This window comes from Abramis brama, assembly GCF_963993115.1.
Source record: "Abramis brama genome assembly, chromosome: 8".
In the NCBI taxonomy this organism is placed as follows: Eukaryota; Metazoa; Chordata; class Actinopteri; order Cypriniformes; family Leuciscidae; genus Abramis; species Abramis brama.
The window spans coordinates 5858309-5930397 of NC_139970.1; the positions used below are offsets into that span (position 1 = coordinate 5858309).

General features: G+C 37.5%; 5 protein-coding genes across 5 annotated transcripts; 2 read left to right on the forward strand and 3 right to left on the reverse strand.

The window, feature by feature from the left end:
* Positions 1–5418: 5418 nt before the first annotated feature.
* LOC311088553 (uncharacterized protein) lies at positions 5419–12236 on the forward strand. Its single transcript, XM_084122740.1, has 8 exons — positions 5419–5478; positions 5574–5700; positions 10459–10757; positions 10848–10938; positions 11026–11142; positions 11250–11325; positions 11434–11691; positions 11861–12236. Exons 1-8 carry the CDS (start codon positions 5420–5422, stop codon positions 12034–12036), a joined length of 1203 nt encoding a protein of 400 aa, XP_083978866.1. The 5' UTR covers position 5419; the 3' UTR covers positions 12037–12236.
* Positions 12237–21044: 8808 nt separating this feature from the next.
* Positions 21045–30325, reverse strand: ndufa4l2a (NDUFA4 mitochondrial complex associated like 2a). The gene is made up of 4 exons (XM_084121444.1): positions 30193–30325; positions 29639–29724; positions 29113–29173; positions 21045–21192 (listed from the first exon to the last, which is right to left on the reverse strand). Exons 1-4 carry the CDS (start codon positions 30232–30234, stop codon positions 21136–21138), a joined length of 246 nt encoding a protein of 81 aa, XP_083977570.1. The 5' UTR covers positions 30235–30325; the 3' UTR covers positions 21045–21135.
* An 18685-nt stretch (positions 30326–49010) lies between these two features.
* LOC311088552 (membrane-spanning 4-domains subfamily A member 4A-like) lies at positions 49011–56973 on the reverse strand. Its single transcript, XM_084122739.1, has 7 exons — positions 56916–56973; positions 55909–56070; positions 54461–54580; positions 54318–54374; positions 51381–51542; positions 50603–50739; positions 49011–49557 (listed from the first exon to the last, which is right to left on the reverse strand). The coding sequence occupies exons 2-7, from the start codon at positions 56044–56046 to the stop codon at positions 49539–49541; spliced, it is 633 nt and encodes a 210-aa protein (XP_083978865.1). The 5' UTR covers positions 56047–56070; positions 56916–56973; the 3' UTR covers positions 49011–49538.
* An 870-nt stretch (positions 56974–57843) lies between these two features.
* LOC311088109 (membrane-spanning 4-domains subfamily A member 12-like) lies at positions 57844–65539 on the reverse strand. The gene is made up of 8 exons (XM_084121767.1): positions 65484–65539; positions 63531–63575; positions 61516–61686; positions 61089–61214; positions 60948–61004; positions 59607–59752; positions 59297–59433; positions 57844–58406 (listed from the first exon to the last, which is right to left on the reverse strand). The coding sequence occupies exons 3-7, from the start codon at positions 61666–61668 to the stop codon at positions 59301–59303; spliced, it is 615 nt and encodes a 204-aa protein (XP_083977893.1). The 5' UTR covers positions 61669–61686; positions 63531–63575; positions 65484–65539; the 3' UTR covers positions 57844–58406; positions 59297–59300.
* A 3983-nt stretch (positions 65540–69522) lies between these two features.
* On the forward strand, positions 69523–71146 carry LOC311087810 (uncharacterized protein; the record flags this gene model as incomplete). Its single annotated transcript, XM_084121281.1, has 6 exons — positions 69523–69598; positions 69986–70033; positions 70194–70301; positions 70394–70435; positions 70631–70702; positions 70827–71146. The coding sequence occupies 6 exons, from the start codon at positions 69523–69525 to the stop codon at positions 71144–71146; spliced, it is 666 nt and encodes a 221-aa protein (XP_083977407.1).
* Positions 71147–72089: the final 943 nt, after the last annotated feature.

The following is a 72089-nucleotide window of genomic DNA, read 5'->3' on the forward strand; positions in this document are numbered from 1 at the left end:
ACAAAAATTGACCTACTTTCCTCCACAGCCTTCCCCCTACTTTTCCTGCCCAGATGTCTTGTAATACTAAAAATAATTAAATAAAAATAAATAGCAAAATGTAAATAGAAAGTTGTTCTCTTTGCATATAAGGGGTGATTGATTATGATTTCAATTTTCTAACTTTAGTTAATGTGTAATGTTGCTGTTTGAGCATAAACAACATCTGCAAAGTGACGAAGCTCAAAGTTCAAAGCAAAGGGAGATATTTGCTTTTAAAGAAATTGCTTTTTAAGGACTACAACAAATGGTTGGTAGGGACTACACGACATTCCTCCCGGGTTAGTGACATCATGAACCCTAATCATGACCTGCGTGACGCACCGGTCTCGTATCTCTCACGGAGGAGCGGAAGCATAAAAGGAGGAGCGACGACAGTGAAGAGCGAGAGAGGACAGGCCTGGATTTTATGTTGTGTTTTGTTATATGTGACAGCAGTCATCCATGAGGGGCTGCTGTCTTTACTTTCATTTTGTATTGGATTATTTTATTATTATTAAAGGCCATCTTTCAATTTAATTTTATAACTTAATTTATACAGAATCTTGTATGAAAATGTCAATTCAAAAAGACATACATAAGAATACACATGTTTTACAACACCCACGGGCAGAAATTAAGAAAAAAGTGTACCTATTCTAAGCTAGGCTTCAAAAAACCGCCCTTTTCCAGAGAACGCGTCATATGACGTAACGACAGGAAAACATAGGCGGGGGCGCTGCTGCCCTGGACCTGGTTCTCAGTGTGGGTTTACGTAGTCTGAGAGGTGGTAACAGAAAAGAGAACTTGTCGTTACCGTTATTATATAGTACGTTTAAGTTGTCACAATGGTGAATTCTTGTGTTTGTTTTGGATGCAACAACTCCAACTTGTCTGGCCATCGGGTCCACCGATTTCCAAACAAGAAACACAAAGATTTCCGTGCTTGGATACGTTTCGTCCAGGCAAAGAGAAGCAATTTCGCTGCCTCCTCGGTGACAAGACACACGGTGGTATGTGAAAAACACTTCACACCGGACAACTACAACCAAGGAGATCTTATGGAATTTCGCATGGGATTTCGACGAAGAGAGTGGGTTAGGCTGGCAAATGGAGCTGTCCCATCGGTGCATGCAAGTCCACCAGCAAAATGTGGCGGGAGTGAAGAGTCCGTTAGCACTAGCAGAGAATCTGCGCGCCGAAAACGGGAGCTTTGCACAGTAAGTCTTATAATACTTTATACAAATTGTTGCATCGAAATGTAGCTCTGCATGTAATTTCTGCAAATGTATTTTTCTTGATGTTATAATGGATTAGTCTTGGCATGACTTAGTTTGAGAAGTTAACGTTAGCACCATGAAGGCACGAAAGCCCGCCTAGCTGCTAACGTTAGCTGCCGTCAACTTACTCTTGTTACACCCCGTGAGGCTGCACATGAGCATCCTGACACTTATTTTATTGAACTAATAAGACAGGGTTCCAGACTGCGACCATTTTCTGAGAATCTGCGAGTTAAAATTTTATGTGGTCGCATTTGTGCGAGTGCATGCAGGTTCATGTAACGTTAGCCTACTACTCGGTTAAATTTTTGTCCCGCCAATATGGAGGCAGATTAGTCTCAAATATAAATCACGCAAAAAACATGATTCACAAATGCGTAGACAATTTCACATGCATGAAACCTAATTCACGTACACACAAAAAAAATCCACGTGCGTGAAAAAAAATATATATTCACAAAAAGCCATTCACATGCGCAAAATAAAATTATATACTCATAAAATACATTTCACAAATGCAAAACACAATTCGTAGATATACAACTGTGCACAAAAACCTTTGAATGTTTAAAATGTACGAGTGTATCCTTGCATTTGAATGTGCAAATCGTCATTCACGTACGAATCGCCTTAGATATGTGTGTGTGTGTTTTTGAGACTTTCCTGGCAGCATAACACTCCTAACACAGAACAGTCGTACTCTTTAGCCAATCAGATTTAAGCTTATCAATCGACCAATCAGTATCACGTGAGGGCGGGCCTACCTACATGTTACATCATCAGCTTTCGACCAGTTCATGGCTGAGCAGAGGTAAGTGCAGTTAATCGTTCATTTCTGTGTTAACTGAAGTTAGAGATCAGTTGAAGCAATAGTTTATTAACTGCTGTTTAGTCCACATGTGAATATAAACATTTATTTTTAGTATTGATGGATTTTCATGTCCTGTCCACCACACATTCAACTGATAATGTATGTAATGACGTGCATATATACGAGACATGTTTTGATCTGCATATATTATGTAGTTTTATTGTTTCAGATTTCCAAGACAGATGATGTATGAAGTTGCAGACAACCAGTACTGTGATCTTACCATTTCTAATTCTTTGAAAACAGTCATGTTGCAAGCCATCCATTTTGACAGTTGTTTCAACAAGTGGTTGAAAGTGATGCATTGTTACTGTATTAATTTGTCTCCTGCGGACTATATGTACACGCTTTAGGAATAAAGCCTTGCTATGCATGCATTATTAAATGTTCTTGTAAGAATTAAAAGATTCAGACATAGTTCAATTTGATGTACACGTTTTATTAATTTGAAAGTTTCCGAATCCTTTGGGAATAAAATATATAAAATGACTTGATCATGATTAATGTTCCTGTTACATATGAAGATCATGAACTGACAGTCTAAACTGTGAAGCACAATATTCAGTACAGAGAAATATACATCTCTTCAGGAGTTGTGAGATCCAGTCAGAGTGTACTTTGCTTTTAAAGTATATAAATATAAGTGCAATACATCAAGTGAAAAGTTAAAAAATGAATTGTGTTCAGTCCGGTCATCAGTAGACCTCTCTGTTAGGACATATAAGATTTTGTCCTGATATTTAAAGTACTAAAACCCTATAGTACAAGAGGTGCAGACGGAGGATGTGGGAAATTAAGTGATGGTATTTGAATAGAGTTTACTGAGTAATCTTAGTCGCATAATCTTAATTGCCTCTCTATGATAAGTACCTTTGTCTTATCAGCATAAAATCAGATTTGCCTATTTTACTAGGCAAAGTAAAATTAATGCTTCACAATATTGTCCTGTGAGACCTTAAGATGACAATAAAAAACCTTATTTAAAAACCTTGACATTACAATACAGCATAAGGAAATGCATGTTGAATATATTGGTAACACTCTACAATAAGGTACAATAACTAAGTTAACATTAGTTAATGTATTAAATAACCATGAGCAATACATTTGTTGCTGTGTTTGTTAATCTTTGTTAACGTTAGTTAAAGATACAGCTGTTCATTGTTAGTTTACAGTGCATTTACTAATGTTAACAAGATTTTAATGAAGTATTAGTAAATGTTAACATTAACAAAAAATAATAAAGGCTGTTCATGTGCAGTTCATTATTAGTTCATGTTAACTAATGAAACGTTTTAATAAAGTGTTACCAATTAAGACAAATACAAAAAAAAAGTATAAAAGAGAATAAAGAAACAACATGAATTAAGATGTTCGTGACTGCTATCCAGATGTCACACCAAAGGTGAGTAATCCTGAAAAATGCAGGGAAACAAGTGTTAATAATAATTTAACATCATACACAAATGGCAAAAAACACTGGCTGCTCATTAAAATAGGTCTATTCACTATTTAAAGAACAATCTCGATGGGTATTGACCACAGATGATTGTTTTGCAATCATTAGCGTGATTGAAGCTGTGAGAGCTGTCTGTACCTTCAGCTAAAATACAACAAAACAAGCATCATTCTTCTTCATTTTTGACACGATATGGGACATCTGATTACAACAGCACTTTCTTACATCAGTTAATAGTTCATAAACTATTGCTTCAACTGATCTCAAACTTCTTTAACTTCAGTTAACACAGAAATGAACGATTAACTGCACTTACCTCTGCTCAGCCATGAACTGGTCGAAAGCTGATGATGTAACATGTAGGTAGGCCCGCCCTCACGTGATACTGATTGGTCGATTGATAAGCTTAAATCTGATTGGCTAAAGAGTACGACTGCTCTGTGTTACGAGTGTTATGCTGCCAGGAAAGTCTCAAAAACACACACACACACATATCTAAGGCGATTCTTACGTGAATGACGATTTGCACATTCAAATGCAAGGATACACTCGTACATTTTAAACATTCAAAGGTTTTTGTACACAGTTGTATATCTACGAATTGTGGTTTGCGTTTGTGAAATGTATTTTATGATTATATAATTTTATTTTGCGCATGTGAATTGCTTTTTGTGAATATATTTTTTTTTTTCACGCACGTGGATTTTTTTTGTGTGTACGTGAATTAGGTTTCATGCATGTGAAATTGTCTACGCATTTGTGAATCATGTTTTTTGCGTGAATTATATTTGAGACTAATCTGCTTCCATACGCCAAAGCTTTATTTGATCGGTGAGTAATAGATGAACTGCTGCGCTTGGCTTGTGACAGTGTGCATGTTTCGAGCAGAGAGAGAGAGCCCCTGTCGTGCGCGCGCACTCTCTCTCTCTTCGGAGCAAAAAGTGTAAACAAGACTTCACCGTCTCCAAAACGCATCCAAGTAATGCTTTACACTTTCGCCTGGCATCCGAAGAGAGAGAGTGCGCGCGCGCGACCGGGGCTCTCTCTCTCTGTGAAGCTGGTATCAACAGGGCACATGCGAGGGAATGCAGCTCGGGACTACTTTGAAAAGATTTTGAAAAGATTAGCAGTCTTTTAAATAATGCATGAATGGGGGATTTTCATGAAAGGACTACATTTTTTAAAGTTCAAAGTTGTGATTTTGTTTTCAGATTTTGGGAGAGAGTGCTGCCAGCAAAGACGGGGCGGGTGCAACTGCCACTTCAGATCCTGAAGATGATGGAGATGGAGACATCTCTACAACGCACCCTGAGCCAGTACTGGTCCATCGTGGATCACAGTGCAACATAAGATGTTTACATCGTTCATTAGGTAGTTAGCTTATATCTAGCATTCACCATACATGCCATATACAATCACAAATAAGGATTACATGTCAAAATTTTTCATGATCTCCATGGTTACTATTTTGTAATTTACACTTTTCAGACAGTAAACATTCAAAATGATGAACTTCATAATGTTAGAAAAATATATTTTGTACTGGGATGCATTAGATAGTGCATGTGTTGTTGCCAATGAATGTACAATGGTGAACAATTATTAAGATGAATCTCTTTCATCTAAGCTGTTCAGGTAAAGCCTCAGATGGTGGATGTGGGGACTCAAACCGAAATGTTTGAGCATCGCAGATCAACTCCACTGGCCAGTCCTGAACAAAGTGATGATGAATGTTCATTTTCTGATATCATCAACCATTCTGGTGATATGTCATGGAGTCCAGGGGAGGAGATGTTGAGCGAGTCCTCTGAGGAGGAACCAGAAGAGCTGGAATCTCTCAGTGACCCAAAGTAAAAACCTTTTTATTAATGGAAACTCTTTCTGATTGTGTATCAAAAAATGTCATAGTCAGAATTAATGTGTTTTTTCCTTTTCTTGTTTTCAGTGCTGTTGACAAGTTCATTGTTTGCCAGAGGCAGTTGCTGTCTTTGTTCACGGTTTGTCCTGCATGCTGTGGGGAAACCCAGGGACACATAATGCACCCGGAAGGAACCTTCATAAAAGTCAAGCAGGTACAGATGGTGCCCAACCAGAATGCGACTTTTACCGCCGCCGTTCCCGCGGCGGCAAAATTGGGATGTGTATTTGCTGCCTTTTACCGCTGAGTGGCGCTGTAATCACAGACTTTGAAAAGTGTCAGTTTATTCTCTTTATGACGTAATCTGCCGCGGCAGTAATCTGAGCTGAGGTCACAGATAAATTCAAGATAAATATTGTGGTTAAACGAATTCAGATTCATTCAATTTAAACAAAGTAGACACACGTTACAATTGTGTGCCCAGTTTTTCTATAATTTAGAAAGGCTATGTCAATAGGTTACTTGTTATTTTAATGTGTTTGTAGATTTATTAACTGAAACATAACAGTGAAATAAAGTAACATAATTTACGTAAAATTAAAACATTTTCAGGACTTGCAGTTACTAACCGATGTTAGTCGGTTTAAGCATTCTTTGTTATATTCAGAATTAAATAGGCTTACATGTTGTTATGATTATCAATTGAATTCTTTAATAAATAATCAACCACAATGCCTATTACTGCCGCAGCAAAAATAAACCAGTCGAATTTCAAAGTCGTTCGCGAAATGGCTATACCGGGTGCCGCAAGTGACAGGGCAAAACAGCAGCAACGGCGGCATTTTAAAAGGTAAGTTTCCTATCTGTTTATTTAAAAAAAAGGGTTATTTTTTCATTATTTGAACAAAAATGAGACTGATTGAATATGTAAAAATATAAACAAACAAAGCAGAGAATAAAACAAACTTTTAGGGAAAAAATAGGCCTATTATGCTACAACAGAATTGGTTAACATTAACGAAAGCAAAATATAAATACATTTCAAACAAAATAAAACAAAACAAATTCGTGGCCGAGTGGTAGGCTATAACTTACGTTTCAATAATTCAAAATTAATTAATTAATAATAATAATAATAATAATAATAAATAATAATTCAAAAGTTAAAATCCCGAACAAACATGGGCTACTTTTTTATTATTAATGCAGAGAGATTTGATAGTTCTAAAATATTGCCACACCATATTTTTTTTTTCTCCTATAGCCTAGGCCTATATTAAATATTTTATATTTATAAAATAAAATTACCATTCATTTCCATTTTACATTAGGGACAATTTTTATCCAACAGAATGGCTGAATTAACATCTGCATAATAATAATAATAATAAATAAACAGCACAAGGTCTTGTAAAAACACTTTTTTTTTTTCAACACATAATTTTTTATTTTAAAAAAAGAGAAAATAGTAGACCTAGGCTAATCAGACGATAGCTCTGTGGTCAATACATTAACAATAGCCTCTCGGAGCTCCAAACGATCTGAGATCGAATCTCAGTGTAGCCGACAGTGTTTATGTTTTTCCGTTCTTGATGCTTAAATATGCATCTGTTTATTAAAGTCAATCATCTTGTTTAATTATCAATTGTACATTACAACATAAATTTGCTACATTCCAGTTGAGCCGCTGCAAAGACAACATATCTGATGAAGGAAGACTGTCAGCCGATTGCACCAGAAAATCACGAAAGAAAAAACTGTAACAAATAGCTTTTGTTCCTTCCAAGATACAACATGCCTTGCTGAATTCACCTTACAATAAAACGAGGTGGTTCGCGAATTAAAGAGCTCTGTATCTGCTAAATTGAAATTGTGTGTAGAAAACCTTTAAATACAATCAATAAAACTACAATATATAATTTAATAAGATATAGGGCCTACTGTACATAGGCTATGGACTTTCGGAGATTTTGAGATTAATCCTTAAAAGAATTTTGCCTTTGCCTGCTCATCAGGCTGGCTCCGACACTCTCCATATGAAAGACGGAACATTAACACCTCTGTCCTGCACCCCCACGATAAAGCAACTATTGCTTTCTCCAAACCCCCCACAGACTAGCTGAGTTTGCAAAACAAAACAAAGAGTTTGCCACTCGTCGTTGTGTGCCAAAACACTTCATTATAAACTTCAATATTTCATTTAAAACAATCTCAAAACGCTTTGTGACACTTTGAAAAGCCGTGGATGCATTACTGCCACTGGAACCATGAACGCAACAGAATACTGGTTCTGATTTTATTGTTTGTCGTTTTATATATAGGCCTATATCATTTTTTTTTTTTTTTTTTTTTAAACTGCTTCTGAAATTACGATTGGAATTATTATAGGCTACAGAAGTAAAGTCATTGTATAATATTTGTTCCTTAGTGTAAAATGGAAATGCGTGGTGATTTTATTTTGTAAATAGGCTATAAGCAAAAAACTATGTTTTAGAACTAGACAAATCTCTCTGCATCAACAATAGACTATAAAATGCATTAATAGGCTAATTTAAAAACATCAGTAGTCCAAGTTAGTTCGGGATTCGAACCCGTGTCATCTAAATGATCGTAACGTAAGTTCAACCACTCGGCCACGATTCACTCGTTGTTACATGGCCTAACGTTCCAGTGTGTGTTCGCTCACACGAGCGAGAAGCGCTCTTCATTCAAATGAACGCGCCGCCGCGTTTGTCGAACACTAATTAAACCTGCCAGAATAAAACCTGGCTTTAAAACAATGCATAGCGCCACTCGTCGTGGTGTGCCAAAAAATTACAATAATTTAGTTTCATTTATTTCAGTGTTAATGTTTGAGTTAAAAAAAATCCTCTACAAATTAAATTAACACAAAGTCGGCTATAAGAGTCCTTTACGTAAAAAAGCAAAGGGCTTACAGTCTTAACATTTAGGCTACTTTGCTTAAATTCGATACATTTATTTTCAGTAGGGCCTAATACATTTGTAGGGATGTAATTTCAGTATGCTTTACCAACGCTATGTATTCAATTAAAGTTCCAAGAGGTCTGACTCTGGGGTGCGTTTCCCGAAAGCATCGTTGGTCGCAAGTTCCCTCGTTACCAATAGAGTTCAATGGACATTGCGATGAACTTGCGACCATAGTTGGCCAACGATGCTTTCGGGAAACGCAACCCTGGTCTCTATATTTCCTTCCCAGTTGACACTAATATGCAAGTGCACAGCAAAAATCACAACTTGTGCTTGCTGCGAAGTTATTTAAGGTGTCTCAACTGTACACAGTCTACCCTACAGTGTGAATTCGTTACAAGGTTTCATTTAATTAAATTAATGTGCAGCAATTTGTACAAATAGAGTCTATAAGCCTACTATAATGTTGTAGCCATTAAATAATCTCATTTAGTATCATATTTGTTAAAATATTATAATGTTATTTTTTTTTTCCATCTATGTTGAATATGAAAAGTGAACAGCACGAGTAAGATAGGATGCATTAGGCCTATATCGAGAGATGGATATGGAGTGGGTCAGACATGATTTTGACCACTTCATTAAGTTTTGTTTAGTAGAAAACCTTTCTTTAAAGTGAATTTCGTTTTCTATAAATTGTATCTTAATTTTAATCAATTTTTCATCAAATAATTGCCTGTATTTAATAAGTAAGAGAAGCAAATATAACAGACACTAATCATGGAGGCGCCCGCGCGGTCACTTGCGTTGCACGGCAGCTGGAGCGCATCTCATCCTCCTAACTTAACGAAACTCAGCGTATGCCTCACACAGACATGATAAATACATCAAATACACAAAGCTTGAAATGTCTTCAAACGAAATAATTCAAAACGAAAAGAAAAAGGCTACTCTCTGATTATGTCTTTATGTGCATTTCTCTATAGGTGCGTTCAATACAAATATGGCGATCGTCAACTTCATCTTTGCAGTCGACACTGTCAGAAAACACTAGTTTATTGATACAAATCAATGCATGCATCACCGGATTTACAAATACACATCTTGCCTGTTGCACGCACACATAGATTATGTCGAAAAAACGAAATATTATGTTGAAATAACATTATTATTATTAATAATACATTTTTTTAGAATATTTGATTAAATGCTGATTGTTGCGCTTGTTCAATTTAATAAAATTAAAACTTTAATTGTGATAATTAAAATAATTGAAAATTAAATAGGCCTATTTAGTGGCCAAGTTTTGCTAATTTATTTTAAGTAGGTCATATTAAGACAAGGCATATATTAAGTTATTTTAGCTGTTATGAGAAAAATAAATCTAACGAAATCTAAAATCTAAATCTAATAAATCTAACGCCCATTCAACATGCCAGAATAAAACCTGATTTTTGAACAATGCGACTGGTTTTGAAATCACTATAAATTACTATGCAATTGTATCGCTCACGAGAGCTCTTCATTTATCTAATTCCTCAATAGAATAGTAAACATATTCAGCGTCATTGCTCCTAATATCGTCTCTATTTTTAACTTTTGATTCTATTTTTTCAGTTCTAAAATTTATTCCATCTTTGGTTCTATTCTGTTGTAGCTTAATAGGCCTATCTATATATATGAAAAATATGCCTATTAGGCTTAGGGTTTTATATTTAACCCACTTACATTTTAAAATACGGCAATTGCTGCTGTTTTGCACAATGTCCCTTTGCGCCACCTGGCGGTCATTTCGGGAACGACTTTGAAATGCGGCTGGTTTATTTTTGCCGCGGTGATTTCGCCGCGGTGGCTGGCGCGGCGGTAATAGGCATTCTGGTTGTCCACCTACTGTAATGTCTTATTTGTCAACTGTCTGTGAGGAGCTGAATTATAGTCTGTGAATGTACAGTATGTATATTCATTATTTGTGTCTTAACTATACAGGAATTTCACTGCCTCATCTTAAAGCTGCTTGAGTCTTGAATCTTCTCTCATCTTTCAGGCCTGCGGAACTTGTGGTTATGAGCGTTACTGGCAAAACCAAGAGAAGGTGCATCGAAACATGCCTGCCTGCAACCTTTTACTCAGCGGTGCCATCCACTTCTCAGGTTGCATGGCTACTCAGACAATCAGGATGCTGAAGCTGTTTGGACTGCAGTGTATAAGTCCCGGCACTTTTTTCCGCCATCAGCGCTATTACACTATCCCTACCATCGTGCAGGCCTGGAGGAATGAGCAGAGGGGGATCATCAGGGAGTTGAAGGAGACTGGGGGTGGATTGATCCTGTCTGGTGACTGCAGGTAGAATGGTCCAGCTCACGTCACTGATGTAGAACAGGTCAGTGTGTTTTTGCATTAACCTCTAAATGTAACTGTTTTTGACGTTCTTAGATCAGATTCTCCTGGACACTGTGCCAAATATGGTAGCTACTCCTTGATTGAGGATCGAATTAACAAAGTTTTGGATGTTCAACTTGTCCAAGTAAGTTGATGTCACATAAAAATCCTGCGTCTGATTTAGTTACTGATATTACTGTTACTGTTCAGTAATAATCCGTTGGTTTTACAGAGCTCAGAAGTCCCAAGCAGCTCTTGGTGTGAGCTAGAGGGTCTAAAGCGGAGTATGCAGTTCCTGATGGACCAAGACATGCAAGTGTCTGCTCTGATAACAGACAGAAATCGGCAGGTAATGATGCTAGGAGAGATCTAAAGCTGAACAGCATTGACATGCACAGTATCACTCAAAATAAGTTCTAAATTCTATAAAATCAATTTGTGTCTTCTTTGTTTTAGGTGGCCAAGTGGGTACGTGAGAAAATGTGTTCAGAAGGAACAAGGCATTTCTTTGATGTCTGGCATATTGGGAAAAGTATGTATTGTGATGTTGATAGTTCTATATAACAGACTTGTTTTTTGTAGTTAAATTCACTTTCCTAATAATTAGTTTGCTCTGCTCTGTTTGTCTGCTCTGGAACAGGTGTACAGAAAGCACTGGATGCTGCTGCAAAAGAGAGGGACTGTGAGGATCTGAAGCTGTGGAGGCCAGCCATTATCAACCATCTGTACTGGACCACAGCTTCCACTCCTACAGGAGATCCAGATGAGATGCAGGCAAAATGGCAGAGTATGATAAATCATGTACAGGACATACATGAACACAGCACTCCTGCATTTACCAGCTGCGCACATCCACCGTTGGAAGGAGAGGCAAGAAACAAGGAGTGGCTGGAACCAGGTACAACATAGCAAGCCTATGTTAAAAGATGTCAAATTTTTTGAGGCTAAACTTTTTTCAGTGCTTGTCAAGTTTAGTTTGGTTTTATCAATACGTAACCCCATGTGTACTAATAATTACTTGTGTTATGAAATGCGACAGACTATATGACAGAATATGTTTTATTTAGGATCACCAGCAGCCACTAAACTGGAGAGTGTAGCTGCCAGGAAAGCACTGGTAAAGGATATTCGACAATTGTCACCTCAGCATCAGACATTCTCCCTGGAGGCCTACCATTCCCTCATTCTGCACTTTGCTCCCAAACACACTGGCTTTTCTTTTCTTGGGATGTACAGCAGGTAGTGTTATCACTTAAAAGTATCAATACTAATAAAATTAGGCATTTATTTTCAATTTCAGGATATTGCAATACTTTTGTAGCAGGTAAATGATGACAGAATAAATATGGCTAAAAACTAATGCAGTCTTGTATAGCAGACCAAAATGTTATTGGTTGATAACAGCATTACATATTGTTTGCAAAAAAAAATAAAAAATGCAAAGATGAGTCATTGTTTTAGACCCATTTGAACTGAAAACATTAATGTCATGTATTTCTGTTGCATTTAAAATGTAAGCATATGGAAACCACTTAGTTTAAAACCCTGCTTAATAGGATTTACTATTTTGGTGTAGAAAAGCTGGTTCTTTAAATTGCAGTGTGAAATAATTTTTGCTCAAAACATACTCTGGTCTGCTGGCTTGGAGAGGGCCATGCTCCTGTCTGAAGTTCATGTATGCTATCTGCAGCACAAAAGGATTCAGACAGGATGCTTCAAACCCTGGCTGGAGTGTGAGGCAGGTAATGTCTTCTGGGGGATCTAGGGTTTGGACAAGGGACCAATAGGCGTCGACCTCCCTACAGCACACACTCTCCACTGCTGATGGCATAGCCTCACATCTACCACACAAGCACCTGTTAAACAAAATGTGCTAAGATAAACTCACTCTCCTTCCCTCCTTGTAGCTCTAGTGGTTGGTGTAAGACCTTGTAAGAAACGACATGTAGACTACCTACTTACTTCCTAAAGCTTATGTAAATATGCACTGTAAAAAGACGACCCCCCCACACACACACATTTATGCACAGTATAGGCTGTCAATTAGATGCATTTATCTGCATGCCTTACACCCAGTATCCCTCCACGTGACAATAAAATATCCTTGTAACAATGACTATATTTACATGAACAGCATATTCCCGTCCTAACCGGAACACTAACTGCTTTCATACACGTACTCCGCAGTACATGCAAGCTCATTTACATAATGTCCGTCGGAAATACTAGGAGGGGAGTAGTATAACAGCCGGCTAAGTTCGGAATTCCAGCTGGCCGGTTATGTTGTTCAGATATACGGCCCAAACGCTTGACATCTGCAGAAGCAGAACATGCGGACACCTAGGTCTGAAAGCAGCTACTGATTAAAAATCAGCTAGCAATTTCTACAAAATTTCACGATAAACTATGTTGTGCAGAAATGCACAGCTTTTCCATCCCTGTCCAGATTAGCTGACCGTCACAGATGTAAGCTAACGTTATAGCCTACAGCATTCATTTAGAATCTGGGATCTAAATTCAACATTTTAAGACACATGTTGCATATGGTGACAATCTACATGGATGCTTGAAAAACAACAAAGTCGACAGCAATATTGCTAAATATGATTTATTAAAGATGCAATGTGATAAACATGGAGACAACGTTAGCCACAATTAGCTATAGCCTGTGGTCACTCACCAAGACACCTGCCCAATTCTCCACCGATTCTCCTCACACCACAACTCTATCTCTCTCCTCTGTCCATTTACCCTTCCCCTTAACTCTGCCTGACCCCTCTCTTGCCTAGGTGGCTCATAATTATACGGCAATGGCCCATTGTAAGAGTTTACATTAACCCCTACTGCAACCTCTTCACTGTCTGACTCCATTACGAAGAGATGAGATTTACCGGCCGTTGCGTCACTTCCGATCAGAGCGTTTTTGACAGCGGAAGTAATTTTACTCACACTTTCTTTTTAAAAACTTTTTTAATGCACATTTATGATTAATTTCTTCACGCAAATCGAGTTCCTACACTATTTATCTACACGTTCATTCTAGAGCCCGACCGATATATCGGCGGGCCGATATTATCGGCCGATATTAGGCATTTTCCAAACTATCGGTATCAGCATTTATAACGGCCGATAAATGAATATTTAAAAAATAAAATAAAAGCGGACGAAACACCCTTCAACCATGTTATGAGTGTTGGCGCTGCATAGTTTGTCCACCAGAGCGCACTCTACAAGGAAGACTGCTAACATCAATGAGCTTGGAAATCACAACGAACTTATTCTGCCTAAATAAAGTAATGATTACTGTATTTATAACTAGCATATCTGTAGTTCCAGTCCCTGCATTGTAAAACGTAAGTTAGGCACGCGAGGAGTGAACACTTAGACAGAGAGAAAAAGTATCAAACATAGCAGCTAGCCTGTGCATAAAAGTTAGCTTTTCTTTTACACGTGTGTGAAATCCAAGTGTGCGTTACTGTAGGGGTAATTAACACATGGTTAGCGAGTCGATCGTTCCCTGGGATGCGTTTTCATGAAAATCGAATGTAAAGAGTTATATCTCTAAAAAACAGATTATCTTATAACGCTAGTATATGGGGCACAGAGTAAGTAAAAGTAAATCGCTAGTTAATACCACTAACAAGGCTCAAAATAGCCTCACACTAACACGGTAGCATAATGAGGGTCCCTACATGCAAACCGAAGCATTGAGAACTTTGTAAGTGTACAGACAGTTTAATAAGAAGATACTTTATAAAGACAGTACATTACGTTTACAGGCATCATCTAGGAAAACAGACTCGACTAATCGAGTCACGAACGCCATGCTAAGTGAGCTGGTCAATAGGAATTACGTTTGTGAAATCTAACGTAGCGCAGCGTTCGTGACTCGACTAGTCGAGACTGTTTTCCAAGATGATGCCTGTAAACGCGACGCGTAATGTACTGTCTTAAATAACTACAAATAACTAATGTTAGGGAAAATCTGTTCATGTTTTGTTACACGTTTCTGGATTTAAAAAAATATATATATATCGGCCGATATATCGGAATATCGGATTTTTAAATCACCAAATATTTGTATCGGTATCAGCCTTAAAAATCCTTTATCGGTCGGGCTCTAGTTCATTCACAGGGATCTTCAACTTGAAAGATGGACTTTAAAGTTGTTGAATGCACCGGTTCCCGCCTCCTTCTTCCCAAAACATCTAACCTCGTTACAGTAACTATGGAGACAAACAGGTGGGAAACGAGGATGACTGAACTAATAGAACAAATGGAGAAGCCAACTAGAAACACAACACAATGAAAACCAAATGAAAACAGAACATACATGTGACATGGGGCGATTCTAGGATTTTCATTTTAGGGAGGCTCAGCCCCCAATGAGTGTATGATTTAAAAAAAAATAACACTTTAGTTTAGGATTTAATTCTCACTATTAAGTTGCTTATTAGCATGCATATTACCAGGATATCGGCTGTTTATTAGAATAAACGCAGGGTTTTATAATCACTGAGGTCCCAAATGTGAGGCAGTTAGGGGGATTCGGGGACTCCCCTGAGAAAATTTAGATTTTTCTGATCTACATATGTGCATTTTAAGATGTTTTGAAGGCCAAAAAAGTCTAAGAAATAGCTTTAAAACCATGTCAGCGGGCAGTAGATTATTTGTCAATACCTGCTCTCTCCTCATCTCCATCAGTTTCTTTTTCTCTCAGTATCCTTATCTTGCCCTGTCTCTTCCCTTCCTAAAGCTGGTCTTTTATAATTTACTGAAGGCTACAAACTATACTATAATATTAATTCTCAATATGTACACATTCATATTAACCTTGTACCTGATATGATGAAAACGTTAATTTGTTAATGTTTTTTTTTTGTCCCCTCCCCTCACACTGACAGTAAACTAATTATTACATTACAGGAATCACGTTACATAGGGCTATTTTCAGTTAAAAATGGCGAAATTAGACAAAAGTTTGTTAGTTTGCCTGATTATTTCTGTCAGTCTAACATTTATGACCTAAAACAGCTGTCAAATATGAAATGTTTAGTGTAACGAATACGACTCTGGGTAAATATGAATTAGCTCAAGAATATGGGGAATCTTGGGAATATTAATATTTATGACTCATGGTCATAATTCATAAGTCGCATGTACATTTATTTTATCAATTATCGAGAATACCTCGTTCTGTAACTGGTCTGACCAACATTTAATTCGTCCAGCGAAACAAATGTAAAATCATTACAGTCAAGAAGAGGTATTCACAAACTTCAAGGAAGTTTATGTCCTGGCCACGAACATTAAACTTTATTGAGTTTATTAATTAAAACTACTGAATGTAGTCTAATATCGAGCTTGTAGCTTAAGATCTTTTGTTTCATTGACTTTAGAATGGTGGGTTTTCAAACACGGAGACAGTGAAAAGTATTTATGAATTTTAATAAATGCATAACTAGAGATTATATGAGCTACGAATATAAACGTACGTAAAAATACAAAACAATAAAACAAACACACATTTAACCAAACAAGAAAATACGTGATCAGGATAACATGAAATGAAAGAAAGAAAGAAAGGAAGAAAGAAAGAAAAGCTAGTAATTATTACATACAGAAACCTAGATTCACGAGACAACCTGGAAAGCAGTTTTATCAGATAAGGTTACCGTCACTTGCACGTTTGTTCTCTGTTCGGCGCGAGGCTGAGGCAGGACAAGAGGTGTCGATCCTGTTTCTGTTGCGTCTTCAGGTGCCGCGAAGTTTAAAGGCTCACTGGATGTAACATTACCGAGAAAGTTCGTCTTCCGTGCGGAAGAGGCCAGAAATCTTGGTTTCTAAGGCAGCAGGCTTTTACATGGCGCGGGGGTTTGTGTCCCAGAGGCCACGGCGAGGCCTGTTCAGCTGGTTGCCATGGAGCTGCGCTACACGTGGATGAGGTCCGGGATGAGAGCGACCGGAGAAGAGAGGAAGTGGAATCAGCGGGGTCGAAGAAGGAAGAGAGAGAGAGAAGTGGGGGTCTCTTCCTTTTAACAGACAATCTGTTTACGCCTTGTTTTGTGACAGAGCGAATCAAAACTTCTGATCTGTAGCGGGAAGACATCTTCTTTGTGTAAAGAGCAACACGCCCCCTTGTATCATATGTCTTCTGAGCAAAATAATTAATATTTCCTCTTAAGATTATACATACAGAATAATACATCTTACGATAATACTATGTGCGGGACTGGTTGAATTAAAACAGGACGGTCAGACAGATACCAAGAATTACAGGTAGATATTGGACACACATAACATTACGTTCATATGCATCATTACACACAAATAAAGCTTGATTAAACACACAATAAAATTGTCAGTGTTTCCGTTATGGCAAGTGAAGGCACCTGGGAAACAAAGGAATATGTATCAAACATTTGAAGAGTTTTCTCTGAAGAGTTCCATGTGTGTCAATGTGTTGGAATGTTGGCTTGCAAAGGAGCTGGATGAGCTGCAGCTTTGGAGCCATAAAAGTTTATGACCAGGTTCGAGTTACAAGACACTATGGAGTGATTTTCTTTCAATGAATCTTCGGAATTAAAGATTTTACTCTAGCAAACCACACCTCTATTATAAATTTGTAATGAATGGTAAAATGAAATTTTACTATGTGGAAGTCCATATATGGCAATGTGCCTCAGTTGCATCTCGTGGTGGGTTTCTGGTTGAAAGTCCACGAGTGTGTGTGTGTGTGTGTAATGTGTTTGTGTGGAATGTCACGAGGTTGTAAAGTTGGGGAGAAGGTCGGTGCTGGCAAATTGGTCCTCGTGGGGCAATTATTAACCAGCAAGGACAAAGACGATGTGTTTCTTTTTTATCACATGATCCGCTAATTTGAAAAGCAGATGCCATTGTCGCTACATTAGTTTAGCTATACTTACATCTTATCTCGCACTTGAGCATAACTACTGAAGCGTCGAGTCGCGCCTCGCGCTGCTAAAATTCACATTCTGCAGCGTCTGTGAACATAAAGCCCGTCTACTTTGATTTGATTGGTCATCTCAAATATTCTGACATTGACGGGCAGTGACAGACCAATGAGGCTCAGATGAACACACACACACAAAGGGTATTTCTCAATATCCCTCCTCGTCTCCTCGCTCCTCCGTCCTCCATCCTATGACCCGGAAACCGATCGAGCTCAGCCATCTTGAAGGACATCTCAATTCTCTAATTGCACCGCGAGGAGTCAAGGAGTGAGGAGCTTCCTGAGGAGTCATGAGCGAGGATGCACAGGTGTATACTATGCAGAAGTGTATCAATTCTCTTCCCCCTTCACATCTGTCACAATAATTTCAATTTACAGTACCAGTCAAAAGTTTGGAAACATTACTATTTTTAATGTTTTTGAAAGAAGTCTCTTATGCTCATCAAGCCTGCAGTTAAAAAAAAAAGAAAAAAAAAAGTAATATTATGAAATATTATTACAATTTAAAATAATGGTTCTCTTTAATATATTTTAAAATGTAATTTATTTTTGTGATGCAAAGCTGAATTTTCATCAGCAAGTACTCCAGTCTTTGGTGTCTTATGATCCTTCAGAAATCATTCTAATATGATGATTTGATACTCAGTTATTATCAATGATGGAAACAGTTGTGCTGTTTAATATATTTTTTGGAATACTTTTTTCAGGATTCATTGATGAGTAAAACGTTAACAGCATTTATTCATAAAAACAGCATTTATTCAAAATAAAAACATTTCTAACAATATAAATCGTTACCATCACCTTTTATCAATTTAACGCATCCTTGTTGAATTAAAGTACTAATTTCTTTAAAAACAAATAGTTATTGTTCCCAAACTTTTGAACGGTAGTGTATATTGTTACAAAAGATTTCTATTCTAAATAAATACAGTTCTTTTTAACTTTTTATTCATCAAATAATCCTGAAAAAAGTATCTCAGGTTATAAAAAAATATTAAGCAGCACAACTGTTTCCAACATTGATCATAAATCATCATATTAGAATGATTTCTGAAGGATCATAAGACACCAAAGACTGGAGTACTTGCTGATGAAAATTCAGCTTTGCATCACAAAAATAAATTACATTTTAAAGTATATTAAAAAAGAGAACCATTATTTTAAATTGTAATAATATTTCATAATATTACTGTTTGTTTTGTTTTTTTTGTTTGTTTTTTAACTGCAGGCTTGATGAGCATAAGAGACTTCTTTCAAAAACAAAAAAAAATAGTAATGTTTCCAAACTTTTGACTGGTACTGTATACTTTACCTTTGCAATGTATATAAACCACACCTCACATATTTCAACAGGGTATCTTGCTTTATTATAATTTATTATGAATTTCTTAAATAAACAAACTTCAACAACATAAGGGCAGATCCTTTGAGCGCTGCTGATGACTCTGTGATGTGACGCTCGAGTGATCAAGTATTTCCAATGTAAAAAAAAAAGCTTTCATTCGATTCCTCCGTCCTCCTTTTCTTTCCTTGCAGCCTTTCCTCGCATCCTACAGGGGTGGAGCTGAGACGCGAGGAAAGGAAGCGAGGAAAGGAAACGAGGATGCACAAATAAGAAATGAGAAGCACCCAACCTATCCACTGTTTCTGACGTGCGCGAAGCCGAAGCCTGCTGCGTCATGCACATGCGTATTACGTGTTCAGTCTATAGTGTTTCATCGCCATCTAATGGCTTGGCAGCAGAATACAGCGTTTTTGGTTGACAATGGTGTCGTCTGTACGAGGAAAACTCAAAGGAAAAACTTCTCAGTTTTAGGCATATCGTACCATAATTTGAATTTGGTTTTGCAATCTGATGAAAATAAATTATACAGTTTCTGAATATATAGAAAGTCACTGGACAGAGGTAGATTTTTTGCAGCAGTGCTCTTTATTCATTTTCCACAAAACATGGAATATATATTTCTCAAACTGCATCAAAATATACGGGGAAAACAAACACTGAGCTCTATGCAAACCAGCAATGTGTAACTGAATACATTTCCTCTCACAGTGTGTGAACCAAGCCATCACCCATTATAGCGCCACTTTAGATTAGACACATTAGATTACAGCAGTAAATGCATATTTACTGTAACAAACACCATGGTAAAAAGGCCATTGTGAACTGGGAACATCTGTATGTAAACAAATGACACTAAAACTTTTAATTTAAACCCACATTGACTTTTTCGTTTTTGACAATTTGTCATCCTATATTTTATGTATCCTTTCCCCCAAAAAAATTCCTTATTGTTCATGAATTTAAACGTTTAAAATGAAATAATTTGTGGTAGTTTTAAAACATATATTTTTAAACAAAATACATGGATGAACAAATGAACATGATTCTAATTCAAATCAATATTTCTCATGAACTCATGAACTGACAAGGAACCAAATAGTGGCACGTTTTGCGCAAACTTCCATTAAAATGTAAAAATCTTGTATATCATACTGAGTCATTTCACCCCACAAGACCTTTTGCTCTATTCATCACAGTAACTGAATTCAGCAGTATATATAAAGCTCTGTGTCCATTCTCAGTTTTTGAAATGCATTTTATCTTCACAGTTCTGCGATCTAAAATCTTTTTATGCCTTAGTTTTATTAGACGTGCCTAAATCAGTTCAGAGAAAGAGAATCTGTCTGTTGAGTCAGTCTATGACACTGGAAATCAAACCAACAAAACAAACCTCCTTAGTTCATTCCCAGTTTATGGGATTTTTGTCAGTAGCTAAGGACAAATTTTTGCATAAAAAGACATGCATCTTTGTATGTGTTCTTCTAACATCTCTGGGGGTTTGGAGAATAAACACTGCAAGTCTAATGGCCGCCTACTTCCTGTGTTTGTTTGTACGGTTTGCCAACTCAGCGAGGAGAACGTGTGGTGATGGTGGCTGGATGGTGGTGACGATAAAAATGAAGACAGTAATACGTGCAGATAGAAAGATAGTGAGAGAGACACAGATAAACATGTGTGTCACTCTGAACACATGCTGCTTTTCCCAATAAGCCCAGACTTCAAGGGCAGGCCTGAGGGAGCTCAACCTCCTTCCCATGAGTCTCTGCAGTTCAGGTCCTGTTTACAGAAAGACAAACATCTGCTCGTCTTCCTTTCGCCCTTTCTCATGCTTGCTAAAGGGAGGTCATGTTATCTCTGCAATTTAAGGGATTTCTGTCAAGCTTAATGTCTAATGCACATAAATAAAAGTAACACTCCTCAGTTTTCCTCATTATTTTTTAATTTTTTATTTTTGTTTGTATTTGTACTAGTGAGGTAAAGGGCATCTCGTGATGAAAGTTGAGCCAACAACGGTGACGCTTTCAGAAGTCTGGTCCTTCCTTCTTCAGGTTTTTGTAGTCTGTGTTAATGGCCACAAACTAAAGATGGGAGAAAGAAAACATGTTGATTGTATGGCAGGTCGAGGCAGACAGTGAAGTATTATTACTATGTATACTTTCTGTGCAAGTATAGACTTCAGTCATTTAGAAAGTGTAAATCAGGCGTGCGGCCTCAGATCTAGAGCACATCAGGAAACATTTGACAGCGAGAATGACGGCTTGTCAACCAGTGCACATCTCACACGCACTAAAATCAGCATGTGAGTTTTCTGTGGTTGTGATTCGACATCATTCCGTTCTTTGAACATGTACAATATCATATACTGTCATACAAATTTAATTATTCTTTAAAAAAATAAAATAAATAAATAAATAATTCTGCTTAAAATATTAAATCCAACTAACCAAGTAACATATATAACTGATGGCATGCTGATGGCATTTACCAGTAATGTATTTTCTGTACTGTACTGTAAGTTTCATTCATAAGACTTCATTCAATTAAATGTTGAGTGAAGGAAATAAGCAATCTGTCCACAACACTTAGTAAAGAGCGTCACTAGCTACGTTTCCATTACCCTTCAAATTGCGCAAATTGAAATTGTAAATTGAAAATATGCTCAATGGAAACAATTTAGCTAAACTCCCACACTGTAAAACCCAACAAGTTAACTCAACTCAAACCGATTAAGGAAACTAATTGCGGCAAACCATTTAAGTTTTAAAATAAATACATATGAGTATTGTGAACTTATATATATTGAGTCATATTCACTCATAATTTAGTGTTCGTTTAGTCATTCATTTTGAGTATATGTAACTTGAATATTTTAAGTTCATTCCATTAAACTTTTAAAGTAATTTAAACCATTTAAACTAACTGGTTTGAGTTCATTTAATAAATCTAATCAAGTCATAACAACTATATAGCTACTCAAATGGTTTTAGGAAACCGATTGCGGTAAATGATTTAAGTTGATTAAACTCAAATTAATAAAGTTTTATAAGACAAAGGAAAAACATTGGTATAAAGCAGGGTTCCTCAAACTCGGTCCTGGAGGGCCACTGTCCTGCACAGTTTAGCTCCAACCCTGATCAAACACACCTAGCTGTGAGTTTCTAGAGATCCTGAAGACATTGATTAGCTTGCTCAGGTGTGTTTGATCAGTGTTGGAGCTAAACTCTGCAGGACAGTGGCCCTCCAGGACCGGGGCCCTCCAGGACCGAGTTTGAGGAACCCTGGTATAAAGAAATGGTCAAAGAAAAGGATGCAGTTATTAATAGTATTTATTGAAAAATAATTTATTTTACAAAAGGTTCTCAGTGATGAATGTTGTGAAAGATGGTCAGTCAGTCTCCTCACTGTCCAAAATACAAAACTGCACATGACTTCTGTCTGGCGAACTGTGAATAAACAAACAAACAAAAAAAACATTAATCTTCCACTGACAAAACTGGTTTACTCACAGCATAAATGCTAGAATAGAGGTTATGCGTGACGTCACCGTCGGCTAAGTGGCAAAAAGACTGAGCGGCAGCATTTGTTTTCACTATAAAAACACACAAACACATCTAAAATGGAAAAGAGCTTTGAGATTGACAGTACAACTAGATTTGACAAGATCCAAAATGACTTACATTGCATTTCAAGGTGCATATTTTACATTCTTATCAGTTCTCAGTTCTTGCTTTCCCTGGGAAATTACCTTTTTCTTTAGTTTTTGCCATGTGAATGACAGTCACTGGAGGATAGTCAGTCAGTCTTCTTACTGAAATAGATCCAAAAATGCGCAGGACACGTTTGTCTATTTTGAACTGTGAAAAAAAAAAAAAAAATTAATACATTTTCCACTGACAAAAATGTAATTTACTCACAGCATAATAAATAGAATAGGTCAGTTTGTAGTACCTTTTTCTTTCATTTTTGCCACGTGAATGACAGTCGATGTGGAGTCAGTCAGTCAGTCTCCTCACTAGACCCTAAATTGCACGGAACACGTTTGCCTATGCAAATACGTGAGAAAACACAAAAATATGAATTACTCTTACACTGACAAAACTGTAGTTTACTCATCATTATAAATGAGGAAATATGTCAGCTGGCGGTAAATACAATTGTATTACCTTTTTTTTTTTTCGTATGAATGACGGTCGGTGGTTGATAGTCTCCTCACCGATATCCAAAATTGCCCAAGGGACACATTTGTCTATGACAAAATGTGAGAAAAAACACAAAATATTAATTAGTTTTCCACTGTCAAAAAATTGGTTTACGTTACTCACAGCATAATAAATAAAGGAATAAGTCAGCTTGTATTACCTATTTCTGCAGTTGTTGCCATGTGAATGACGGGCGGTGGATGGTAGTCTCAATCACTGATAATGATCCAAAATGGCTCGGGACACTTTTGTCTAAGCAAAAATGTGAGAAAACACACAGAAATTAATTAATCTTCCACTGAAAAAACTTAAGTTTACTCACAGCATTATAAATGAAGAAATAGGTCAGCTTGTATTACCTTTTTTATTTAGTTTTTGCCGGGTAAATGTCGGTCGGTGGACGATAACGTTATAGCTGCTAGTCTCCTCACAATATCCAAAATTGCGCGGGACACGTTTGTTTACGCTAAAATGAGAAAACACAAAAATATTAATTTTCCACTTCTGTGGTTTACTCACAACATAATAAATAAAAGAGTATGTCAGCTTGTATTAACGTTATTTCTTTAGTTTTTGCCGTGTGAATGACGGTTAACGTTAGCACTAGTGGAGTCAGTCAGTTTCGTCCTCACTGATAAATATCCAAATTTGCGCGGGACACGCTCTGTAAAAATGTGACAAAACGCACACACATATAAATTACTGTTCCAGTGACAAAACTGTCGTGTACTCACAGTACAACTAACTTACTGCCGCTGATTAAAAAAAAATCTCTAATGCCTGGCTCACACTACAGGAGTTTTAAAATCCTAACCGATTTTGAAATCTGGTTGCAGCACACACTTAAGGAGAATCTTTGCAGATTTTCTTCCCCCAAATCTTAAACATGCTCACACTGCAAGGTTTGAAAATCGCGGTGCACCACACACTACAAAATGTTATTAAGATTATCGTGCCAGGGGAAGCGCCTCACGTGATCTCACGCAGCAAATCTGAAGTGGAAAAGCATGGAAACGTATGGGATATGCATTGCCATGAGACACACACACGCACGCACGCACATACACACGCACAGAGACTTTGAACCTACCGGTACTTTGAGTTAAGAGCTTAGATCGGGCCCAAAAAATCAAGCCCGACCCTACCCGAGCCCATGCACATTGTGTCCGGCCCGGCCCGACACAACACATTAACATAACTGTAATTATGAGCCCGAGCCCGATTTAAACCCGACCATTTTTTTAATACGTGGGCCGTTATAACCAGGGGCGGTGCCAGATATTTTTTTAACGCAGGTGCTGAGGGGGTGCTAGATATATAGCAAATAAATACTATTACAAAAATTGGCCACTTAATATTTAATATTCAATCATTTTAATTGTCACAATTAAAGTATTCATTTTATTAAATTGACAAAGCACAACATTCAGCATTCAATTAAATACTGATTAAAGATTTATTATTATTAGGCTAATAATGTTAACATAATATAGGCTACTATCGTTATTTCGACATAATATGTGTGCGTGCAACAATGTGCATTTTTAAATCCGGTGACGCGTGCATTGATTTTGAAATCCATTTCGTTTTAACGCGCTTTTTAGTTTCGGGTTCATTACTGAACATGTAACGTTACTTGCCTTTGTGCCTGCTGACCAGAGCGTAATACTTATTTATTTAGCAATAAATAAATGGAGATAAAAACGCATATCGAGTTGAGTCATTCAAAATGATCTCAAGGGAAATTCCTTCAGCACGACAGCCCTGCTGTCTTTTTGACAGCACTGACGTAATCACAGACTTGCTCATCCCGATTTAAAATCTTAAATATCAAACATGTTTGATATGATCGGGGCGAGCCCGATTTGTGCAAGAGCAGATCGGGAGGTGCAAGATTCGATCTGTGAACGCCTCACATTACCAGATAATCTGCGCCGAACATCGGAACCGATCAAGGTCCTCGACAAGATTTTTTCTCCGATTCTCTGGAGGGGGAAATCGGGCATAAATCGGCCTAAAACTCCTGTAGTGTGAGCCAGGCATAAGTTAGTGCTAAATGCAATGTCGCGTTGGCTTGGCGTTTCTGTGACGTGACACAAATGGCATAACTTAGTCTTATTACAGTAGTTAGTAGCCTACGTTACTTTAGCTAGTCGGTCTTCTTAAGATGAAGAGTAACGACAATACAACGTTAAACGTACAAGTGCTCTAAAGAGGACGAAGCATTTTGCCGTGCTTACCTGTTAAATCTCTCCATGGCCGCCATTCTGTTCCGACTCCGACTCCGAGTTACTTCGTGTGTGAGCTGAGCTGTGGGGGATGGGCAGATTGAAATAAATACGCGGGGTTTTCCGGTGCGTGAGGGAGAACGCCGTAGAGAGACCTAAATGTAGGCTTCAAATGAAGCACGAAAATGTTAAATGTATTTATTTAAGTGTTTATTTCATCTCCTTATACAAAAGTAATTTCTTGAAAAATAAAATTTAAAAGCTAAAATAACAAATAGGTTATTCATAACTTATTCGGTTAAGTTCTGCTTAATACATTGCAGTTTTTGAGTTAATATCACATATTTTATTAAGTTAAACTAACTTTTTAAAAAAAATAAGTTAAATGTACTCATTTAGTTTAGTAACTTTCAGTCTTAGGTTTTACAGTGCATATATCGCAAAAAAGTTTTATTGCATTTACAAGTCACCTGACTGATGGTGCGGTGTGTTTGGACGACGAAGAAGAAGAGATGAGTTCTTTATTAAACTCATAAAAGACAAAAGAATTACGGGAATACTGGATTCTAAACCACTAAGAAATGCCACAATTTATCAAGAGCTTGAAGCAGAAATGAGGGAGAAAACCCCAGAAACACCTCATATGTGCCGCTCACAGGCGCTTTCCTTGCCATTAATGCTTGGGTAACACACCTACGTCTCCTTCCATTAAAAATAATGTCTAGTGCGGTGGCTGAGATATACATAAACCCACTGCCATGAATTTTGGAATGACTTATCGCGAGAGGAAAATAATTACGTTTTAGTGGCATAACATCAGTTAAAAGGATAGTTCACCCAAAATGAAAATTAGCCCATGATTTACTCACACTGAAGCCATCCTAGGTGTATATGACATTCTTCTTTCAGACGAATACAATCGGAGTTATATTAAAAAATATCCTGGCTCTTCCAAGCTTTATAGTGAGAGTGGTATATGTTGGGTATATATTTTTGTCCATCAAAGTGCATCTATCCATCATAAAAGTGCCTCTATCCATCATAAAAGTGCATTTATCCATCATCAAAGTGCATCTATCCATCATAAAAGTGCATTCATCCATCATAAAAGTGCATCTATCATCAAAGTGCATCTATCCATCATAAAAGTGCATCTATCCATCATAAAAGTGCATTCATCCATCATAAAAGTGCATCTATCCATCATAAAAGTGCATTTATCCATCATCAAAGTGCGTCTATCCATCATAAAAGTGCGTCTCTCCATCATAAAAGTGCATCTATCCATCATAAAAGTGCGTCTCTCCATCATAAAAGTGCATCTATCCATCATAAAAGTGCATTTATCCATCATCAAAGTGCGTCTATCCATCATAAAAGTGCGTCTCTCCATCATAAAAGTGCATCTCTTGGGGGCAGTCATGGCCTAGTGGTTAGGGAGTTGGACTGGTAACCCAAAGGTTGCTGGTTCGATTCCAGAACCGGTGGGAAATGACTGAGGTGCCCTTGAGCAAGGCACCTAACCCCTAATCGCTCCCCGGGCGCCACACAAAGGCTGCCCGCTGCTCTGGGTGTGTGTATCCACGTTTGCAGTGTGTGTTAACTACTCACTACTCTGCTCCTAATGTGTGTGCATTAACTTGGATGGGTTAAATGCAGAGGTCAAATTCCAAGTATGGGTTACCATACTTGGCCGTCACGTGTCACTTTCACTTTCACTTTCACTTTCATCTATCCATCATAAAAGTGCGTCTCTCCATCATAAAAGTGCATCTATCCATCATAAAAGTGCATCTATCCATCATAAAAGTGCATTTATCCATCATCAAAGTGCATCTATCCATCATAAAAGTGCATCTATCCATCATAAAAGTGCATCTATCCATCATAAAAGTGCATTCATCCATCATAAAAGTGCATCTATCATCATAAAAGTGCATCTATCCATCATAAAAGTGCATTCATCCATCATAAAAGTGCATCTATCATCATAAAAGTGCATCTATCCATCATCAAAGTGCATTCATCCATCATAAAAGTGCATCTATCATCATAAAAGTGCATTTATCCATCATCAAAGTGCTCCACACTGCTCCGGAGGGTTAAGTCGACTTGCGTACGGCCGTCTGCCGGAAGCTAGTTATTTTAGTCTATAAAGTTTTAAATATGGAATATACCCATTGACTCTCATACTGAAAAAAATGATTCGTTGAATTTAATCTTTTTAATTTATTTATTTTTTTTATGGTAAGTGGTTGCACACAATTGATTTTAGCTACATTTAAACAAATGCATTAAGTTGAATTAAAATTGATTAAGTTCAACTTAATGCATTTGTTTAAATGTAGCTAAAATCAATTGTGTGCAACCACTTACCATAACATTTTTTTATTAAATTCAACGAATAATTTTTTCCCATTTTTTTTAATATAACTCTGATTCTATTCGTCTGAAAGAAGAATGTCATATACACCGAGGATGGCTTCAGGGTGAGTAAATCATGGGATAATTTAAATTTTTGGCTGAACTATCCCTTTGATGGAAATGCCGGGTTTTTTTAATCGACATTTAGAAAATATTGCAAAAGTTTTGCGCAAATCTGTAATGGAAACCAGGCTGTTTGTTAAATCATGTCTCAGCTGGGCAGATAGGAGTGTGTCACCCACAGAGGAATGGCCCCATTGACCAGCATTTAGCTTTAATTTGAACTTTTGATGTTGTGCTGAAGTCAGTCAGCCGGACATCAGCCTGATGAAATGTCTGAACTCTCTCGACAGCTCTCTGTTGGCTCCTCCTGGAGTCCTTATTTACTGCAAATCAAACCCTCAGGGAAATGAGATCCACAGGAAATACCAAATCATAGTGGTCTACACTAATGAAGCCACTTAGTTGAGCGATGAATCATTCTCAAAATACACGTCCAGATAAATTCTGTTTTTGTGTCTCTTTTTGTGCTTCTCGCGAGGAAAATTACTTCTGTTTCTATATTTATTTATACACATACATATCAGCTCCACAGTAAATGCAACTGTGACTGTGAAATGTTTGCAAATAAGCAATTAGAAAGTAGCTATGAAGTAACTCATGTTCTGTTTATCAGACAAAAACAACCGTAAATGGATATTTTATCACATTGCAAACTAAAACCTGCACTTTTGATGGAAGAAATATGGAATTAGTGCTAAACTTTGACATATCAGTATGACATATAATAACAGAAAATATTGCTTGTGTTAGCCCTTTCCACAGACTGTGATGATGCATTTCTGCAATAATTAACATGGTTCAATTTATTTTCTTTTTTTAATGCTAATTTCTATCATTATACTTTGTGCTATAATACCCTAGCATTAAACTATAGAAAAAGCAAGTGTTTCTTAAACATATGCTGAGGGAGTTATTGTAATTTTGACATCCTTCCCTTTTGCTATTATCCACATCTATTTTTTTTTTAAGTCATGGACATGCAAATTCCTTTTGCTGAAGCAAATGAGGATAACACAAAATATAATGTTAATTGTTATGTTATGGTCTCCTGTGTACCTCTGTAGAGGTTTATAGTTACATGTACCTTGTACTGGTATCCTGGGCTGAGCTGATTCCAGGGTTCAGGGTTACTGCTTTTGTTCCAGCTGTCAAGAGCCAAAAGATTAAGAAATATTTCAAATAAACCACACTTGCTTTACCAAAAGTACTTGCCATCACATTTTGTATCTGACCGTGTTGACCCAGAGATGGCAGTTACAGGTAACACTGTCAGATGTAAAATTATAATGCCTAATTTGTTTATTTTAAATTAAAGTTTAATAAATGTAATAATTAAAATTAAATCTAGCATTCATTTTCAGCTTTGCTTATTGAATTATGACACAGTTAGACATAAATTATGCTTACTCTGGTGATAAAATAGCTTATTTTGCATATCACACGTGTATTAAATGCAATTGCCATTTCATGGTGTTTTATGGTAATAGGATCAAATTATTTATCTAAAATTTCCAAACCAATTGTCCCATGTCTGAAGAATCAGTTCAACGTGTATTTAAATGGCACTACTCATATGCTTTACCCATTATTGTATTTAATAATTTCCTTACGTGACATGAGGTCCTCTGGCAAGACGAAACAAATAAAGGAACGCTCCACCCATTCCCAGACAGATGAAGAAAAACTGTGGGATGAGCTGTGAAAGATGAGATGATTTATGGTTTGCTCTCTTGGGAAGTATTATAAAATAAAAGGTCCAGTTTGCCATCAGATTAGATTTATTATCATATTTTGAAATGAAATGAAATGAAATGATCCTTTTTTTTTCCAGTTCCAATTATCTTAATTCAAAGTTATTTTTATTTTAAGTTTAACATTTTTAACGTTTGAAGAGCATTCACAGTAGATGAGTGTACTAATTCTACATTGTTAGCAGTTTTCTTATTGCTCAGAAGTTATTAATGCCAAACAAATGTTTAGTCCTACAGTGCATGCAACACTTTATTTATATATTTCAGATTATTCTTGACACTTCAGGATGTATTTTAGCATTATATTAGCAACCTAATCAAATGAGCTGATTATGTTTTATTTCCTTATTAATGCTTGTCATATATTAATAAATCTTATTTGAAAACAGGGAAGTAGAATTAAAAATACTCACTCCAGGATGTTTCCTGACCTGAGCTCGGACCTTATGCAGCATCTTTACTGGAGAATATGAGCAGAAGTGTGTGTGTGTCTCTGTGTGTGTGTCTGTGTCACAGCTGATAAGAAGGGGAGGGAGGAATGGGAGTTTGTTTGAAGAGGGAGAGAGATTGAGAGAGTGATATACATTTTTTTTAAAAGACCTTTTAAAAAAAATGATAGAACTAATAGATTTACACTAAATGAGTCATGGGCAAGTACAATAAAAAATAGAATATTGTACAAAAATAGATATACAAGTCTAAAGTTATACTGAATGTGCAAAAATATTAGCTCCCCCTCAAAAACAAAACACAAAGCTGCCTTACAACACCGAATCATCTCAAAAATGAAAAAATCTTGCATAGACTACAAACACAAATCAATTAGGATTCTTGATTTTACCAAATCAGTAAAAACAAGAGTGAGTTTTAACTCTAAAACTCAAAATATAAAATAAAAAACTCCATGCAAAACCTTTTCAGTAAAACAGCTAAAACATGTTGTGAAACATCAGATTTTCAGAAGGGTTCAGAAGGCCCATTTCAGAAGGGTTTCACTCTAAGAAACAAAACAACAAATGAACAAAACGAGACAATCAACCTCAGGGTTTAAAACAGAAACATTTGTGGCAATGACACCAAAGCATTCTCCATTACACATCACCTCGATTCTTTGTCAACCGTGTCTCTGCATTAAATTATTACATTCTTTAAATTAATACATTTTTAGCTAACTGTGACTTTGTATATGTCAGTTTCTGAAATACTTAGACAGTTTCCTCTGATAACAGATACTCTAAACTGTAATGTGGACTCATGCACTTTCTGTAAAGCTGCTTTGAAATGTTGTGTATTGTTAAAAGTGAATAAATAATTGAAATGTGAATTGAATTGAATTGAATTGAACAGTGGTTTATACAATACTCTCAATTGAGGTTTCTCATTATTATTCAACTCAAGTACAGAATGCCAAGGTCTACAAAAATAATAATAACAATAATTCAGGAAAATTGCCAGAAATGTCATATATGGCTCCATGTATCAATGGTTCTTTAAGCAACCAATTAAAAGATTCTATCCGTAACATTTTTTGGCAGATAAAAAGATAACACACCTTAAAACATTGCAATAAAAATGGCTATCTCATTATTATTCAGCTTGTTAGGGTCCATTTTAAAATGTCCATTTTCCAATGATTTGTGTTGAATAGCACATGTAACAGCTCTCCAAGTCGGATGATCACATAAGATCTCAAGAAAGAACTATTGAAGAAAAGCAAATGGAAAAGCAAATACCAAATACATCTGAAAAAATGGGGTCGTCTTATATTCAGGGTCTAGACTTTTACATGTCAATAATACACCCGCAACAATAGGGAGGAGCACCAAATACGTGTAAAATGAGTGTTTCCCCCAGGACTGAAGCGATACGCCCCTGTAAACGACTGCATGATGGCGAATGACCGTCCAGAACACAGCGGCTCAAAAGACGAGCAAGTGAACCAGCATCTGAGGAGAGGTTATGATGCATCTTTAAGCTCATGGTGATAAACGCAGCAGTCATCAAACAACTCTTCAAGCAGCCTAGAAATACATTGTGTTAGAGTGTAATGTTAGAAGATGGCGAGCCCAAAAAGGGTCTTAAAAATGCTAATAGTCAAAGAAAAGCTTACTTTTCGGCTTGAAGTCGGCTGCTTCCAAGAAATTGTGTCAGTACGTAGCCGAAAAAAAGAAATGAGGGGTTTCCCATAACCAGATCCATCATCCAGCTGAAGGCACTGGAAATCACCAAAGAGCTGAACTAACACACCAGTGAGGCCCATCTCTTATTTCAGGTACGTACTGACGCTCCCGCCTGACAATTCCTCTGAAGCGGCCGCTTTAATGCAGGATAAGAATACAATACAATACAAATTTTATTTATAAAGCACATTTAAAACAACTGCAGTTGGCCAAAGTTCTTTCCAGCATAATTAATACAACAAAAGCAATTACATAGTCACACACAAAATAAAATCCTGTTCACTCTAATCAGTTACTAAAGCCATACTAAAAAAGATACGACTTCAAACTAGATTTAATGTGCATTGGAAGAGGTGTCCGTAAGCGTGGAGCTGGCACAGAGAAAGTCCTATCATTCTCTGATTTTAATCTAGTATTAGGAACGTGAAGAATCATCTGACTAGAAGTCCCCCCCCCCCCCCCCAAAAAAAAGTGATCAGTGCTACTATAATGGGTTATAATTCGCATGCGCTGGTCTTAAGTGAAATGTGTTCAATATTGTATTGAGATGATGTTCTACCCTGTGTAGTAGTAGTAGCCTACTGATAAATAGTAATAAGTAATTATGAATAAGTAATTATTTACATAAATGTGATGCTTTCCTAGTTTCTCTCTACATGCAAAATAGTTAATTTTACAACATTTTAAATCACATGATTTTAAACCTAGATGTGATGGATTTAATGCGTGTATACAGAACATTTTAAAATAAAGCCATTTTATTTTATTCAGGTCATATTTGCTGTTGAGTGGAAGCAAAAATGAGTCAAGTAATTGTCTCTGTAATTTTAATACTAGAGGTAGGCCTACAATACAATACGGTCTGTAAACAACTTAAAATACCAGTACACATTCAAGGGAAAATGCAAAAATAATAACAGCATGAAGAAACTAAATCTTGTCAGAAAAAAAAGTGCTTAGTGATATTTTGCCTGGTAAGAGTTCCTTCTTTAATGGCTATACTAATTTTTCCACAGTGATCTGTACATAAGGTTTACTCTTGCCACCCGTCCCTTAAAATACGGAATCGTCCCGTATTTACAAGTAAGATGATGCGTCCCGTATCAAATCAATAAGGGACGGGATTTGTCCCGTATTTTTCATTAGGCCCACACATAGTTGAATAAAAACATAAGGATTTTGCAGTATGGATAATACTAATAGCAAATATAAAGAAATCAATTTCAGAATAAGTAGTAGAGAAGCTCATTGCATGATTGCATTTTAGCGTCTTTGTTTCTATAGCGACGGAGTCGACAGTTTTATGTACGTACATCATGCCATGATGTACATACATAAAAAAAAATTTTTTTTTTTAAATTAATTTAAGTTTAATATACAAACTGATCACAGCAGTCAGATCACACAGTTGTCACTCAAGTGATCATTTATATTTGACTTAAATTCAGGGGTTTTTATTAATTTTTTTATTTGTACAGACCAAAACACACCACCGCGCATGCGCGACCAGTACGTATTGGATCACCCAGCTACGTCATCGTGCTACAGGCTGCAGCGAGGACCTCTTGATAGCTGCCGCAGCCTCTCTGTAATCACCACTCTGCAGACTTGCTCAATCTGATTGGTTACACCTCACGAGTGATAGCCTATCAACACTTGCGAGACGGTTGCAGGTCTGCTGGGCAGTGGAGCTGTGTGTCGAAAGGAAGGCAGCATATTCAGCATATTACTGAAGCGGGAATAAACATCACAATCTGATTATCTGTTTCTATGATGACAAGCAGAGTTGGTGTCCCAGTCACACCACTGAGAATGGCCGTGTGGTTTAAGAATGGTTTGAATGGAGAATGGTTTAACTTTGCAATCAATCCGTGGTTCAGCAGAGGCTGATATATAGAAGTAGCCTATTAAACTAAGTAAAGTACTGTGATGTGAACTGTCAGTGCGATAGAAATACACTATAGCCTATTTATGTTTAAGTTGACACTACGTTGTGCCATTTAATTTTGCCATTCATAAATAAGTGTTTTGACATGTCTAGCCGAGGCACTAGTAATTGAACTATTTCGTTTGAACTATATTGGGGCCTTAAGAAAGAAAGAATACAGTTGGATCATGGGATGATGGGAATTTATGGAATTTGAACCTAACTAAGGAAAATATGTTTCAGATGAAGGAATAAGAAATAAAATAGTTTTTGAAAATTGAGGGAAGCTGATCAACCCTTTCAAACACATGCACTGGCCAGTGCCTTTCTGCGACCTTCCTAAACCAAACTGGGAGGCCTGGTGAGGTCTACAAATTCAATTTGAATTCTACAAAAAACCTAATCCTACCGAGGATGGCAGATTATGTGGACAGTGTAGGTTCAGCAAAGTTGGTCTGGAAACTCAATTTACTTAAAGGATATTGGCAAGTTCCATTGACATCCAGGAATCCACCATTGGAAATGTCTGCTTTGGTGATGCCAGATCGATTTCTACGATATAATGTTATGGCATTCGGGCTACGAAATGCAGCGGCCACATTTTAAAGGGTGGTCGTTGATCGTAAGGTTTGATCGTTGTTGTTTTTCGCAAAGCATCTTTACTAGAAACAGCGTTAAACACCTTGAAATGCATCCTTGGCACTAAATCTCGCAAAGTGTGAGATCAGGAAAACGACTGGGACCTGTTTAGATGCTAGCAATAGCCGCTTTCCGACCGGAGGAACCTTTTCACAGTTCCTAGAACTATTGACTAAAGGACCCGGATGTCGGCGTGTTCGCGCCGCAGGAACTAGGAACGATTTTAGTTCTAGGAACTCCATTTGGAGGAACTAATTTAGGTCCTACTTCAGAGTAGTGTCTAAACCAGCACTATAGGAACTATCCGTGACGTTAGTGTACGCTGATTGACCAAACGCACGCGGAACACCAGCACCTGCCATTTTTAAAATAGCTATAATGTAAACACACAGATTATAGCCTATATATTTACTCCAGAAACTAACTATACAAACATGGAAAACAGTGATAGATGGGTCTCTAAACCTTTATGCTAAAGAGAAAATCCAACGCAACTTTGAGAGGACCAAGTCAAACATGATTATGTTTATCTGCCCAGCTAGCAACACTGGACATCAACCACACGGCATAGGCTAATAACCTTTTTTTCATATACTGTCTACTTTCTATAACAGTTCTATCTAATAACATATTAAACACTACTGTTAGACAGATCACTAACTAATAAACACAGAGAATGCAAGCATTGTTTGCTCTGGCGTTCTCAGCGCCGTCAAAATAAAAGTCACCGTGCTTGCGTCACTCCCTTACCCCTCCTACCAGTTCCTATGGCCACTTGGCCAGTGCGAACGCAAACAGCAAAACCGAGGGGAGAGTAGTTCTTAGAACTGTTTAGAAGTGGACAGTTCCTAGAACTAAGTTCCTGTAACTACTTGGTCGGAAAGCGGCTAATGTAGGAGCAAGAGCTGTTCTTTTGCAGGAAGGGACAGATGGGATTGATCACCCTGTTTGATATTTTTTGAAAGTTGGAAAAACATCAGTGTGACCATTTTACTAACATAACACCCTCAAAGCAAGAGACTGCGATCGCCCCGTCCACAGGTAAGATATTTAACCATCATTAAGTTAAGATAAGATACAGGTAAGATATTCGTCACCACTGCCTAAATTTTGTAACATTATTAATTCTACAACTAACCTGCTCAGAAGACATCGCTTACAGGTATTTATCTTTTTTGTTATGTCTTTTATTTTAAGAGGGGGTGAGTTTTGACACTGTTAGTGAAATTTGTGATGAAGTGATAACCTGTAACCAAGGGTTTAATGCCTTAACCACTAGAGAACAAATCATCCGCTTTAAACATTGATATAAGATTTTGAGCATATCAAATTGGATACGCAAAGCAGCAACAAAATCACTTACTCCTGTCAAGATCTCCTCTCTCAAGATCTCCTCTCCTCTCTAGATGTAATTCCAGCTGACATCCTATGCAAGCCGAGGAAACAAGGAAGGCGAGGAGGGGTACCCGCCAGGCTTTGGAGGCGTCCTTTTACCCTGAGGCTCCGGGGTTTATTATGGGGGATTTTAATAGCTGCAAGTTGGACAGTGTCCTCCCATCCTTTAAGCAGTATGTTGATTCCCCCACTAGAAAATATAATGTGTTAGATCTGTGCTATGGGAACATAAACAATGCTTATACTGCTCGCGTGCAGCCTCCACTAGGCTCCGCGGATCACAACATCGTCTTTTTGCTTCCGCAATATAGACAAATGCTGAAGAGAGAAAAGCCAGCTACATACAGCATCACCCAGTGGACAGAGGATACAACTGCACAACTTCAAGGGTCATTTGCATGTACAGACTGGAGTATTTTTGATGGCGACCTAGATTAAAAAAACGGAGATAATAACTGACTACATCAAGTTTTGCATGGCAACTAGTATTCCAATCAAAACTGTTAAAAGATATCCCAACTCGAGACCATGGATGACCTGCCAAATAAAACTCAAACTCAAGGAGAAACAACAAGCATTTAATTGCAAAGATTAGCTTTCACTGAGAGACATTAACCGCTCTGTGAAAAATGAAATCAAAAAGGCAAAACTTTCAGTAGTATGAACACCAGGCAGGCCTTTCAGAAGGTGAAAACACTCACTGGAACCACTTCGAATGCCAGCATTCCTACATCTACTGATCTCAGCTCGTTCACCAAAGACCTGAACAAATTTTATGCCAGGTTTGACACCCTGAATTGCACCACTGAATGTGAAAGACTGCTCAGGAGCCTACCCACTCCTGAAGAGCCACATTTTGTCCCATTAACGGTGGGAGATGTCCATCAGCTGCTCAGGAGGTGCCACACTGGCAAGGCCCCTGGCCCAGATGAAGGCTCCTCAAGAATTGTGCCCTGGAGCTATCTCCTGTTCTTCATTCACTTTTTAAAGAGTCACTACAGACAGCAACTGTCCCCGCCCTCTGGAAAACTGCCACTATCATTCCTGTACTTACTTCTATAATAGCAAAATGTCTTGAGAAACTGGTATTAAACACTATCCTTCCGGTTGTCGGCCCACAGCTGGATCCTTACCAGTTTGCCTACAAGGCCAAAAGAGGAACAGAGGATGCTGTTGCATGCCTCCTTCATACTTTCCTCTAACATCTGGATTCTCCTGGCCATTATGCCAGGATTCTCTTTATAGACTTCAGCTCCGCCTTCAATACGATACAACGCCATCTCATGATAACTAAACTCCAACAACTTCACATGCCACCTCTTTTCATCCACTGGATCTATAATTTTCTCAGTGACAGACCACAGGCAGTAAGGGTGGGTAGTATAACATCCTCCACCATTAATGTCAACACTGGAGCCCCTCAAGGCTGTGTCCTCAGCCCGTTCCTCTACACACTATTATACTGATGACTGCCGTAGCTCCTCTGACATCACAAAGTATTTCAAATACTCGGATGACACAGCCATACTCGCCCTCCTCACCGGCACGGAATCAGTCACAGCATATCACCAATCTGTTGCCAATTTCACCCAATGGTGTACAGACAGTCATCTCCTCCTTAACATTACTAAAACAAAGGAACTTATCCTGGACACACGGCAAAAATCCTCCACCGCTCACTGCCATATCTCCATCAGTGGCCAGTCAGTAGACATTGTGGACAGCTTCAGGTACCTTGGTATTATTTTGGACAATAAATTGAGTTTTCACCATCACACCACAGACATTCACAGGCGCTGCCAACAGAGACTATCTGTCATACGTAAACTCAGAACTTTCTCAGTCAAACCACATCTTCTTCTCCTTTTGTACCGTAGTGTCATTGAACCCGTCCTTCTGTACTGTGCCACCTGCTATTTCACTATGCTTTCTCTCACTAATAGGAACAAGCTTCTTAAAAACACTAACACTTCCTCAAAAATAATTGGTCTTCCCACACCCAACTTGCTGGCTCTCATTGACACTGCTACCATCCGCAGAGCAAACACCATCATACAAAATCCCAGCCACCCTCTTAACTCATGTTTCACCCTTCTTCCCTCAGGTTGCAGATACAGACAGCTGCCTCATAAAAAATCACGACTAGGGAAAAGCTTTGTAATCTCAGCTATAAGAGCGTTGAATTCACAGAAAGCCTAATTTATTTATGTGTACAAAATTCTGTGTGGTATGTCTATGTTATGAGTGTTGAATGTCGCTCCTGGTACAGACTGTGGAAACAAATTTCCCCTATTGAGGACAATAAAGAATGAATATGAATATGAATATATCAGGTCATTTATTTAAAAGCAATCATTCCTTTCCTATTTGACTTCTCACACACATCTGTGGCTATATTTCAGTATTTCAAATGATACACTTATTTGTGTATTTATGTGTTTCTGTGTAGCCTTTTTTGCTTACCATTTCTTTTATGTATCTTATCTTTTGTATGTTTTTATGTATCTTAACTAACTAATATATATATATATTAATTGCCCGATTCAGGTCTCTATAGTGAATGGTGATTGATGTAGAATTGAAGAACGTGAGGGCTGGACCGTGCCTCGTATCTCCAAGCTACATTTGCTGAAAGAGCTTTCCATTATGTTAAAGATCTGATCACTTCAGCTGTTCCAGGAATAAATGGCCATAATGATTGTGGTTACCGGGGACAAAACACCAGAGCCACTGAGCTTTGAGCTGAAGCAGATGTTGGAACTGAATGAATGATGAAAGACGTCTCTCGCTCATACATCAGAAGAAAGCACTGTGTGTCACATCACATACACAATCACTGCTGTGAAAGATCCAGGACCAGCAACGCGACAAACTCAAACCCGTGAGCCGCACGTTCAACTTACAGGCGACCATTACCTTTGATGGGTTCAAAAATCTCATTAATGTTATATATATATATATATATATATATATAAGGAAAAAGGTTGACTTATGTCAAATAACCATTATCCAAATATCATAAGTGCTTTTGCATTCTATTCCTCCTGATTATTTTCTCATTTTTTCATTTGTATTCCGCTGTTACATATGAAAAAAAGACAACGTACACTATGTCAACATTATGCCTGCTCTCCCAATTTAATTTATGATAAATCCCATGAATAATTAATTGGAATGCACTGAGAATCTCTTGTTTTTCCCCCTAAATCCTTACGGCTCTTTCCAGTTTTTTCACACGGATGCTTTAAAACGTACTTCTCTCCCCTTTTAACTTCTAATCTCTATTAGCAGTGTTTACTGGAATGCTTTTAAAGCGGATGAATACAATATTTACTGTCAAAATGACGGAAATATCATCACTCAATCTTCCCGTTAATGAACATTTTTGATTAGGCAACGTTATGTAATACAGACTTATATTATTACAGTGATATTTACAGTTTTTCTCGATTGTTTACACACATTTTCTGGTACTTGAGACACAATGACCACAACATGTAACTCATTCACCAACCCCCTGAACCAATTCTCCTAAACTACAAGCACAATTCCTGCTTTACACTCAAATTGCAGATCTAAAACACACTTTTTTCAAAACACTACACACAATTCTCTGCTTTTGGCACAATTTTCATGCAGAAAATCTCTTGTTTTCACAAGGAACACACTGCCATTCAAATATGCACACTGACTCATCACATGGGCTAACACCCGTCACACAGTTTTACAATTAGCAATCAGAGCTTTAGCATAAAAGGGCAACAGGTGAGCTCTTCAATGGAGCAATGGATGCCAACATTGGATTATTTTTTATTTTTTTACTGTAACTGTATACAGTCAATTATTCTGTTGTTTTGTATGTAGACCACTGTATGTACAACTTTGTGTTGGTTGGGATGTACACTGTGTACATTGTTTTTGTGGGAAAAATAAAATATATTTGTTACCGTGTATTTGTGTGTTCTGAGTATAAAAACAATATTCTCAAATATTTTACAACACACTTATGTATGTACTGTCTTTAGTAAGTGTAACACTGAACAAAAAAAAGGCCTAAGTCATTATGATGAATGGAGAAGAAGTGTTTTCCATTCATCATAGTGTTTTACATTGAGCACATCAGTGTTCAACTGGTTCTTATAAATGTCTGTTCATATGATGGTTTGTGTGTGTCATTTGAAAACAAAATACCATTTTGAGAAGAAATAACATTGTTTTGAATGTAAAGTTTCATTTTGCAGGAGAATTGAGGGGTTTTGCCCATTGTGTGTGTTTTTTTGGATTTGTGTGTAGAGTTCTGAGAATATGAGGCATGCTTTCAGAAAATGTGTGTAAACAATCGAGAAAAACTGTAACACATCAGTAATATTTGTGTGGAAATAATCAAGCTTTTGGAGTTATTCATTGTCTGTTGTAGTCATTTATTAATGCTTTTGCACTTTTAAATTTCTCTTTCATGTACAAAGGTTGAAGGGCGAGTAGAATAATTTAATCTTTTTGTACCCAGTATTTGAAAATGCTTATTGTATTCATAAAGTGAACCTTTTGCGATTGTTTTAGTCACTCCCATAGTTCACAGAAAGCATCATGAGGCGTAGGGAAATGGTGGATAGATCTAGGCTTATCTAGAATCTATTAGTTGACCAAATGTAACTCTGATGTGTGTTAATACTCAGGAGGTGGCGCCCTCATGTGGCATGGTGGAACATGTCCTTATTATAATAATAATAATAAGTTTAATATAGTTAATCTATTGAGCATTAATCTCATTCAAAATGCATCCCTCACAAATCCACACAGTGAAATAAATCACCTAAATTATTATTGCTCTTATAGCATTGATAAGGAGTACATTGCATTAATCTCATTCGAGTATTAATGATTTGTGTGGTAAACCCCATCCAATGAAATATTCTCCAATATTAATCTTTCTCCAATATATTTTATAACTGGGTAACCCCACCTTTTCTGAAACAATTTAGTCAGGAAAATATTTCCATATATGACAGTTTGGTTGTTGTTAATTGAATTGAAAAACTGTAAAAAAAAAAAAAAAAAAAATTGTAAATCAAAACCATAATGCGTAATTCTAAAAACTCTAAAAATACTGAGTTTAATATTGATTTTATGATCAAAACAGATACAGACGGCATTTGCTTTATTTTCTTTGTGTAAACTATGGAGCCCTAAAGTTTGGAGTCATACTTAAAAAAAAGAGTTTTACCATTTCAGAGCTACTGATAAACGCATTTATAAATTAAATAAAATAGAAAATACATCAGGAGAAAGCACTGTGTGTCACATCACATAAACAATCACTGCTGTGAAAGATCCAGGACCAGCAGAGTTCCAGAGTTCCTTTATTTGTACCCGTAGGTAAATTAAGTTCCAGAGAACAAGTTTAGGCAGTTTCTCAAACATATAAACGATAAACACCATACAAACAGAACAAGACACTAAAATCACACTAAAACAATTTACTCCATATTCATAAAATTAATCACTACTGGAACAAAGCTGTTTTTGAATCGTTTGGTTGTACACCGCAGTACTCTAAACCGTCGATTGGACGGCAGACACTGGAACTCATAATACAGCGGATGCAGCTGCTCACTCAGAATTGAAATACCCATGCGCCATACCCAATCAACCTACTGGACCATTTCACGATCTGGTTGATAGACTTCCGGCTCTTTAAAGTTAAGTTCCCGTACCAAGATACCAGAGAAAAAGAAAGTACGGATTCAATAAAAGCACGATAAAACATACTCAACAGTGTTTTCTCAATTTGAAATTTACCCAGTGTCCTTAAAAAGAACAGACATTGATGCCCCTTTTTACACACCGTTTCACAGTTGGCTTCAAAACTCAACTTTGAATCAATGATTGTCCCAAGATATTTGTAAGACTGCACACACTCCACTGTTTCACCCTTAATGCACGTGACTTCCTGCATATAGACATTCTTTCTGAAATCAATAACCATATCCTTGGTCTTCAGTATATTTAAATGAAGGTGAGACTCCTCACACCACTCAACAAAGTCATTAATAATAGGTCCATGCCTATTCTCATTATTCTGAAGCAAACTGACAATTACAGTATCGTCTGCGTACTTCAAAACGACACGATTTTCCAAATGACTTTGGCACATATTTGTGTAAAGAATAAACAGTAGTGGAGAAAGTACACATCCTTGTGGTGAACCAGTGGAGGAAGTAACCTGTGCAGAAATTGTGTTATTTATTTTCACTCTTTGTGTTCTCTCAGTTAAAAAATCTAAAATCCATCCGACTAAATTATTACTCAGTTTGAACTGTTCTAAAAGTCTACTTACTAGGATGTGAGGTTGAATTGTATTAAACGCAGAGGAAAAATCTACAAATAGAAGCCTTGCATGAGACCCCTTCCCCTCCAGATGTTTCAAAAGCAGATGTATCAAGGTGACCGTTGCATCCTCTACACCTCTTTTTGATCTATAAGCGAACTGCAACACGACAAACTCAAACCCATGAGCCGCACGTTCAACTTGAAAGGCGACCATTACCTTTGATGTGTTTCAAAAATCTCATTAATGTTATATATATATATATATATATAAGGAAAAAGGTTGACTTATGTCAAATAACCATTATCCAAATATCATAAGTGCTTCTGCATTCTATTCCTCCTGATTATTTTCTTTTTTTCATTTGTATTCCACTGTTACATATGAAAAAAAGACAACATATACTGTGTCAACATTGTGTAAAGTTTGGAGTCATACTAAAAAAAAGTTTTACCATTTCAGAGCTACTGATAAATGCATTTATAAATTAAATAAAATAGAAAATATATATAATCTCTTTTTTGTAGGCGTTCTTTTTTCTTACTTATCTGATGAAAAAGCTGAACTCTTTTTTTGGACACAAACAATGCCAAGACAAATGTTTTTTCCCCCCATTAATAGCCAAACCTGGAGTGACCTAAGAAAAAGACAAACCCAATATCACTTCAGAGATCTTCAATGCACAAATGTTATTGACAAAGTCAATTTAAGAAAATGCCTTATAGTTGTAACTATGCCTAACATTTGCTCTGCAAATATGAAACTAGGATTTTTGCACAACATCAAAACAAAACTAAAAGTATCATAGGATTCAAAATTACTGAAAATTTTAATGCTGTTAAATATTGCAGTTGGCAGCATTTGCCATATGTAATGAAAGACAGAATGTGCATTTAAACTGTTGATTTAGTTTGGGCATCGGACATTCTGCTTCGAGATGATGAAAGTACATTTTCCCCATAACTGAATAAGCGTTCAATGGGAGCACTAGGAGGCAGTGTGGTGTTATACTTCATGAAGAGCTGCTTGGCCAAGAGATAAGAATTAAGAGATTTCATGTTTTTTTCAGGATCATCAAGGAATCTCTGAACCTCTTCCTCCACTTCCCGCAATTTTTGCCTTTTTCGAATGCAAAAAAAAAAAAAAATCATCTGATTCATCAGTCTCTGGGCTAATGCTCATCTCAGCTGCACAAGGAGCATTGGTTTTTAAGATGTTGTCTCCTCAACCATCTCCTCTCTTCTCTGGAGAAAGCCAACACTAGCCAAATGTTGGCATTGTGGTTGTTGCCATTTTTGCTTCATGGCTGATGGCATCAAAGCGTTTGTCAAGTGCTTCGAGGACCGCATGATGTTAGCTGTGTAAGACATGTGGACGTTTGTCAGAAAGTTTTGAGGATTGTTTGATTGTTGGGATGAGAAGGTAGTATCTTTTCTCCCCCTGTAGTAGTTCAGTGGAATGGGAAAGAAGTTGTAACACATCCACATACTCTCTCAAAAAAGTCACCTCAGTTTGGTAACGCCAAGTTTTCCACAGATGTCAGTCAGCTGATCCTCTCTGAGACCAGTCAGTTTGGAAATGGCTTCATACTGTGATTTCCATCTAGTAACACATGGAACAGTAACTGTCATGAAGCAGACCTTCTCTCCAGTGTAATAAACATTATATTTTAGTTAACATGATTTCTGACTAGTCTTGCAAATGCTTCTTTAGGTTGGATGTTGAGCCCTTTGCTGAAAGGCACAGTTTCCACTGTGCAATCATGTTGTTTGCATTTTCTTTTATTGAAAACAAAATATTAGTGAAATTTCCATGAACTGAAAGTGTCTTTCCCCGTGGGCAGTCTTGTTTCAACTAGCAGCAGTGATTGGATCTGCGTCTGAGGATTGTAGACAGCTGTTATTTGCGCATTGCGCCAGCGGGTGGCGCACGTGAGACTGGCAACAGAACCAGGAACTACTGTATAATCAAGCAGCACTTACAGTTTTTCTCGATTGTTTACACACATTTTCTGGTACTTGAGACACAATGACCACAACATGTAACTCATTCACCAACCCCCTGAACCAATTCTCCTAAACTACAAGCACAATTCCTGCTTTACACTCAAATTGCAGATCTAAAACACACCTTTTTCGAAACACTACACACAATTCTCTGCTTTTGGCACAATTTTCATGCAGAAAATCTCGTTTTCACAAGGAACACACTGCCATTCAAATATGCACACTGACTCATCACATGGGCTAACACCCGTCACACAGTTTTACAATTAGCAATCAGAGCTTTAGCATAAAAGGGCAACAGGTGAGCTCTTCAATGGAGCAATGGATGCCAACATTGGATTTTTTTATTTTTTATTACTGTAACTGTATACAGTCAATTATTCTGTTGTTTTGTATGTAGACCACTGTATGTCCTACTTTGTGTTGGTTGGGATGTACATTGTGTACATTGTTTTTGTGGGAAAAATAAAATATATTCGTTACCGTGTATTTGTGTGTTCTGAGTATAAAAACAATATTCTCAAATATTTTACAACACACTTATATATGTACTGTCTGTAGTAAGTGTAACACTGAACAAAAAAAGGCCTAAATCATTATGATGAATGGAGAAGAAGTGTTTTCCATTCATCATAGTGTTTTACATTGAGCACATCAGTGTTCAACTGGTTCTTATAAATGTCTATTCATATGATGGTTTGTGTGTCATTTGAAAACAAAATACCATTTTGAGAAGAAATAACATTGTTTTGAATGTAAAGTTTCATTTTGCAGGAGAATTGAGGGGTTTTGCCCATTGTGTGTGTGTTTTTGGATTTGTGTGTAGAGTTCTGAGAATATGAGGCATGCTTTCAGAAAATGTGTGTAAACAATCGAGAAAAACTGTAATATGAAGAGTTCAGATGCAAAAGCCTCTAAGTGCCATCTGAAAATTTCTTCCAGAATGGTCATTTTTATCAAGCTCGTATATTTAAGTTCAGTAATTTCACTTAAGTGGCTTAAGGTATATATTATCTCAGTCACAGCCCTAGGAAACTCAAAGAAAAGCACTCTGAAAACGCGTTCTCTCTGCTGTTTCTGAAATTACTGTAATCATAGCAATATGCATACACACTTTAAAAAAAAAATGTATCACAGCTGTCTTGACCGTGTATTTTCAAACTGTTGGTGGCTTGACCGCAGTGAACTTTCACCACCACACAACAAGCTAACACCTATTCTTCTGTGACTAAGTACCGATTTCTTTCAGATTATCAGTTGTCGGATACTGGTTTTGGCTAAGGCGGTCTTAAAAAGGGATTTTATGATTTTTTATTCGCCTCTGGACCTGCTTCGTCTAAACTCTAAAGCCCAGTTACAGTTGCCTTTCAGACACTACTGTGTTGCTCGCCAGCCTCACTACATACACCAGAATTCCCTCCGCAAACTTTGTACGAATGCTTCTGTAACCTCAGCTGATGGATGTACTATACTGGTCGTTCGTTCTACCTCTCGACGTCTGCCCACTAAAACACAATATATATATATATTTTTTTTGCACAACAACATTAGACAGCCGACTTCTGAATTCTGTCTTAAAGGACAAGTTCGGTATTTTACACTTAAAGCCCTGTTTACAGATCGTTTCTGATGAAATAGAACGGTTAAGATTAAAATTTGGACACATGCTGCTGTCCCGAGAATTTTAGGTTTCTTTCGCTTCCCCCCACCTACAGAATGGCTGCATAGGTGCACTGGAACAATCCTTCCTAAAATGCATTAAACTTTCGTTTACAAAGACGTGAAACTCACCGAGTGGTCAGGGGTGTTCACTGATATGCTCACACAAAAATCGCTGCAAAAGATGCTTTCCAACAGATGTTTTACAATTCGTTGTAAAACTGTGGACCTATTTTTCCAAACGCCTCACACCCGTACATTCTTTCGTTGAGAGCTTGAATAATAGACACTCCAGTCCAGTTTCCGGCAGCGGAGTAATACCGTACCTCACAGCACATCCAATACAAGTCAATGGAGTTGGACAAAAACTACGATAAAACCTGTTGGAAAGCGTCTTTTGCAGCGATTTTTGTGTGAGCATATCAGTGAACACCCCTGACCACTCGGTGAGTTTCACGTCTTTGTAAATGAAAGTTTAATGCGTTTTAGGAAGGATTGTTCCAGTGCCCACAGGCAGCCATTCTGTAGGTGGGGGGGAAAGCGAAAGAAACCTAAAATTCTCGGGACAGCAGCATGTGTCCAAATTTTAATCTTAACCGTTCTATTTCATCAGAAACGATCTGTTTTGCGCCAACTGATGTTAAACATGCTACAGTACTGCAACAGTTACTAAAGCGATCAAGTTTGTGCCCCACAGATTTATCCAATTTTTGAACCGATCTCGAAACTGCCTTTCATTGCCAAGGTTCTGGAGAAGGCTGTTCTGTAATATTTTTTGTTTATTTATTTGTTTATCTGGTTTTAAGACAAAACATAGAAATGCAATTGTGTGAACTGCTTCTTTTCTGCTTCTCTAAAGAGAAGTGAACAACTAGGTTCGTCAAACATAACTCCTTCCAGGACAGCCAGGAATCTAGGAGTTGTGTCATAAATTTCTGCTTCCTTTTTGTTTTCATTGTTTTCAACTTTCAAAACGGTGTCTCGTTCCATTGCTATCCTGATGATGCGTAGATTTATCTACCACTTTTGAACTGCCTAACCGACATTAAGGGCTGGATGGCACTAATTTACACCACTATAAATTATATTCTTGGCTCTTTGGCTTAATGTAGTAAAGTAGTGGTGAAAAATCTATAGGGGTATTGATTGACTTAGAATTTAAATTTGACTGTCTGGCGCGTCTACAGACAGTTCTAAATGCAGCTGCGAGATTACTGACAGGAACACGAAAGCGTGATCATATTACTCCTATTTTGTCTTCCCTCAAATGGCTGCCGGATCGAATATAAACTTTTAGCGTTTGTTTTTAAATCTTTGAATGGTTTGGCACCAAAAAACTTGGAGACATTGGTGAACCGGCGCTCCTCTGTGAGGCACTATGTTTACTCAGTTGTGGTAAATGGAAGCTCAAGCATGCTTGCTTTGTGCAAAAACCAGTGAGGTTCATTCTTGTGTTACACAGCACGTTTGAACTTCAGCAAGAACCAATGAGGTTCATTCTTGTGTTACGCAGCATGCTTGAGCTTTAGCAAGGACCAATGAGGTTCATTCTCGTGTTACGCAGCACGTTTGAGCTTCAGCAAGAACCAATGAGGTTCATTCTCATGTTACACAGCACGTTTGAGCTTCTGCAAGAGCCAATGAGGTTCATTCTCGTGTTATGCAGCACGTTTGAGCATTTAGGCCTTACATTATGGCCAAGCATGCGCCCTTAAAATAGCATCTGAATAATGCACCACTGACTTTAGACTAGGGTTTTCCTGGTCTGTGGCGGAATTGTTTTCTGAAACTGCAAAATAGCACCAGGGAACGTTTGTGCCGGAACACGCCTCCTCTTTTTGCTGAACCGCCCCCGGGAGCGCAAGTTCATTCCCTAATTTACCGACTTGTGTCTGTGAAGGGAAAAGTCCGCTGTGCTTCGGGTGCAAAATAGGAATGATACATGCGTCGGTGTACAAAGTCAATTGTGCTGGGTGCAAGATAGGGCCCTTAGTGTCAGAATGGGTGTATGTGGGGAGGAGTGAAACATAATGAATAATGCAGTGATTCACACCTGAAGAGACAAAGATTAGCTGAGCCAGGAGAAACTGTACATCTCTTTAGTTCCATATAGATTACATTGCAGGAGAATATTTGTTTTAAATGTGAATTGTTTTATTTAAAAAAGTTGACATTTCAAGCTTTCTTTAGACATATGTTTCATGTTTGTGTGATTAGTATTCACTGAGTTTCAGCTCATTATTCAGACGTCTTTCAGAAAGTTTCTTGCAGAGACAGCGACAGCCGAAAGTGCACCCTGTTTATTTTTCTTTATTTTACAAAAACACAAGGATTTGTTGTTTTTGTGAGTGTGCTCAACTAAAAGTAAATCCTTTATAGTTTATAATGATGTATAATAACTAATTGTAACGGTCACCAGCTGGAGTGCCCTTGAAAGCCACCAGAGGGCACTCCATACCAGACTATCTTGTTCACTCACAGACTACATCTCCCATCATTCTCTGCCTGGACTCATCAGCACTCATTATCACATTCACCTGTAACTCATTATCTTGTTTAGTTCACCCCATATAGCCTGGTTCACCCCATCACTCACTGCGAAGTTTTGTATGTTGTTGCACTGCACTTCTGAGCGTTTTCCCTGGTTTTCTTGTCTCTTGGTTTTTGGATTTCTTGCCTGTCCCGTGGATTACTCTTGTGCCTCTGACCCCTGCCTTGTTTGTTGGTTTGTTTGTTGGTTTGTTTGTTGGTTTGTTTGTTGGTTTGTTTGTTGGTTTGTTTGGACTGTCTTCCTGTGCTTGACCCTCTGCTTGTTGGATTACGATTCTGGATAACCCCTTTAATAAAAGCTGCTTTTGGATCCTCTACCCTCGTGTCTCGGAGCAGTTCGTAACACTAATATTTATGGCCAAAAATGACAGAGTATTTTAAGTTGTTTACGCTGTCATGAGAAAAAAAATCCAGTAGAACGCTCCAGCGCATTCTTCGGGCTCAGAGGGTTAATGACTACAAAAGTGATTTCTGGCTAGAAATGACATCATAAGTTGAAAACGATGATCAAAAATGTACATACAAACTGACGACCAGTCGCAACTTTCAGATGACATCTTTATTTTTCTAGCTCAACTGTCACAGAATGGAAAGCACAGAATTGTGGAATATCTAAGGCAGCAATGGATACATCTATGCTGCCTTCAAAAATCCATCAGATGAAGGAATCTCAGGAGACAAGTGAAACTAACATTGTATTCGGACATGCCTTGATGCCTTCTCGACCTCCTCCGAAGGCAGCATTTGTCAGTTTTCGGATGCAGCCCAGGACTGACGTTGCCCATCCCTGGCCTACAGGGTTTCTCAACCATGGCCTTCAAGGTCCTGCAGAGTTTTGCTCCAACCCTGATCAAACTTCCCTCCTGATAGTTTCTAGAAGTCCTGAAGACCTTGATCAGCTCGTTCAGATGTGTTTGACCAGGGTTAAAAACAAAGCTCTGCAGGTTAATCTTACAATAATTATAAAATATGCACAAATATTCTTGCTCTATTGCTCTATAAAAACTAGCTTGAGTCATTGGAAGCAATAATATGAAAGATAAATTCCTTGCAACCTTTGGATGGTAGGATCTCCTCACTGTGACTCAGTATCCCTGGTAAGTAACAGACAAGATATGTTAGTACACAAGAGATTAACAAGATCCACACACCAATTACTTTATTATTGGCTATACAGTGAAAAAACAAAGAGAAAAGCCCAGTGTCAGCTACTTCAATGGTCTAGTAGTAGGAACAAAGCTGTAGTTTACAGTGAAGCATGTTATGATTGAATTATAGTTTTTATATCCTTTTGACAAAATATTAATTAGGAGTAAATTATTTGCTATGTACCAAAACTACATCTCAACAATAGAAGACTAAAGATAGTTTAGACTATTGTAGTAGACTGTCCTAGTTCCAGACCACTGAGATTAACCCATACAAAAAATGTAATATATGGCCATATATGTACTTATATTTTAAATAGCATGACATATATCTATACATATATTTGACTTATCTGAGAACACAATATATGCCTGCAACATATATGAACATTTATGTGTCCAAACATGTGAAGAAAATATTTGAGTTCATCCATATATGATACCATATATCTGCATATATTACAGTATAGTATTGGTTTCTCGCATACTGTATATAGACAACATTAAGTATAAATATGTGACATACATATTTGTTTTCCACATATTTAATAAATGTATGTAAACATACATGCATGTGATACTGATGCATTTTTAAAGCTGTGGCATATGGTTATGGTACATTGTGGATGTATTTGTCAAAAATGACAAAGAAAACAGTGCATTATTGTATTAAAAATACTATATTTGGTATTCACACAATACAGACACAAAATCTCCAACTATAGGCATTTACGGGAAAATATATGGCACTTAAATGAAAACGGCCATTTTTGCTATATTTTGAAATATATGTTTCATATATGTCTATGTGTTTTACATATATGAATTTTGCATATATTCTCATATAGGCAGCATACATACATGGGTACTGACATTATATATGTAATTTACATATATTGACATATATTACATTTCTGTATGGGAAAGGCAGTACAATCTTACATATTCTGGTTATTATATATTCTGCTAGCTTAACCACTACATAATTTACCCAATTAGTGCCACATTAACCATTGTAGAGTCATTGTTGCTGGTGGCTTTGCAGGCAAATGCTGAGATCCAGATGGAGATGATGAACTGAAGGATGGAGAACACCAGCAATATTCCTAAGATCCCCACATCATATCTCTAAAAAAATAAAAATAAAATGCGTAGCACTCAGGTACAAGTCCTGGGAAAACATGAATCACAACACTCCATAAAAGAGCTCAAAGACTTGTAAAAGCTAAAATGGCATGGTTGCTTTAGCAAATGCTTTTTTTATCTCACGTTTGATTTGTTAATACTATTGGCTAGGTTTAGGGCAAGATTTAATTTAGGTACTTTATTTTTTAAACTCCAATTTTTTAAAGCACCACTCACTAGACGTCATTTCCGAACTGCATTCACATGTTCACGTCATCTCAGGAGAAAATTTAGCATCACTTGCAGGACATATTACTTCTAAAGTGAAAAATAAGCTGGATACTGCCATCAAAATTACATCTTTCATGGGAAGCAAGACAATGCCAGGCCTCATTCTGCACATGATAAAACAGAGTGGTTTCTAGACTCTCTGCACCATAGATGTGCTTGACTGCCGGCCTGCAGTCCAGATATGTCTCTTATTAAAAATGTTGGTCATTGAAAACTTTGAAAATCTTTTCTTTGCACTTTTGTCACTTAAAGGGTCAAGAGAATTAACAAAATCACAGATTCTTGATTTTATTGTGTTTAACAAGATATCACAACTTTTCTTGATTTGGGGTTGTAAATTATACATTTAGTACCTCAAACTTTAAACACATAAAGTCTTCAGGTTGATTGTAGGTTTTGCGGCAGCCTTGATACTTGCTGGTCTCTGAGCCGAGTCCTATCTCCATGGATATGAGAAGAATGGCGAGCCCTGCAGTCACGGCACTGAGCACATTCATGACAAGAGAGGACTTCACCTACACAGAAGGAAAAGCTGAAAACTGAAAAATGACATGGCATACACTTTTAAAATGTCCTCAGCTCAGTTTTTAAATTGTCTTGATCTGGTGATTAAAGGATGAATGTTTTATTGAACTAAGAACACTTCGAACAATGTCTAGAGAAGCATTAGCCACACAGTTTGCACTCTTTGAATTTAGAATTCTTAGAATTCTTCTATGAATTTTCGTTGTTAAAAATTGACTGGTATACTGTGAGTATAAAGCTCAATGTCTGCGCTTGTTGCAGGCCTTTCTCTTGCTGAACACCAGTGCATCAGTTCAACAATAACAGGATGTGCTAGTTACAGACTGAGGTGAAAGAGAGTTTACCATGGAAATAATTGTGGTAGCCTTTTATTCTATTTATGCAAATCCACCAATGGAGTACAGTGAGTCTAAAAGGCTTTGCATCTCTAAGAATGATGACTTTTTCTGATCCCATTGTATGCATGCACATATGAAAACGCATTCTCACTTCCAAGACCAAACTTAGGTCTTAGGTCCAAAGCATTCTTGAATTCCATTTACAACCATTTAGATTTGGATAGTGCATTTTCACATCCATTCTCAAAAAGGGGGGTGACATTAAGGGGTATACATTTCCATAGAGGTATGACACATTATTTAACATTATATTATTAAAATATTATTTATTTTGCATTTTAGACAGGGTCCTGTACAGCCATGTGATACCAGGAAAAGGGCTTCCAACAGCTCCTGGTATAAGAACAATTCATGGCTTGAATATTCTGTAAGTCAAGATTCAGCTTACTGGTTTGCCTGTAGGTATTTTCTCTGCCCATTATAAGACTCAGTGAAGTGCAATTGTTTTTAAGTGTTTTAATTTTTAATTTGTTATTTTGATCTGTAAGTTTGTGATTGTAATTGCTGCCCATTCTTGGCCAGGACAGAGATTTATTGTGAAAGAGATTATCCTGGTTAAATAAAGGTAAAAAAAATAATAATAAAAAAAAAATTCTTAGATGTACATTTCACTGGGATATTCATTTTGGTTACCTTCTTAAAGTGCTTGGTGATACCAAATGTCTTTCTGACATGCTCCAATCAAGCTAACTTGACCTAGCAAGTGCTGTGAACATAGTAGGTGGCTTTACAAACACATTACATAACTACAGAAGTGAAGGTTTCTTTGGAGAACTACGGAAAGAGACTGTAGAGCACTACAAAATAAGTGTGCAAACAGTGTGTACAAGACAATCTAAAACAAGCTTAAGATTTTGTGACTCATTGATGATGAGCACTGTAAGACAGAAAAATAGTGACCAAAGTGATGGTGAGAGCTTCCAAAGAGCTATATTTTATCAGGGACTTAACAGAGGTGTATTTCAAAGAAGAATTGTGAGATAATGCAAGGGGTCCAGTCTCTCAACCCAAAGAATACAACATTCTTGAATGAGGAATCTCTGTTTGCCTTTCCTCAGATATTTGAGGACCTCAAACATGAGGTTCATCAAACATAGCGGCTTCTTGATAGGAGAGAAAAAAGTGGAAGCGACAGACGGTCTGTTCTCCTTGACTTTGTTGTATTTCTAGAACCTTAAAAAGAGGTCTTCCTAGAGATATTTCGAATTAGTAAAATTTATCATTACACCAGTCAGCACTGCTTCTTGTGAGATACCTTTGTCAGGTGCGTGGAGTCTTGGGACCCTGGACAAGTGTGAGTGTAGAGTAGAACCCTCCCCTGCTGTGGGGTTTGAAAGTAGGGTCCTCCACTCCATGTTGGAGCTCAAACTGTCCCAGGGGAACCTAACAAGTAGAGGTTAAATTGCCTTTGAGCGGCTCTTCTTGTTATCAGGCACCTTTGTCAGGTACTGGGAGTCTTGATACTGTAGACAGGTCTGAGCAGTCCTTCTGGGTTGAGTGTAGGTTAGAAACCTCCCCTACTGTCGGGATTTTAAAGAAGGGCCCTTCATTCCCTGTTGGAGCCTAAACTGATCTCTTAGAACCTGGCAAGTAGAGATTAATTTGCCTTCTGACAGCTCTTCCTGTTATTAGGAAGGGATGGAGTACAAAGAAGGCAGGAAGGTTGAAAAGGCTGGGACTTTTCTTGTCACAGGGCATATGAGCTTGGGTAATGGTCTAGGGGAATATTACCACTTGACGGTCTATGAGTCTTAGGATGTGCCCTGTATGATTGACGCTTCTGACTCTGGCTAAACAAGTCCATAGAGTCAATAATGCTATGCCCATTGTGGTTGTGCACAGGTACAGCTAATAAGGCAGGCATTCCCTCAGCATGACGGAGTGGGTATTTGTTCACCATAGTGTCGATCCAAGACGCAGTTTTGAGTTCCACTTCAAAAGGCAATGTTCTCAGGGAACCATGGTTACATTCGTAACCTGAGACATTTTCTAGCCCAAAGTTATGATCTAAAATGCCAATTGCTTTGTTATACCTCTACCTCGTGTCAGACGAGTGTGTGTTTGTGCGCCTGAGTAACAGTGGGCCAACTTAAACCCTAAAATTCAGTACAAACACAATAGGGTTCCAGCACCTTTGGTGGATTATCCCTTACATATCTTAGTAAATGTCATCAAACCTTAAATTTCTTTAATATGCATTTTGTCAAGTACAATTCAACAGATATCATGTGCTCAAAGAATAGGGAGCGGTAAACACTGCATAATGGAAATGCATTGTCCGCTCCGCATCGTACCAAACAACACCCGTTAGCTTTTCTAAAATTACTGTAAATCACAACTTTTTGAGGCTGGGTATTATGTACATACCACACACGGATTCGGTTTATTCTGCGCAGCAACAGACAGAGCTCCAGCACTGATGTTCTGAGAAAGAAACAAAAGACACTTCAGAGTTCATTCTGGAAATTAAAATGAGAGACAATAAAGCAAAACCATTAAATAAAACTTACAACAAGGGATCCCCAGTAGGTTATGCCACTAAACAAAGAAACAGCAGGGAAATTGTAGACATCAGTGGTGCGTACAATACCAAATAAGAAAACCATCACTCCAGTAATTATCTGGACAGCCTAAAGAGGGCAGATATGGGTCAAGTGTTTATATTTTTCCATATTAAATTTCTGTCATGATATGTCTTTCATGTTTGGACACACACTCCAACACACACAGAGAGAGAGAGAGAGAGAGAGAGAGAGAGAGTCTATTAATGCTGTTCAGACAGCAGCAGGTGTATTAGGCTGCGTTCACACTGCAGGGCTTAATGCTCAATTCCGATTTTTTTGCAAGGCCGTTCACATTTCCAATTAAATGCGACCTTTTGTGATCTCCTGTGTGAACGTGAAATGACCCAGAAGTGACCCGCATGCGCAGAAGAGTACTCAACGGTCAACGACGTCACTTGTTGTTTGCGGAAGTAGCTAAACTTCAACTAACTGTGATTCTCACACACACACACGAGCGCGCGCAGCGACCGTTACACAAGAGCCAGACAGCAGCCGCTGACCTATCTAATATCAGCACAAAATAAATAAGTTAACATAACGTTAGTCATATATAATGATGGTGGCCGTGGGCTTTTTTTTTTTTTTTTTAATTAACTGGCTCGTCGAGGTCGACCCGTTCGGCAGATTTACCTCAGCTCGACGAATATGCAGTCCGTTTACAAACCGACGACTACTTCAACGCAGAATTATGACTTTTTTTTCGCGTATCAATGACGTGCGGGTCGGATACATGCGACCTGGCCGTTCAGACTGAAGTCGCATTTCAAAAGATCGGATATGTATCGGATTTGGGACCACATACCCAAGTGGCCTGGGTCGCATTTGAAAAGATCGGATCTGTGTCGTTCAGACTGTCATGAAAAGATCAGATACAGGTCGCATAGGGGCAAAAAAATCGGAATTGGGTCGTTTCAGCCTGCAGTGTGAACGTAGCCTTAGTCACATTGAGACCTACTGCATGGATCTACTGGTTTTCACTCAACTGTTTACATTTACTTAAGAACCAATTGCATTTACATAAATGCTCCACACGATGGACATCTTAACATAATCGTGTGTGACCGTTCAAGCATAATCAGACATGAAAGAGAACTGAATTTGGCATTGCACACTGTCTGAGAGAGGCATGTTCTGTGTGTGTGCTTCAGGTGTGTCAGTCAGCGTAAGCACAACTCTGAGTTCTTTATGCATGGCTTATTGAGTTTAACTCTTTTTAATATCATGCGCATACTCTTTTTCTGATTTATGGATTTTTCTTTATCTCTCTAATGTGTCAACAGCTTTAAGTAGTACTGTGTTTACATACCACAATATAAATGAAGATAGGTATAACACATTCTATTGTCACCACAATATATCGTAATACTGTCCAAATTCATCATTAAATGCATTACCCCTAGTGCCTTTGGTTGTGCTTTGAGAAATGTGTGATATGCTCCTCTGGCCTCCTGTCCATCATCACTAATAACCTGTGGATTTACTTGGATGACAACTGTTACTTTGTCCGTTGAGATGACCTTGCTGGTTTCCATTCTAGGCACAGTTTTGGATTTCCCCTGTAATTAAAGGACAAGTTTGCACATTTTATGAGTTGTTTTATGTGAGCAATGTGTTATTACAATGTCAGTAATAGGGGTGAGCAACCTAATGAGGGGCTAGTTATAAGTAACACACATGGTTTAAAAGTGTCCACATAAACCAGCATGACAAAACGTAGTGAATTTACTAGTTGCTATATCAACACTATATAGAGAAAAAAAAATTTTGCTAAAATTCAAAAATCTTTCAAAGATATCACTGTACATTTATTTAACCTATAGCAAAAGTAAATTTAATTTAATAATAAATAAATAATACATTTAATTAATTTAATAATAAGTACATTTTTGTCACATATAGTTAGTAGTATAGTATAAATACAAAATATACAGTTTGTCTTGTATATTTTTTTGTATTAGATCAGATAACATTTTAAGCTGTAATATGGCCATGTTACAATGTGGGGAATGTTGTCACATTTCCCTTCCATTCTTTTTGGGTAAATAAGAAAAAAAGTATGCACTGTATAAATGAAGAAACAAAACATACTAGTCGTGTTAATTTAATGTGGGAAAAAATAAATACTCTGAACCCCAAGTGGATTTTTCACAAATTGAGAAAGTCAAAAAGCCCTGCTCTCCCTAGATGTAAAATAATGTGTATTATTTCTTGGTTACCCGGACCCAGATCTACAGCAAACATCCACCAGATGTATATAACTAACTAATATATATATATATATATATATATATATATATATATATATATATATATATATTAGTTAGTTATATACTAACTTCGCTTCAGAAGGCCTTTATTTAAAAAAAATCACAAATGTTAATTGATGCATGAAATATTTTACCTGAAATGAAATGAGTAGTTGATGTGGATGTCTGCTCGCTCTTATGGCGTATCTTTGTGTGTGTGAACAGTGAAGAACCGCTGAGGAGGAGCTTTCTGCATATGAACTGGCTTTATACTTTATTATGTTGATGCCTTTCCTCCTAAAATTCAAAGGGCTTTACATATAGATCAAAATTAAAGGTTGCGTAAAGTATAGCCATTTGTTGAGATTAAACAAAATCTGTGCTTAAAAGCACCAGCAGATGTGTCTGTGTTCCTATTAATAATCCTATTGTTGGGCACTCATTTATCATTAAAAACTGATGGATAAAGGCTTTAAATTATTTATAAATTCAATTCAGTTAGGATTTTTCTGTATCTTTGTATGGCTGAATTGAATTATAATATCCCCTATGAATGATGAGTGTAAAACAAATATGAGGGATTGAGGCATTACTAAAAATATATATCATTAGGATGAACTGATAAACTATATACCTTGAATGCAATCTAAATTGCTCTGGAAAATGATAATAATTATGTGGGTGTAATGTAGAAATGTAATGTAGAAGTGAATCATGTAGATGTCTTGTTTTGCCAAATCTATAGCAGAATGCCCTAGTTTCACAGTGAGGTGAAAGGCAGATTTCCATTGTGGTTGCTTTATTTCCTTCCCATTCTGCGAACTGTAACTTTGCTCGTGTGAACAGAACTGTGGGGATTGCTGTGTTTGATCAGACTGCAGTAATGTAATACTTGTACAACCTAGAAGATTTAGCTTACCCCTTCATGAACATATATAATAACATACTGTATAGGTAAAATATCACCTGCTTTCCTAGTTATGTTTGTCACAACATGCTAACAATTACCATTTAGTTAGTTTAGTGAAATATTGGCACTAGATGCAGGTGTCTTTGCAGATACTGAGACTGGAGTCAGAAGATGAATTGACCACAAACTTTAATGAGGTTTTCTTTTCATGCACAGGGACAACTTATTGTTCATGGAACCTGGGTATTACTTGGTTAAACAGTTAAAAATGATGTCTTTATTGTAATTATTATTATTATAGGTTAAAAAAGACACCAGACACACAAAAATGTCGTTGTGTCAGCAAACATTTGATGTATGCACATTATTTGATGTTCTTTCAATTCTCAATTCTCTTTTTTTCAGTTGAGTTCCTGTAACAGCTGAAACCCTTGCTCGGACCCAACGACAGAATCCAACGGGTGGGCGAAGGTATACTGTGTGTAGGTCTTTTCAGCGCTTCTGTGAAGTTCACTTAATATAATTTTATTCTAGTGCCCTGCTTAATCTGCTGGAGAGGGCGGAGGTGCACAGATGGGTGAGGAGAGAAGTCTGGGCAAGGCGATGTCTTTGAGGTCTTCTCTCCAGATTACTGAGTTTTATTGTTTTATTGCAGGGGGTTTGGTCTCATCTTCTGAAAACCAGTCTTACACTTGAGACTGTAATTCCTGGATCTCCTCACTGTGACTCAGTATCCCTGGGAAGTAACAGACAAGATATGTTACAAACATTCACACTTAATATCAGTTTTAATTTTATCAATGAGATCCACGCACCACACAGACTGACTACTGTGATAAATAACTGTCACATCGTGTCAAGCAAGGACAAGGATCTGCAGCTTTTTACTTTATTAAACAAAACAAAAACAGTAATCCAACAGGCAATAATAAATGTGACAGCTTCACACTACAGACAAAAGCCCCTTTCACACAGCACTTTGAACCCGGGAAATTGCCGGCAAATTGCCAGAGCGCCTTCTGTGTGAACGCAAACACGACCCGGGATTGATGCCGGATTGGGGATCTAGTAACATTGCCGTGTTCAGTCCCGGAACGCGCGCTGTGTGAACAAAAGCCGTAATATTGCCGTGTCGTAGTGATGACGCTGAAGCCGGGATCTTTCGCCAGCTGTGAAACGGTACGTAATACAAGTCACATCGATGTCAGGTGTCTTTACGGCATTTTTACGGGTTGTGTGTGAACGCACTCTCTGATTCCGGAAAATCACTGGCAGTGTGAATGAACCAAAATCAAACGAACCCGGGTCAAATCCCGGGTCACTTTATCCGTGTATTTTCCGGAATCTCTGTGTGAAAGGGGCTAAAGAGGTGAATGAAACTGAGGGCTTAAATACACTCAAGATAACGAGAACTAAACAAGACACCGTAGTAGCCATAGTTTAGACTAGGAAACAGGAATTAAGAAAATCAGGAACATACAAACTAAAAGTCCATGGAAATGAAACTGTAACCAAGACATCATCATTAAATTAACGAAGTGGAAAAACCTACTCTAACCCACTTCAACAATCTAGCAATAGGAAAGAGGATGTAGTTTACAATGAAGCATTATTTGAAATCATTACCCAATTAGTGCCACATTAACCACTGTAGAGTGTGTGTTGCTGGTGGCTTTGCAGGCAAATGCTGAGATCCAGATGGAGATGATGAACTGAAGGATGGAGAACACCAGCAATATTCCATTGACCCCCAGATCATATCTCTAAAACATATTCAACATGATCATATGAAAGTTGTTTCACAAATAATATCCCATCAATTATATTGAGTGAATTCATATATATAGATATAGATTTTTTAGATGTCATCATTCAGTGTCATCATGTCATCATTCATATAATATTAATATAGTATTGCACACTGTACATTTAATACCTTAAAATGAAGCAGATGCGAGGAGAACTATCATAGACATTGTAGCATCTTTGCTCAGAAATCAATCCTATTTCTATTGACACCAGAAGAATGGCGAGTCCTGCAGTTATGGCACTGATCACATTCATTATCAGAGAAGCTTTCACCTGCAGGAAGAGAAACTGACATGTGAAAGGCGAAATAGTAATGGTGTACACTTAGAAAATGTCCTGAACTAACTTTTTTAATATGTAAATGGATAATGAGTCAGATGTCCTTTCCACATCTTTATAGGATGAATGTTCGGTAACACTTTACTTGAAGGGGTGTGCATAAGACTGACATGACACATGTCATGAATATGAAGGAGGTTTTATGCATGTTTATCACAACTGTCATTAAGTGTCATTCGCTCATTTTAAATGCAAATATGACATTGTTTTAGATGTATTTGTCATGACAACTTGACATAAACCAATACATCATAACCTGTCATAAATGTGTCAAAAACATGACATAGCAGATTAATTGTCAAACTTAAGAAACCACTTAGCTTTATGGGTTAACATTACATTAAACTGTCATGTGGTTAGTTTTGACACTGGCTGTCATGAGGTCATTATAACTGTCATGAATATATTTCTTGACCTCAACTACAGTGGTACTAATTGAATTTGTCATTATCAAATGTTGTCATTTGTCAAATGTTGTAATGGCCCCATGGCAGCCAGTGTCAAAACTAACCACATGACAGTTTAATGTAATGTTAACCCATAAAGCTAAGTGGTTTCTTAAGTTTGACAATTAATCTGCTATGTCATGTTTTTGACACATTTATGACAGGTTATGATGTATTAGTAATGTCAAGTTGTCATGACAAAGACATCTCAAACAATGTCATATTTGCATTAAAAATGTCATAATTGAGCAAATGACACTTAATGACAGTTGTGATAAACATGCATAAAACCTCCTTCATATTCATGACATGTGTCATGTCAGTCTTATGCACACCCCTTCAAGTAAAGTGTTACCCATTGGGCTAAGAAAGCTAAGTTTTCATAAAAAAATAAAAAATAAAATAAAAACCTATAAATGAAGCCAGAGGAAGGTAGATAGAGAAACGTGCTGTGTAGAGTTTTGTTATTTAGTGTTTAGGGATGAAAATAAAATCACACAGGCCTTTTACCTTGTAGCCCCATTTTACCCTACTCTTTACCTAACAGATGACAGAAAGCACTTTGTGCTCGCACAGCAATTACTCATGACTGTGAATAATAGCATATGTATACAGTAGAAACAATGTGACAAAAGAAGAGTTATCAGCAACAGATTTCAGCACAGCATACTGTATGTACATACCACACAGAGATGAAGTTTATTCTGCGCAGCAACAGACAGAGCTCCAGCACTGATGTACTGAGAGACAAACAGGACATTTCACAGTTCATTCTGGAAATTCAAATCAGAGGCAATAAAGCAAAACCATTAAATGAAACTTACAACGAAAGATCCCCAGTAAGTTATTCCACTTATGACAGAGAGAACTAGGTAATAGCTATAGTGGACGTTGGTGGTGCGTACAATACCGAATAAGAAAACCATCACTCCAGTCATTATCTGGACAGCCTAGAGGGCAGATATGGGTCAAGTGTTAATATTTTTGCAAGATGGCATATCCTTCATGTTTTGGCACACACACACACACACACACACACACACACACACACACACACACACACACAAAATAAGCTACATTATTGTTTTATGCATTACAGTCTAAAGGCAATCAGACAAACACACATCTATTAACTTGAGGACATATGACAACAGCTTTTTATTTTTTGTTCATTTTATCACAGAAGAAAATGAGATACTAAAAATATTCCCAAAATCATACATACTTATAATTCATCATTAAATGCATTACCCCCAGTGCCTTTGGTTGTGCTTTGAAAAATTCAGTGAGAGCCGTATTGTGATATGCTCCTCTGGCCTCCTGTCCTTCATCACTAATAACCTGTGGATTTACTTGGATGACAACTGTTACTTTGTCCGTTGAGATGATCTTGCTGGTTTCCATTCTAGGCAAAGTTTTCACCTGTAATTAAGATAGCAACTCACTTAAGATAGCTTCTTTCTGCTTTTCATGTACAGTACAGTATTTATTTTTGGTCACACTTTATTTCTATGCTCTGCTTTAGGCACTAACCATCAGTAACTTTGCAACTACATGTCAACTAACTCTCATTAGAGTATTAGTAGATAGTAGACGGTTAGTAGACTAAAACCCTATTCGGAAGGGACTAGTGTAACATGGAGAGCTGGGGTAAAGTAATTATTACCAGAGCCTTTCAGTGATTTTAGTCCCGTCTGAAAGTGCATCTCAGTGATCATTACGGACAATGTCAGTAGGTCAAGATTACAGCGACTTTTACCTTCTATAAAAAGGTCCGGACTTTAATGACACTAATCTTGTGCGAATAGACCCGCTGAAAATACATAAATATTCAGGCATTTCGTGTTTAAAATTAGTTTTCCGAGTTTTTACAAGTATGGATGCGTTCTAGAAGGAGTAAAGAGTAGAAGGCTAACGTTACGTTTGAGTGGATGGCGAGCGCAAGACGCCGAAATGGATGCCAATAAGATTCTGAATGAAAAGTTTACTTGTAAAAAGTTGCCAAATGGTTCCATTGACAAGACCGAAGTGATCTGTGTGTTTTGTCTTTGTGAACTGAGCAATCATCGCAGCACGTCCAGTCTGAAACACCACTGGATGGCCAAGCATTCTCTGATGCGATTATTTGCTCCAAGTGAGAATGTTAGTGTGAAATTAAACACTACAGCAGTGGTTCCCAAACCTGTCCTGAAGGACCCCCAACACTGCACGTTTTCTTTGTCTCCCTAATCAAACACACCTGATTCAACTCATCAGCTCATTAACCCATGGGTTAATGAGCTGATGAGTTGAATCAGGTGTGTTTGATTAGGGAGACAAAGAAAACGTGCAGTGTTGGGGGTCCTTCAGGACAGGTTTGGGAACCACTGCACTACAGTATATGCCAATGTTGTTTTCAATAAAAAAAATTGGGGCGGCAGTTGTTCATGTAGGTTGTCTACAAACTGGAAGGTTGGTGGTTCAATCCCCGGTTCCACCTGACCAAGTGTCGAGGTGTCCATGAGCAAGACACCTAACCCCAGCTGCTCCTGACGAGCTGGATGGCGCCTTGCATGGCTGACACCGCCGTCGGTGTATGAACGAGTGAGTGAATGTGAGGCAATATATAAAGCGCTTTGGAGGCCATGGGTCTGTTGAAAGCGCTATATAAATGCAGTCCATTTACCATTTACAAAGCAAACCGATCCACTTTTCCATGTTGATAAGAGGATTAAAATGAGAAAAAAAAAAAAAAGGGACAAAAAGAAATCAAGGGACATTTAGAATAGATAAAAATGTGCAATTAATTGCGAGTTAACTATGACATTAATGCGATTAATCGCAGTTAAATATTGTAATCGTTTGACAGCACTAATATATATATATATATATATATATATATATATATATGTGTGTATCTGTAAGCAACGTAATACACACATGACGACAGGAGTGTGACGGCGGTGTGCAAATCGAGTTACTCTCCCACTTCTGCTAGTTTTACTGAGATTTCTAATCCTGTGTGAACTGGCCATTAATATGTGGTATGTGGTAAAATTACATGACTCCATCTACCCTTGGAAAACTAATCCTGTCTGAATAGGGTTAAAGTTGACATGTAGTTGCAAAGTTGCTTATAGTCAGTATATATTGACTATCACAATAAAGAGTCAGCAGAGATTAAGCTGACAGTCTACTAGTACTCTGAGCGTTAGTTGACATGTAGTTTTAAAGTTAGTTGTAGTTTGTAGAATGTCTAATGTGGACTAGCAAATATAAAGTGTTACCTTATACTTAAAGCATTCGCAGATGCTCTTGTCCAGGGTGACAAACTGATATTATATAAGAAGAAAATTACTAATGCTTACATTAGCTTACACTGTAATACAAAAGCAGGGCCGGCGCTCCGCACACGCACATCACGCACTGCGCGTAGGGCACCAAGTGCTTGGGGGGGCACCAAAAAATCTGGGTCGTGAAAAATCTTCACAATAGGCTACTAGTATAAATAACAAATGAAATATGTCTAAAGCATGTTAATATACAAAAGCAATACAAACCTAATATAGGCCTAGACCAAATTAGTCGAGAAAAAGGTGAATCTCCTGTGCCAGTCTCCCTCTGGTGCCCCCCCTCCCCACCTCCCAGTGGTCTGTTCGATTATGCGATTATGGGATGGGGGAGGGTGGGCGGGGACGGACGCAATGCTTAATCATAAAACAGATATAACACTACCATCGATTTAAATAGTACATTGATTGGGTTTAAGTGGTCGTTCAATGAGGCCTATTATATGTTGATCCGACGAAAATTAAGCGTGTATTTAAGTGGTCCAGGGGTAGTATTTTTGCCAAGCGTATCAGAGGTTCTGAGTTCTAATCCGCACTCATATAGTTTTTTTTTCTTTTTTTTTCTTAAAAACCGATTATGTTTTTCAGTGGTTGTATATCAGGCAGGGACACTTTTTTGTGCTTTTTGTTTTCTAATTGCACCGGAACGAATAGAGAGTCTCCACAACGGATTGAAACGCGCGTCTGAGTGAAGGCTGTGCGCGAGCCAGAAATAAACATAGTATCCGCGCCACTGATCGCAGCGGCAACGAGCACTTTGATCAGTTGATTTAAAAAAACAACACATTTCAGCGTTAGATCGCCTCTTATTTAAAAAAAGAATGAAATGAATGCTCTGCTGGTTAACTGGAGATGTTTTGTTTGTTTGTATTGGTACATTCGTGCCGCGAGATGTTTCAAAAGTGGTGGGGACAATATCGACCTTAGAAAATAGTGGTGGGGACATGTCCTACCCGCAAATTACGCCTATGCGTGTATGCATGTCCAGGGGCGTCGCTAGTAGTGCAAAAGATCCGGGGCTTTAGCCCTGCATGTTGATTCTTTTTAAAAAAAAAAAAAACTTTGAAACTGCAATTAGAAGAAACCCCCCCCCCCCCACAATCTCAGTGTTTGTATATTTTCATATTCACAGAGTTGTCAAATTATGTACAGAATTATTATATTGTGCCTCATCAGACCTTTGCACTTTTAACTTTCTGTGTTTACATTGTTCAGTTCCAAATCTGTGTTTTTAGTAATTGTGGTGGTATTTGGTATTTATAATTTTAACCTTTATATTATTTATTTCTTTTCATGTTTGGTGCCATTGTTAATGTAAAATTATTTCTTTGCAGCAGTTATTTTGGAAGTAAAGAGAACCTAACTAAGAAAATCGGAATGGTTGTTATTCCTTTGGTGTTTGTTGGTTGGGGGAGCGGGGGCATCGCCAAGCATTTGTGCTTAGGGCACCCAAATGGCTAGCGCCGGCCCTGTACAAAAGTAAAAGTAAAAAGGACTTATAATACTCTTAATATACTCATTTCATAATCATTTGATTTTCTGAGATAAACAGTTAAGATAAATGTAGTTTTAATAAGAAAGCCTTTGGAGTTTCTTCTCTCTTCTGAAAAATCAGAGGATAAAATTTACATTGTTCGCAAATATTTTGCATGATTGTATTTTCTTAAGCCTAATATCCAAACAAATCCCAAAACTTTTAAATGGAATTTTATTAGCCAAAAGTATATTAATAAATGAGCAACAATTAAAACAATCACTGGAGTGAACGATCACAAAAGTAAAAAAAATATATATTTTAAATGATGTATCAAAGTGTGTAAATAATTATAGGCATTTTAATGTAAAAATAATAATAATGATAAATGTTACTTAATACTTGAAATATTTTACCTGAAATGAAATGAGTAGTTGATGTGGATGTCTGCTCGCTCTTATGGCGTATCTTTGTGTGTGTGAACAGTGAAGAACCGCTGAGCAGTGGCGGTTCTAGACCACAGTAACTGGGGGAGGGGGGAGGGGGGAGGGGGGAGGGGGGAGGGGGGAGGGGGGAGGGGGGAGGGGGCAGGCAGGGGCCACTTGTGCTTTTAGGGGGCACACCTTTAACATTCATCTTAACCTATTTTCAGTATTATTTCAAGTCATTTTTCACCATGTCATGCATGACTGCAATCTCTAGAAAAAGCTAATAAATTATATTAGCTAAGCTAATAAAACAATTTCAATTCAAATGAATGTTTCATTATGTTTAATTGTAGTGTGATATAGTGATCAATAATAACACATTTTTAGCATCTAAGCACATCTAGGCACTTTTTTACACCTGGGGTGGGCGATAGCCTATGTCAATAATATCATATCACAATTTTTTTTTTTTTTCAGGAAAATCACGATTTTATCACGATTCTTTTTTCATGTTGGTTTTACTATTTTGCATGTGACTGAGCATTACAGATGTCCCTATTTTAAAAACAAAGCCTTATAGGTAACAACAGGGGTGCAAACACATGTATGGTCAAAAAAGAGAGAGGTAATCGAAGCCCTCGTCCCGCAGCAAATATCCAGATACTACATTGCCACCATGGCACCATCCCCAACCCACCCCTATGGGCTACGTGCACAAGCGTCGCGACGAACTTCCGCTATTGTCAGAAGTTGGCATATCAGTTTCCGGTTTACGACTGTCTTCATCGGCATCCGCTATAAACAAACAAGATGAGTGCTGCTGTTGTACGAAATAAAGAGATACTATGTGCGTGACACATCTGAGTTTCTAAGAACTGTAGGTGGATCTAACGGCCATTTCACACATACTCCGTGTGCAGTGTGTGTGCGGTGCAGGAACAGCACGCGCTATAGTGCTTCACATAGGCCTATGATGCGTTGCAGTGAATAACTGATTCACGGCTGTACCACAAACACTTACTATTTTTATTTAAAATCCAGAAGTTACGCTGCAACTTTTATTTAAAAAAAAAGTTTTGTAAGCATTGTGATTCTCTTTGTACACACTCTTTAATGGACGCATGCACGTTTAAACACAATTTAAACAACATAGGGCTATTATTCCATGCATTACTTAGGTATGTGACAAAAAAAAAATCAATACTAGAAAATTCATATATAATCATAACCATATGATAGATAATAAAAATACCTTTAAAATGGTTTTAAATGATTAAAATCGGATAATTATTAAGATAGTTATGGAATTCGGAAATTGGGGGTCATTTGTGTACCTAATTAAAACAATAAAACAATGAAAAACTGTGACCTCTTCTGCTTGACCAAACACTTCAAAATATCATAACTTCCTCATTCCTTGGTCTATTTGCATAATTCAAACACTACAGTGTAGGTAATTAAAAGCCCAACAAGATTAAGATGACCTCTTTTTAAAAGGTATATACACATTTTATTATTTCTAATTAACCACTAATTAATGAAACCGAGAGCATCAATCCACGCATATCTTTCCATATGAAATCAAAATCCTCTCAAATAAAAGCTATATTCACATATTTATTGTATTAAACAGACAATTGGCATTGCCACATGCATTTCAATGATTACTTATATTAAGTTGCTCAAGCAAGTGGTCAAATATTTAACTGTAAGAACAGCCGACTCTTATGCCTTTTCTTTTCCATTTAAATTATAATAAAATAAATCTTGCATGTCACAGAACTTGTTTTTCCACCTCCACGAATGAGACGAGTGTTGTTGTTCATTATGTCGCCTTGTTTAAGTAAACTGTAGTTTACCTTGCTTTACCCCGGTCTTCTAAAAGTAAAAAGATGACTGTGAAAAATAGTAGTAGGCCTATATAATTAAATGCATTTATGGTGAGATTACTACATTTTATTTAATTAAACGCATTCATAGTGAAATTACTACATTTTCAGGTCAATCTTTGTTCATTTTGACCACGAAACACGCGCTGTCACTTTAATTCAGTTTGCAGCACAGCAAAAATAGACTCGCTGCGGAAACGATCTCTGCACTTCTGTATGCTGGATCGACGGACTGCAACCGTGTGAAAGCTCTAACCTGTTAACATGGGTACGTATAAGGAGCACTGCTGTGTGCCACTTTGCTCTGCTTCAAGTCACTAACAGCCATTTGAGCTTCAATTTCGCAGCACGAAATAGACATTTTGGGCGACGCGCAAGTAGACCGGAAACAGATATGCCGACTTCTTGCGCCAGCGGAAGTTCGTTACTACGCTTGTGCACAGAGGAGATAGGCACATAGAGTCAAATGAAATTTAGAAAAACTATCTTGCACTTCTTCTTCTTGCTTTACTGCTACTTCCCGAAAACAATTTCACCTGATGATTTGAATAGCTCTTTTTGTAAAGAATTAATAATTCTAGGATGATTGGGGTAATTGTGTAGGGTAGGCCTAGTGCATTTGCATAAAAACGAATAAACAAAATACAAATATAAATACAATAAAACACAAATACACGAGAAATAAAGCAGTGCTTTATGTTTTTCAGGTAAATTAACTGTATTAAGTATTAATACAGTTTATCTTTTGACAAAACGTGATTTTTCTCTTTCTCTTTTGTTTTCTCTCGTTCTCTTTCTGTCTGCGACTGCGTGGCTCTGTGCGCCGACAGACCATCTACATTTGGATGTTAAACATAATATATATAGCCTGATACAGCAAAGACAACGTCGGCAGTATTGACGGCAAAATAGGCTACAGAATATTTCGTTCTGTAGGCCTATTGACAGGGGCAATATTTGAAAATCGATAATTAGGCCTATTTTTTAAATTACAATTATATCCCAGCAAACACGTGACGTAACGGCGACCAAAAGTGACGTCAGTATTGGTCGTGGGTTCGTCACGTCACCAAAAGACTATGCCACGACGTTGTGGCAACGTCATCACAAGGTAGTCTCGTGACCACAGCTCTTGGTCGCTTCCTTACCTTCCCACAACGTTGTCTAAAGACCAGCTGATGACCAATTATTTTGGTCATTTTCTAACCTCCTCACCACGTCTTAGCCACGTCATTTCTTGACTTTAAGCAGATGTACATTTTAATAGAAGAATTTGTTTTCAGATGTTTTATATGTACAGGTGCTGGTCATATAATTAGAATATCATCAAAAAGTTGATTTATATCAGTAATTCCGTTCAAAAAGTGAAACTATAATTTAATTATATATATATATATATAGGCTATATATTATTATTATTATTATTATTATTTAAAAATGTTACCCTATTCACCTGTAGTGTCTCATGCAAGTCATACAGATTTCAACAATTTCACTTCGGTACAGTAGGGGGCAGTATATGCAACTCTCAAACGCTTGCAGCCTCCCCATATCAGTGTTGCCAGATGTACGATAATTATCGTATTTGTACGATAATTTTGACCTCTGTACGATGTACGATCAATAATGGGAAAAATCCTATAATGTACGATAATTTCAGAACTGTGTGACACTTCAAATGATGGTCGTTGTAATCATAGGGCTTCTCATTGATCTAGCTGTTGATTCTATGTCTACCGGGATAAGAACGTATAGAGAGAGGGAGCGAGAGACCTTGCTTGTGTGTGCTAGTGTGACTCACGAAGCGCATGTAAGGACCCAACCAATCAATTGTAAGAACCGAACCACCCCCCCCCAATTGGCTATCATATCCTTACACAACACATGGTCTCAAGTGGATAATTGCTTTTGCTTATTTTATTCACAAACCATACTTTTTCACAATGTTAGGGCGTTGTAGTTACATGGAGTTTTAGGTTCTCTGGCTAAACTGGCGTCATAAAATTTGATTGTATTTTAGAAAGAAGCCAAGTCGGAGAATCTATTTACAGTCCTGGAGAGCTACCAGACGCACTCTCCAAAAACTCCATGCAAGCCAGGCAGAAAATGCCCGTGCAACCCAGACAGGGAATGTCTGAATGTCTCGAAGAGGGGAACAACCTGATCCTGATACTTGGATTTCCAGGAAAGTCAAGGCGTTTAGTGGTGTTACAGGTACAGTTGTATTAATTTCTTGTCCTGTTTTTGCTGTGCATGCTTAAGTAAAAAATTTTTGAAAGCTGCTAAGAAAGCAAAATACATTGCATCATGTAGAATACTTGTGAAATGTTTCAACTAATCCTATATTGTTTGTACTTTCCCTAATGTTCACATTTCTTTGTAGCTGACTTTAACCAGGCACTTCGGTGGTTGAGAAAGGCCGAAACAATGTAAAACGTGGAAAGTGCCGAGGATGGGGCTGTGCTCTCAAAAAGGACATCAAAAAGGCCAGCAAAATTTGCTTACAGCAGCGATGAGGGTATTTACATTTTCATGTAGTTATTTATTACATGCTGTATCCCTGACTGGTTTGTTGACTGGAGTTTATTGTATGCTTTTTAGATGAAGACTCTGCGGAACAGGTCATCCATACTAATAAGAAATCCAGAGGTATGATGTTAAATAATTGTTCAATATTTCTCAAGCGTGCCATGCTTCACAAGACTGTCCACTATAAGAAAATCGCTAGCATTACATTTTTGGAAATCATTAGACAGGGTCCCGTAAATGAATGATTAACCAAAGTATATTGGTAATATGTATCATCTAGATTTGTCCCATGGACCACCAGAGGTGCCACTTACACGGAAATCTTCTGCAGGACCAACACACCCTCCACCTCCCATCTGCATCTTTCCGCAGACAAACACTATGAACAGTAAGTTAACAATTGTTGCATAAGCTTTGTCAAGTTGTGCGGATCTATATTAAAATATACCTTATGTTGACATTTTTTATTTATTTACACAGACCTTGATCCAGTTAGTCCTATTCAGCCTGAGATGTCTGATGGTATGATTATATTTTTAGTGTTGGTTTAATGACTTTGAAAATCTTGTTTATTTGTAAGTGTTACAGTTATCAACATGGTGACACACAAGAAATGTAGCCTGGTGATTTGAACTTTGGTAGTTCTTGTTTTATAACATGCTGAACCTAAGTGTTGAGTTTAATCGCTTGCATTTTGTATTGCATATGTGCACACAGAAACTGCCAGCTGCTCCTCAAGTGTGTCAGACTCTATCTCCGCCTTAACCCAAACGGTTACAGTAATGCAAGGTATGTTCATTTTTATTGTGGGTAAATTTCAGTCATGTAATAACTGCAATGTGTTATCTTTGCACTTTGTACATTTCTGACCTTCATTTTAATGTCTTTGAAACATTTTGTGTTTCTGAAACAGAGACACTTAAGGCAATGTTGACCCGCCAGGATGTGATGGCAAAAAACATCCAGGAGATCCTCCTCCGGTTAAACCAGACTGGAGGAGCCAGCCAGGGTCCGGAGACTCCAATAGAAATCCATGTGGCCCAGTCTTTGGAAGAACTTGCTGTCAAAACTGAAAGAGCTTCCGTACTACAAGATTTATTTAAGATTCATTTAAATTGTTTGTCTAGGTGCAGTCAGTCCCAGAAGTGGCGGTCCCACAAGAGATCAATAACCAGCAATTCAGTGACACAGATTAAGATTCAGATGAAGACCTTTTTAAAGTGTTTTACATAGTGACGTTTATTTTTTTCATTTTTTGCTTTAATGTATAGTTGTTAATTTTTTCCCCATTTGTTATTATAGTGTCTGTTAAATTCTGTTAAATAAAATCTGCAAAAACACTTTTCAGTTCTTTCAATTATTCTAGAATGTTTTTTAACATGTTTACATTAGTGAATGTTTAAACATGTTTTTACCAATTGTTTGAGTAAAATGTCAAGATTTGAACAGTAATGCTAGTTGAAACAACAAACTTAAGTTCTGAACAAGAACCACAATTATCGATGTTGCTGTGACAGTAGTGGCAGGTAAATGCTAGTATAAATGGATGTCAATAAATTCACTGCAGAATGAATATATATATGAATATATGAAAAACTGTCAAAAGTCATCAAATGACCAATCGCCGACCTTAATTAAATAACGTCGCAACGTACTGGCTACGTCACGGCAACGTCATCCAAAAGACGAATCGGCGACCAAAATTAAATAACGTTTAACTAACACACTGGAGACGTTGTCACGACGTCGGTTGGCGACGTCGTAGCGACCTCTTTTGGTGTTTCACTTTGACGGTTGTGGCGACGTCATATGCTAACGTAAGCGTGACTAAAAATGACCAGCACGTGACGTCGTCACAACGTCATATTGTTTGCTGGGATATGCATTTGTCAAAAACCGAGAGACTTTCAAGCATCAAAATGTAATTTATTAATATGTATTTGCGCCTTCTATTTTGTCTGAAAACTTCCAACACTCTTGCGTGTCGCGTGAAAAATAGGCATCGGTTGCGGTTCTATTTCTAGCACGCGGTTTCGGCGCGGCTCGAGAAGTGTGTGTGTCACGCAGGCATTGTGCTCTAACACAAGCTCTAACCAGTTAACATGAGAGCCGACATAAAAACGGACACTCCACGCCACGCAGAGAGAAATGTGATGCAGTGGCAGATCCAGACTTC

Bases quoted from the DNA above. Each gene is read 5' to 3' on its own strand.
- ndufa4l2a (XM_084121444.1), bottom strand. From the start codon at position 30,234: ATGCTGCATAAGGTCCGAGCTCAGGTCAGGAAACATCCTGGA. The intron at 29,174-29,638 runs GTAAGGAAATTA...GGCTCTTGACAG, and splicing joins GCCAGAGGACCTCATGTCAC to CTGGAACAAAAGCAGTAACC. The intron at 21,193-29,112 runs GTACATGTAACT...TCCCATCTTTAG, and splicing joins GCCCAGGATACCAGTACAAG to TTTGTGGCCATTAACACAGA.
- LOC311088552 (XM_084122739.1), bottom strand. From the start codon at position 56,046: ATGGAAACCAGCAAGGTCATCTCAACGGACAAAGTAACAGTTGTCATC. The intron at 54,375-54,460 runs GTAAGTTTTATT...TTTCTTTCTCAG, and splicing joins CCTACTGGGGATCCCTTGTT to AACATCAGTGCTGGAGCTCT. The intron at 50,740-51,380 runs GTACTAAATGTA...TTATTTTTTTAG, and splicing joins TTATGTGTTTAAAGTTTGAG to AGATATGATGTGGGGATCTT.
- LOC311088109 (XM_084121767.1), bottom strand. From the start codon at position 61,668: ATGGAAACCAGCAAGATCATCTCAACGGACAAAGTAACAGTTGTCATC. The intron at 59,753-60,947 runs GTATGTACATAC...CTCTTCCTGCAG, and splicing joins ATAAACTTCATCTCTGTGTG to GTGAAAGCTTCTCTGATAAT. The intron at 59,434-59,606 runs GTATTAAATGTA...AATATGTTTTAG, and splicing joins CGCATCTGCTTCATTTTAAG to AGATATGATCTGGGGGTCAA.
- LOC311088553 (XM_084122740.1), top strand. From the start codon at position 5,420: ATGTTGAGCGAGTCCTCTGAGGAGGAACCAGAAGAGCTGGAATCTCTC. The intron at 11,143-11,249 runs GTAATGATGCTA...TCTTTGTTTTAG, and splicing joins TAACAGACAGAAATCGGCAG to GTGGCCAAGTGGGTACGTGA. The intron at 11,326-11,433 runs GTATGTATTGTG...GCTCTGGAACAG, and splicing joins TGTCTGGCATATTGGGAAAA to GTGTACAGAAAGCACTGGAT.